The sequence below is a fragment of the Gossypium raimondii genome, chromosome 8, assembly GCF_025698545.1.
Source record: "Gossypium raimondii isolate GPD5lz chromosome 8, ASM2569854v1, whole genome shotgun sequence".
In the NCBI taxonomy this organism is placed as follows: Eukaryota; Viridiplantae; Streptophyta; class Magnoliopsida; order Malvales; family Malvaceae; genus Gossypium; species Gossypium raimondii.
Genome location: NC_068572.1, coordinates 15,049,820 through 15,121,908, shown reverse-complemented (window position 1 = coordinate 15,121,908; position 72,089 = coordinate 15,049,820). Strand labels below are relative to the sequence as shown.

Sequence of the window (72,089 nt, the reverse complement as noted above, 5' to 3'; positions counted from 1 at the left end):
AGTTAAAAAGGGCATGAAAAAGCGTGAATTTAATTATTTTATAATAATTATATATTGCATTCTCCCTTTCCCAAAAAATTGATCCGTTGAATTACCCTTCAAGATAGTTAAAAGACTATGCTTTCACCCGGTAATCGCCCCTAGAAGGATTAGTTCCTCATGGCTTTCATAAACAACATGGAGTAGATATAAAAATTAATCATAATGAATGAATAGTAGAGAGTCTAAGAAAAGCCTAATTAATATTGATAATGAATGTGAACCCACAATAGTCGATCTCCTTTACAACTCAGATCTCTTAAAATAAAATAAACAACAAAGAAACGAAACTCTAAAGACCTAAGAAAACGAAATTAAACCTAAAGAGAAAGTCTAAGCTAATGGTATCGTTGTAATAAGCCCAATTTACACGGGCCCTTACAAAATAAAAAATAAGCAGTCCAAGTTCTTTACAGGCCCAATAACCCTAAACCTAGCCCAACTAGTAGCCCAAATTCCCCAAACCCTAGTGGCAGCCTCCAGTAACTCCAGCCGCCGCATGACGCGGAGCCAGAATCCTCCCTACGCGCGATTTGCACCTCAACGTGCGCACCCTTCCGTGGCCTCCATTGCTGTAGAAAATTAGATCTAAATGACAGTAGACGTAGGAAATCACAGAATAAATAGTTTTTATTATTTGATTTTATTTTATTTTTGTGCTTCTTGGCTATAAATGGCCGATTTTTAATCTATAATAAAAAAATAAAAAAGAGGAAAAATACAGAATTTTGAGAATACAAAAAAGTAATAAAATCAAAGGTGATTGCTATTCCATTTTTTTCTTTGGCATGGTTATTTTCTTTTTTTTTAACAAAATAACAATAGAGAAAGAGGGGATTCTTACCTAGGTGGTCTCGCCGTCGAAAACCCAGGCCTGTTTCGCTTGAATCGGAGTTGGAATGGCCAGGATTTGAATCAGTCGATTGGCCGAGAATGGTGGCGGCATTATGCGCTAGGGACCAAACCATAGCAGAGGGTTTTTATTTTATTTTTTTTCTTTTTTTCTTTTATGCAACAAATATGTTTTTTTTAGAAGGAAAACTGTTTTAAATAACAGAGGTAAAACGGCGTCGTTTAAGAGGCCAGATCCGAGCGTCGACCCGACCCGCAAGCAAGGTCCGCGCGTTCTGGCCTAAAGGGAAGATTTGCGCAATTAGACCCTCCTTTTTGTGACGCGCTTCAGTCAAACCTATTTTGTTTTTTTAAAATTTAACCGCACATTTCATTTTTGTCTCGATATGGTCCGTCGCTGCGTAGCATTTTGGATAGCGAGATTAATTTCCCTTTTAATCCTCCATGGTTGTTCGCGTATGCAAGTTAATCCTATTTTTATTTATTTACGGATTTGCCCCAGATTTCAATTTTTAATTCAAATCAGCCCTTTTTTGTTATTTTTTAGAGAATTAATAATATTACTATTATTTTTATTTTTTAAAAAACTTATATATGCAACCATTATTTTTATAATTTGTATATTTATTTTATAACTTACATATGTACATATGATTTTAATACATATTTTATAATTTATATATATATTTTATGTTCGTAAGTGTATATATATTTTTTAAATTCATATTTATGTATATAAAAACTCATATGTATATATATTTATATTATTTTAATGAATATTTTTATATTTATACGTATATATTTATGTTTTTAAAATGATTAAATACTTACTTTTTTATTTTATATATATACGTATAATTACGTATTTTCTTTATTTTCATAAATACATTATAGATATTGCTATATATAAATTTTATAATTCTAGATTTTATCGTAAATCCACGTGCATTTTTTCAATATATATATTATATACCTTTTTATTCTTTATTTTTTAGTTCTTTCATTTGTTTATTAATTTTGTATTTTCATTTATATTTTTTTATTTTTTGTTCATTTATTAGAGACTTTGCATGTCATTGATTTATTTTTATTTATTTATTTATTTATCTATTTATATTATTTCCATACAATTTTCGTATTTATTATTGTTATTTGTTATTGCGACATTTTATACACGCATTCAATATAACATTACATCATTTTTTTTACTCGAGTTTAAAAATAGAAAGTTTTCAAAATTGAGATAATGCTTATATTTAGGGTTTTCGAGGAAATTGAGCCCTAACGTATTGGGTTCTGATTTTCTTCGTAAAATCTAACAATCGAGCATTTCTCTTTAATCAAAAAATAAGAACTCATTGGGGAATTCAACACGTTGTGTCCTAACGTATTGGATGTGACGCATTAATTTCTCGAAATGAAGATTTTTTCTAAAAATAATAAAGGAAATACTCCGAGTTTGGGATTCTGAAGGAATTGTGCCCTAACGTATTGGGTCGCGATTTCTTAAATCTTGAATAAATGGATATTCTTTTAAATTTTTATTACACGAGTATTCTGGCCTAATTCATTTTTGAGGAAATTAGAATGTCGTGCCCTAACTCATTGGGTGTGACGTTTTCTTTCTCTGAAATGATAAGGGTCTTAATACGTAACGTTTTTAAGTTTTTGCCAAGGATTATATTTTTCAAATTTTCGACATTAAGACATTAATTTATTAACTAGGTACCAATTTTTGGGCGTTATGAGGGTGCTACTCCTTCCTCATACGTAACCGACTCCCGGACCCGTTTTTTTTCCTAAAATTCGTAGACCAAAGTTGTTTTTTAGGTGACCCAATCACACCTTAATAAAAGATTGGTGGCGGCTCCCAATTTTCATTTTTTAAATTCGACAACCTAAAATTTTTGTTTTTCAAAAAAATGGTTTCGACAGTATCGTCTCCCTAATGTGTGCCAGAGAGGTCTATTTATAGCCTTCAGGTAGTCATCGTCCTTAGCCCTAGGGTAGCTAACGTTCCCGAGCTTTAAAGTTTGATTGTACAGACCAAAATGCCCCTGCTTCATGTTTTATTCTTGTCACAGAGTCGATGTTACGACACACTAGGACTTGTGTCGCGACATAGCAACTAGCATGTCCCTCTGTAGCCATCTTCAGGGGTATGTTGCGACACCCTTAGCCTGTGTCGCAACATTGAAGGCAATTTCTCACTTTCTCTATTTTGCTTTCTATGTTGTGGCATTGGATCCCCCATGTTGTGACATAGAGTCCAGTATAGCCCCGAAATGCCTTCTAATAGTCTCCTCCACATTCACAAAGAACAATAGCTCTCCCTTAGACCTTATTCGGCCCTTACGGTTAATAAAAGACTCGATGTGCACATTTTATTAAATGTAAAAAAAACTAAAGAAATTGAATTAAAACATAATGAAAATGCTTGTATTCAAACTCCTTAAATGTGAAAACTAGTTTAATCTACTACACCGAATTATGGTAGATCAGTAGGTTGGTTATGCATGAGAATTGGCGTATATGTGTGCACCTAATATTGAAACTTTGATGTAATTATTAAACATATTCTTTTATGTTAAGAATAGTGCAAAAAGAAATAAGAAGTATGTTTTAGAATGTTTTACGCCGATTGTAAAATTTTTGCTAAGTGTTTATGTATTGTAACATCCGATATCTGGATCCGATGATTTGGGTCAGGTAGAGAGTGTTACATTTGTGCTATGTGATCAATGAGAGTTAAAGTGTTATAAATTTGATTTGGCATAGTTTGGAATGATATTATGCATTTGGTAAATTTGGTTAGGTTATCTGTTGGAATTTGAAAAGTTTATATGGATGTTAAAACATGTTGGTAGGGAGCATGAAATAAGTACCAATGTGATTTTTGGCAAAACAGGGGCAACTTCACAACCACATCTCCCCAACGTTGTGACAAAGATCAACAGTGAGTGGTGTCGCGATGTTGAGATTTCTAAAGTTGCAATATAACTCACTAACTGATGATGTGGTGATCTGAAAGCCATGATGTTACGACGTCAGTCTGTAAGTTTGAAAACTTTACAATTAAGTCCTTAACCAACCTCGGGTTAGTAAAAGAGATTTCATAAGCGCGTATAAGTCAAGAAATGATTTTACATCATATTGAAATGTGTTTTAAATTAGTAAGCATACTGAAATTGTTAATATGTATTGAATTTTTTTTATAGTTGCTCCGGCAAAGAATGTAGCATCATATAGTTCGGATTCAACGATCGGGTCGGGCAAAGGGTGTTACAGTACCCCTCACCGGTCTCAATGATCAGTACGAAGGGAAGAAGCCACCGAAACATGTACGAGTAATAATTTTAAGTTTTATTTAAGAGTTATAAGTTTAAAAATTATACAATCATTAAAATAAAAATGAGACAAATTGAAAGCTTTGGTAACAATTTAAAATCATTTAGAACCGATTCAGGGTTAATCGAAAGTGATCAAAACTCAAAACGGGCCCTCGGATGGTCAAAACAACTTAAAATGGTGTAGTGTGAATAATGAGGTGTACAAGGATGAAACAGGGAATGAGGTCGCAAGGTCAAAACAAAGGGCGTCATGGCATCATTGGTTGTCTGACAAAATCGTAGCGTGTTGGATGGAAGATCACAATGCAGAGAGACAAAGTTGTGATGTTGTGAATGGCTAATTTACCAAAAAAGGCCCATTTTTTAAAAAATTACCGAAATGGGCCGATTTTTTAATTATTTACCGGAATGGGCCATTTTCTGGGAAATTGCGTCCACGTCGTAGCGATGTCGAGTACGTGATGGACATCGCGTCACGTCGCGCGACCACCGACGTGGACGCGATGTCTCGTTATGCACTCGACATCGCTACCGACGTGGACGCGATTTTGATGCTGATTTTACGTTTGGGTTTTCTGGCTTTTAGGGTTTAGGGTGCAGGCTTTTTAGGGGTTAGGGGTCCCGAAAAAATTGTTTTCGAGTTGATGTATCTGGTCAAATAGTGGGAAATCGCTTCTACCAGGATGCTATTTGAGAAGAAATTGTGAAATCGTGGCCTCGTGAACGCGATTTCGCTACAGTGGTCATGTAAGAAATAATTTTTTTTTGACATTTACTGAGCAAATAGTATAAAATCGCTGATACCAGGATGCTATATGAGAAGAAATTGTGAAATCGCGCCCTCGTGGACGCGATTTAAATTCTGATTGGTCATGTAGGAAATAATTTTTTTGACGTTTCTGAGCAAATAGTGTCAAATTGCGCCCTCGTGGACGCGATTTTGCTACAGTAGCAAGTTTGGGCTGAGGCTATAAATTAGGCAGAAAATGTTCTTAGAATGCATAACTCACAGCAGAAACATTTTAGAGAGGCTAAGAAACTTAGAGTTTCAAAATGAGTGAACGTATTAGTGCTGTTATTTACTACGATGGTGAGGTTTGCCACATCGAGAATGGTGTTATTTTTTTGTCGGAGAATACGGTGCGACTGTCATTTAGCCAAAACATAGATTTGACAGAACTCCGTAAAAGAATTAGGCGTAAAATCTTCGGAATGACGCCAATGATAGTTCTGTCAATGACGTATCGATTTTGTTCTTCTTTTGATCCGGTGACATATGACTCGTTCGACATAAAAGGTGCTCGTAGCTTGGAGGCAATGGTGCAGACTCATCTTGCTAGCGGAGCAACTTATATTGAGTTATATGTACAATTTACGTCGCCAACTGATGTACTTCCGTCCAGTGTTCAAGATATATACACGACCCCTGGCCGACACTCGGTTAGCGTGTTACAAAATACGGAACAGCCCATGTTCGGTAGCGGTGTCGAATGCACATCTCCCCTAGACACTCTGTCAGTGGATGAGACATGTACGTCAGTGGCTCGACGTTTGACGCTGGAAATACGAGCTGGGGAACTGCATCAAGTTCTACTGGATGGCAATCTACATCTAATTGGGGACGTTATCAAATGCCCAGAAGAAGGGATGACGTACTACCTACGACATCAACCGGTGAGGGGACGTCGTACACTGCAGATGATTGTGGGTTAGAAGGTAACTCCGATGTGGATCCACCTCGAGAGCCCGGGACAGATGGTGCAGAGGTGGGATTATTTTCTGAACCGGAGCCTATTCCAACAGAAGGTGAAGATGGTGATAGCAGTGCAGATGATGAAGAAAATCCACGATTCAGAGCATACTCACCTCCAGCCCACATGCATAATGTGGATCTGTCAAATGGTGATGCGTTAGAGTTTCCAGATCTACCACACCGGGTGCGCGATCGTACAAGTTTGGGGGTAGATCTCGGTGAACTTGAAGTTGGTAATCAGTTTACTAATAAGGATAGTTTTATTGGTGCTTTGAAACAGCATAGCATCAAAAAAGGCGTTAATTACCACGTCGTTAAATCAAAGTCTGATAAGTTTGAGGTGTAGTGTGCGGTGCAAGACGACACATGTTCATGGAAAATCGTCGCCTCGTTAAGGAAGAGGACAGGGTTATGGGAGATCAAAAAGTACAAAGGTCCACATACATGTGCTGCAGGTATAGTATTGAATTGAATGTGTCTGAATAATATTTTTATTTTCCAATGTTGCATTATTTAATGTACTCCCTCCCTCTGTAGGTGTTTCAGAAGATCATCCGAAAATGGATTCAGCTATGTTGGCTAGCTTGATATTGCCCACGATAAAAGCAGATCCTCAGACTTCAGTGCCGGTGATAATTGCCAATATCCGTAGGCAAATGGGGTACACGCCCTCTTACCGCAAGGCTTGGATAGCTAAGCAAAAGGCATTGGAGAAGATGCATAGTGGGTGGGACGCCTCATATAATGAAATATGGCAATGGTGTCAGGTGGTACAGAGATACGTCCCAGGTGCCATCACAGACCTTGAAACGGAACATGCGTACTACAACGACCGATTGCTACGTGGATGCCAAGTGTTCAAACGCCTATTTTGGACCTTTAAGCAATGCCGAGACGCATTTCCCTACTGCAAGACGTTGGTACAAATTGACGGTACCTTCATGTTCGGTAGGTACACTCATCGGCTATTGGTTACAGTGGCACAGGACGGCGGTGGGAGAATTCTTCCAATTGCATATGCAATAACACCGGGGGAGTCGTCTGATGACTGGGATTTCTTTCTCTCTAGGTTAAGGAGGCATGTGTGCCCCCAACCTGATATCTGTGTTATTTCAGATTGGGGCGCCGGTATACTAGCTGCATTTGATCGAGAGGGAAGCTTGTGGCAGCGTACACATCATAGGTATTGCCTGAGACACGTTGCTTCGAACTACTACAGGCAATATTCATCTAAGACGGAACGACGACAAGTGACCAACATGGGTATTTACTGTATAACTGTATTATTTTGTTTGTCAAATTGAATTAGTTTTATTGGTAGAAGCGGTATAAAATATTCACTATGTTCTTATATTGGTAGGGTATGAAATGAATAAAGATCGTTTTCAAGAGATGTTGGCAATCTTGCGATCCCAAAACGAAGAAGGGGCGGACTACCTTTGCAACATACGTTTCGAACAGTGGGCACAAGCATACGACGGAGGCCTACGATATGGCCATATGACGTCAAACCTGGCAGAATGGATAAATACTGTTCCTAAAGGAATGCGCCATCTACCGATAGCAGCGGTTGTGCGAGAGACATATTTCTGTTTGGCGGCGCTATTTCCAAAGCGAGCAGCAGGTTATGCAGGCCAGATGCAGGGTGGGCATGTATATTGCAGTAAGGTAGTTCAAGAAATTAACAAGGCGAAGGCGAGGGCAAACATCATGCACACTGTCTGTCACGATCGAGACAATTTATGGTTTCGCGTGACGGAGTTCGACATACCGCACCAAGGTGTTGTTGGCGGGCAATATCGTGTACACTTGCGAAACAGGACTTGTGACTGTGGGAAGTTCGATGCACTTCGTTATCCATGCGCTCATGTTATTGCAGCCTGTTAGAAACTCTGTCTGGATCCGCTGAGTTATGTGGACGAAGTGTACAAATTAGAAAACATGTACAACATATGGAGACACGTTTTCCCACCGGTCCCAGATGAACGTAAGTGGCCGCCCGTATCGGTTGCTCCTTTTAAGCTGTTACCAGATAGAGAATTGCGTCGCAAGCCGAAGGGTCGACCTTTCTCCACTAGAATACGGAACAATATGGATATCCGAGAAACAGCCAGTCAACAGAAGTTGTGCGGATGGTGTAGGAACCCAGGCCATACAAGTCGATCCTGCCCTAATCTCAATAGTTGAATGTAATTATAGAAAAAATTACCTTTTATTCAATTATTAATTGATACTTGTATTAATTGTTAGTAAAATTATCAAATTACTACAATTTCTTAAATGTTAGTACCAATCAAAACATTTTACTTAAATCCAACATTATGTAAAACTACAATTTCTTAAATGGTTACTAAGATTATCAAATCCATTGAGTTATGTTAGGGTTTTTACATTAATTAAATTAGGTTAGGATTTTAATTAAATTAGGTTAGGTTAGGTTTTTAATTAAATTAAATTAGGTTAGGGTTTTAATTAAATTAGGTTAGGGTTTTTAATTAAGTTAAGTTAGGGTTTTAATTAATTAAATTAGGTTAGGGTTTTAATTAAATTAGGTTAGGTTAGGGTTTTTAATTAAATTAAATTAGGTTAGGGTTTTAATTAATTAAATTAGGTTAGGGTTTTTAATTAAGTTAAGTTAGGGTTTTAATTAAATTAGGTTAGGTTAGGGTTTTTAATTAAATTATGTTAGGGTTTTTAATTAAATTAAATTAGGTTAGGGTTTTTAATTAAATTAGGTTAGGTTAGGTTTTTAATTAAATTAAATTAGGTTAGGTTTTTAATTAAATTAGGTTAGGTTAGGGTTTTCAATTAAATTAAATTAGGTTAGGGTTTTAATTAATTAAATTAGGTTAGGGTTTTAATTAATTAAATTAGGTTAGGTTTTTAATTAAATTAGGTTAGGTTAGGGTTTTAATTAAATTATGTTAGGTTTTTAATTAAATTAAATTAGGTTAGGTTTTTAATTAAATTATGTTAGGGTTTTTAATTAAATTAAATTAGGTCGGGTTTTTAATTAAATTAGGTTAGGTTAGGGTTTTTAATTAAATTAGGTTAGGTTAGGGTTTTAATTAAATTAAATTAGGTTAGGATTTTTAATTAATTAAATTAAGTTAGGGTTTTTAATTAAATTAGGTTAGGTTAGGGTTTTTAATTAAATTATGTTAGGGTTTTTAATTAAATTAAATTAGGTTAGGGTTTTTAATTAAATTAGGTTAGGTTAGGGTTTTTAATTAAATTAAATTAGGTTAGGGTTTTTAATTAAGTTAAGTTAGGGTTTTAATTAAATTAAATTATGTTAGGGTTTTTAATTAAGTTAAGTTAGGGTTTTTAATTAATTAAATTAGGTTAGGGTTTTTAATTAAGTTAAGTTAGGGTTTTTAATTATATTAAGTTAGGTTAGGGTTTTTAATCAAATAATGTCAAAATAACTCGGAAAAATTTCTATGTGTATTACATCGTCATAAACTTCTATTTCATTACATCAAATGATAAATTTTAATACGGTAATCAATGTCTATGACAGGGGGATTCGGTTCCACATGGCGGCCGTCGACGGTTACGCGCTGGATTCCTCCTTCCTCTAGCTTCCGGCGGCGGTTGTTCTTCCTCGGGTGGTGATTGTTGTTCTTCCGGTTCGGCATCTGCTTGTCGGACTTGGGATGATGATCCACCTTCAAAGAATACTGTATGTGGAGGTGTTTGCATCATGAACGGCGACGGAGTTTGAAAGCCATGCGTTGCTGGCGATTGGTAAAAAGGAGAGCTCCCCGACGGCCCCCCTTGCGACCCCTCCTGCGCCGATGGCCTAGTTATCGGTGGTCCGCTCGCCATTACAGGAAATGGAGCTGATCCGGGCATTTGGCTCCAAGCTGCCATAGGCTATTGAAAAGGATACATGTACGGGTTAGGGTACATATAAGGGTTAGGAAACATACCTGGCATCATAGGGAAAGGCGATTACGTGGGTATCATCTGTTGAATTGCTGCGTCAGGTGACTGCGCCGGTGCTCTCGTTGGGGACGGTGATTGCATTGCCGCTGATGATGGGCCGGGTGAATGTCTGGGCCTCGTTGATGGGCTGCCCTCATAATCTTGTCCCCTTGGATTTAGAGGCCCACGCCTTTCCCTTCCGACACGTATTTGCCGCTGCCTCTCCTCTGGCGGAAGTAAATACGGCTTCCCATGGATCCTGAACCATGGCATGTATTCTGGAACGCACGCTAACTCGGGAACGATGATTTGTTCCCGAGTAGGTAGATATTCATATCGATTTTCCCACATTTCGTACTCGACCGATATCTAGGCCAACCGTACCTAATAGCCGAAGGTCGATTTTGTGGTGCTCGTCAAACACCTCAGGGTCCGCAGGGATCGGCTGTCTACATCCAAACTGTCGTAGGACTCTGTCTGTTTGGTGGGGCTCCACAGTTGCATAGTTGATCAACACCACTTTCACGTGCCAAGCGTTGGGATTTTGTAAAAACTATTTCGGGATTACTGCCCGGATTGCCGGATCCTCGTATGGTGTCCATTGAAACTACATGAACATGATAGAAATATTACTTCTATACATAATACTAAATAGTAAATACTAAATATCAATCCACTAGCGAATGTATAGAAATATCTATTTGCAATAATACTTACTTCTGCTTCCGACCGTTGGTCCAATAGAAGCTGTATATCTTCAAGTTCAGACGGTAATCCACGATAACTCGCCGGATGGTTCCACCTAATTAAATAAATTTTTAGCATACTTTTATTCTTACAAAATCTACATAACAATTTCAAAATGTAATATAAAATTTACCTCGTTACGAGTGGGAATGTATATGGGTGGCTCACTTGAGGACGTAGAAATGGAAAGCGAAACCGTGCCCATGATTGCAGTAGTGACAGGCATCCTCCGATTTTTGCTCTCCTCGGTTTGGTCGCCCCGCACATCTCCCGATATAATGTTGCCAAGAGGCAGACCCCCAACTAAATTCACCGGCTGCTCTAAAATCAACGAGTTTTAGCAGCCACCTTAGATGTACACGGCTCTGTGACGTGTCGGCCATTAGATAGCCTCCAATTATTTGAAGAATGTATGATCGAGCATATCGGATTCGTTCAATTTCGGTTGAATTTTCATTCAGACCGGGGAAGGTGGCACGTAACCAGCCCATCTCCACCTTACCTCCATCCATTTTATCCGGAACGGCACCCAAAAGCTCGTAGCCCACCGCCTCCCAATTGCTAGATTGGGCAGACCCAGTGACTGGGTGCCCGTCCACCGGCAATCCCACATGCAGATGGACATCTTCTAGAGTGATAGTGCACTCTCCACATGGAAGATGAAATGTGTGCGTCTCAGGTCTCCACCTCTCGATCAACGCACTGATCAGTTTCGTCTCCAACTTGCATCCCTGGCCTACCGTCGCCACGTGCCAAAATCCCGTTTCCCGCAGGTAGTTCTCTACTAACGGTGATGGAGGAGCATGCATATTCCGAATATTGCATTCCAATACCCGATCTTCAGCCTTTTATAAGAAAAAATAAATTAATAAATATCTAAAAATACATAAATAAAAATATCTTAAATAAAATTTAAAATTTAAATTTAATACTTACCATTTTCATTTGCTCCACCGATATGTGATTCCTATCAAGACGAATCAATGATCCGGCCATTGTTGAAAATATTAAAATTTTAAAATTATTTTAAAAAATAAAAATTTTAAAATTTTCTTAAAATAATGGAAAAGAAATTTAATATGGATTTGGAGATTTTTGAAGGAAATTGAGAGGATTTTAGAAGGAATTTGAGAGAATTTTGAAAGGAATTTGAGAGAATTTTTGAACCTAATTGAGAGAATTTTGAAGGATATTGATATTGAATTTTTTGTGAAAATAAAAGGGTGGGGGTTTATATAGTAAAAAAAATTTACCGTTGGGGGCAGCGGTTCACTTGTGTGACCACATCAGCGTCCACGTCGGTACGACTGCCGATGTGGAAGGAAATCGCTTCCTCAAGGACGCGATTTCCTTCCACGTCGCCAGTCGCATACCGACGTGACGCGATATCTGTCACGCACTCTCGACATCGCTACCGACGTGGACGCGATTTCCCGGAAAATGGCCCATTCCGGTAAATAATTAAAAAACCGGCCCATTTCGATAATTTTTAAAAAAAAATTGGCTTTTTTGGTAAATTAGCCGTTGTGAAGCTAAGGTCGCGGCGCCACGTACTGGACTACCAAATACACTTCAAAATTTTCCAACTCAACACTATATTATATCAATGGGTTCCAAACCATTTTTAAAACATTCAAATGATTCTTAGATTTACACTCATTTAGTAAAACATGTAAATCAATTTCAAGTGTGAAAGTATAACTTACAATTTATTCAATTAAATACATTCTTCGTTTGTAAAGCATTTAAAATTATTAAGAAAAATGAAAATATTATAAAAATTTTAGAAGTTATAGAAAATATTAAAAAATTATTAAATTTATAAAATATTGTTAATATATTATGGAAAATATGAAATAATTATGAAAAATATTATAAAAAATTTAGAACTTATAGAAAAAATTTTAAAATATGAAACTATAAAATTGTGAAAATTATAAAAATTTATAAAAAATTATTTTAAAGGTTTGGAGTCTTTGTTTTTTATAATAAGGAAATAGAAAGCTTCAAATTAATGCTTATCAGACTTCTATAAGGTATCAAATAAGGGGTTTGAGTGACTATGAATTTAGTGTTTGATTGCTTAAGTTGAGTGATGAATAATAGTTTTGGTTGAAGAGAGATGACGCAAGGAAAGTTGATAAAGATGGCCTGAGATATGATCTATAGCCATGTGTGAGAGAAAATGAAGGTGTTGTAATTTGTTTATTAATTTTTTAAAATTATTATAAATTATTAAAATTTTAGAAAATTATAATTTTGAAAAATTACTAGTTTTATAAATTTTAATATTTTTGTCATTTTATTAATTTTATATAATTTTCTATAACTTTTTTTATAATTCTTTATCATTCTTTTATGATTTCTAAAAAACAATTAAGTCTTTGTAAAATAATTAAAAGTTTAATTAAGATTTCAATGTTAAAATTTTTCAATAGCAACCATCACATCATCATTTTTTCCATGCCAATTGCCATATCAGTTAGCTCTTAACGATTTGTCAAAGGTTTCGATGGAAAAGTATATTTCAATGTTAAATTGATTAGTAACTTTCAGTTAGAAGTATAATTGATTTTTAATATCCTTAGACATTTTTGGTACTTAAGCCACAAATTATACATGAAATTAGAGTACTCTTACCACAAGCAAATAACACCAAAAACTAATTAAGACATTTCCAAAGTAATAAAATGATTAAAAATTTATAATATAAAAAAAATGAACGTGCCAATGTGTTGGGGATAAATCCGGTTAAGCAATGAACAAGTAAAATAACGAAAAAAATTAAAAAAATCTTTACGTAGAAAAATCCCTCTGAAGAGGATAAAAAATTACGGACAAAAATAATTTCATTATAACGGAAAAAACGAAGAGTATAGAAGATGGAGATAAAACTAAACCCCGAAACCCGAAATAAGAACCCTCAAAATTAAATACAAAATTCTCTAAAAGCTTGTAAAAGCTAATACTTAAAATAACCTACACTAATTAGAATTTAAATAGAAAAATCGAAAAATACGAAACATAACTCCATTACGAATTTTTAAGCAATGATATTATCTCGGAGATTCTACGACAATGTATTAAAAGTTAAAAAAAAAACCATTCTAGAGGTTCATAGTCAAATTCTAGTGAATAGAACAAAACATAAAGAAAATAGTGAATACTATTTAGTAAGGGTGAGTTTGGATGGGCGGTGCGTTTACCTGCGGTTAGTGTAAAAACAGAGGTGGTGGTTAGATTAGATACTGTAGCGATACTGTAGCGTGAGACAAAAAGTAAACTAACCGCACCGCACCCAATCGCCCATCCAAACCCACCCTAAGTCAATGATATTTCCTTCAATTGAATAAAACGAAACATAAAGCCAAAGCCAAAATGCTTTATTAAAGTCATATATTAAAAAATTCTAGGTGTTATCACACTTCAAAATCAAATTTCTTATCATAACCATACATAAAATAAAATGATGTTTCTAAATATATACATCTCATAAAAGGAAAAAAATTGACATAGATCATAAATATATAATAAAAATTTTATCATGTAAGTAGGTTTTGTTCGTTTTTTCTATTTGATCCAATTATTTTGGATTCTTTATCTATTATATTTATATTGATTTCATTCTACATAATAATTGATAAAGCATATATCTATATTTTTATTGTAGTTGTAAATGTATCATATTTAGAATAGTAAAACTCTAAGAAAATTGTAATCTTAAAATCGTTGGACCCAACCAATCAAAATTGAACACACTAAAGAATTATTTTAATTTTTAGTATTTGTATCATGCTTTGTTGTATTATTTTTATGTAATTGTTTCCTCGTTTTAATTTTACTAACCAGTCTATGTTTCGTGTGTTCAAGACCCAACAAAGTTAATTTCATTGTTGAAAGACGAAAGAAGAAAATGGGTTTGAGTGGGAAGTTGAAGAGAGGGACATCCACCTAATCATTTATTAGTTTAGTGCTTATAATTTATTTTAGTTTTTTTTTACTTTTTAGAATTTTAAAATTTTAGTTTCGATAAATTATTAAATTGGTTATAAGTCTATATATTCTTTAAAATTTTAGAATTTAGTTTTATAATTTTAATTCATCTTTTTTATTTTCAAATTTTAAAATTCAGATCTAGTTATTGACAAAGTTTTTTTGTTGTTAAATTTGTTATTGTGACATTTTAGAATTAAAAAACCTCATTTGATAGTCACGTAACTAAAAAGTACCTTATAATGAACTTGAATTTAACAAAATAATTTTAACAAAGATTAGTAATTAGACATGAATTTTGAAATCAAAACTAGAACAATTAACTTCCGGAAATAAAAGTATAGAAACTAAATTTCAAGTTTTCATTAAATTTTGCTATTTTCAAATTTTAATGTAGCAAGCATATTATCATAAATGTAATTACTCGTAATAAAAAATAATTAATAGATTTAATGACTTTACCCATAATATAGACTAAATTTGTAACTTTACGCATAATATGTGACTAATAGCATAATTTAACCAATTAGATTGAAGTGTTACGTTGGATCGGGACTAAAATTTTAAAATTAAAAAAAAGTATAGAAAGTAAAATTGACCAATTCAGAAAATACAAGACTAAATCCAAAACTTAAGCAAAGTACAAGGTATAATAAGAATTTGACCTAATTTCTCCCATTTGTCGCCGGATTTGCCCTCCGTTATAGAGGACGACGAGTCCTATCCCGAGAATCAAGAACGAGCTATAGTTCTCTTCATCATTATGATAGTTGTTGACACCATTTTCTGGATGAAAACGGGGTCGACTTGGGTTTTGAAAAATGAAACGGGAGTCGCCACCAATCCTTTTTTATGAGGTGTGATTGGATCACCTCGAAAAGTGGTTGTTTTTAATAAACGGTTTGATTTTATTAAAACAACAAGTTTGGTCCACGAAATTCAAAAAAAACGGGTTCGGGAGTCGGTTACGCACGAGGAAGGATTAGCACCCTCGATACGCCCAAAATTGGTACCTAGTTGATTACTTAATGTCTTAATGTCGAAAATTGAGAACTTTGGAGGATTTTAAAAAAATACGATCCTTGTATTAAAACGTTGAAAATTTTCAAGAAAAAGGGTATGTTTTACGTTATTCGAGAAAGATAATCATATCCAGTAAGTTAGGACACAATGTCTCGAATTCCCGATACGCGAATGAAAATGCTTGTTCAAAAGATATTTAACTATCTTGGATAAAAAAAGGGATCACGACCAGTAAGTTAGGACACGATCCTTTTTTAATTCCTGATATCGTTTAAAACTTGAGTTTGAAAAGATTCATGTAATAAAGTTTAAAAGAATATTCAATTGTTTAAATCCAATAAAGAAATCGCAACCCAATAAATTAGGGCACAATTTATCAAAATATTAAACATTGAATATTACATTTATTTGAAAATTCTCATCTCGAGAAAACAACGTGTCACATCCAATGCGTTAGGACACAACATATTGAATTCTCGATAATGAGCTTTTTATCATTTTTAAAAGAGTAATCTCGATTATTTAAGTTCAACGAAGAAAGTTGGAACCCAATACGTTAGGGCTCGATTCTCTCGAAGATCCAAAATACCGAATATTACTTATTTCTAAAATTTCTTGCTTGAAATGTAAATAAAAGTGGGTGTAATGGAATAACAATGATAATGATGTAAGTAAAAATAATACAAGCAAAAACAAAAGATAAATAAATAAGAAGTCACATGTATATAAATAAAATCAATCACATATGTACAATAACGAGCAATAAACAAATAAAAATTCTAAAGCATAATAAATAATAATAATGGACATACAAATAAATGAAGAAAATAAATAAAAGATGTGTATATGGATTTAAAAAATAAAAGCATAAATATTTACATATATAGGTATATAGATTATAAAATAAAATAAAATATATATAATATAAGTATATACATTATAAAAATTGTGTATGTACATAAATTTATAAAATATGAAATATATATATATGTATTCTAAAATTATTATATAAAATATATATATATAAGTAAACATGTACATATATATACGTATATAACTATCATGAAATATAAAAATATATATAAATATATGTGGATATGTAAACAAATTATAATATATACATAAAATATATAAGTATGTATATGTACATAAATATGTATATGAATTAAAACATGGATATTTATACGTATACATATGTATATAAAATATGAAATGTAAAAAATATATTTATAATAAATAAAAAGTATGTACGTGAGTATATATAAAAATATGTATACATATATATATAATATATATAAGAGCAATTATAATAATAATGGTAATAATAATAATAATAATAATAATATTAAAATAATGAAAATGCTAAAAGGACTAAATCAAGTAAAATGAAAATCTTGGTAATTTCAAATAAAAAGTCGAAAAGGACCGAATCTGCGACACGCTTGCAGTAAACAGGGGGACCAAAATGGGAAATAGACCAAGCGTTCAAAAATTTGACTTGCTATGGACTAAAATGAAACAGAAATAAAATTTTGTGGCCAAATTAGAAAATGCAACAAGGACCGCATTTAAAACACTGCAAAGCGGAGGGGCCAATTGCGTAAATAACCCTCAAGTGAAAAACACGCGGATCACGGTCGGACGGGTCGGGTCGCCATGGTTGCGCCAAACGGCGCCGTTTTGATGTTTAAAGGTTGGGCAAAGCAGTGCGTTTTGCCACCTATATAAATAAAAAAATTTTAAAAATTCATTTTCTCTTCTTCTCCAAAAAACTAAAAATTTCTCTCTGAAATCTCTCTCCTCCTTTTCTCCGGTCAATAGCCGTGCCGAGAGTCATTGTCGCGCCACCGTCCACCACCGTGACACGGTGGCGGAAAATTCAAAAAGGTAATTTAAACTTTTTTTGTATTTTGCTAATATAAACTGCTTTTATATGTATATATGTATGTATGAAAATAGGAAATGAACGGTAAAAAAAAGATGCGAAATGAAAAAGGAAAAAACCTTGGAGTAAATCTATTTTGTTTTTTATTTCTCTGCTAATGTTCTTTTCTTTACAAAAACGAAAGGAGCCCTGTTACAAGAATGAAGTTCGCCCCCTTTTACAATCTGCTTTTCCATCGGTTTTATATTGAAAATAAAATAAAAACAAAGCCCCTATTGCTTGCTATTGTGGTTTTTCTTTATTGTTTGCAGTGGAGCAAGTGGCGATGGGACGATGGCGGTAGTGGTGGTCTGGCGGCCAGCAGAGATGGTGGCAGGCAAGTGGGGTGCTGCGCTAGGCTAGGCTAGGGTTCTTGTTTACATTTTGTATTTTGGGCCTTTTGGGCCATCGTGGTTTAGTTTTAATTTTGGGTTTAATGGTAGTGGTGGGTTTAGTTTGGGAATTGTTTTTGGGGTGTTCAGTAATGGGCTAAAATTTTGAGTTGTTGGGCCCCGGGCTAAATTTGGCTTTGTACAGCTGCCCCTCTTTGCTCGTTGTCGTGTAACGATAACAGAGCAAAGGCTAAGAAAGACAAATTTTGCCCGGTCTCGCCGAGTCTCGACTTCTTTTGATGCTCGTCTTCTTCAAGTAGCCTTGGTCCAGTCCACTGTATCTTGTTGCTTCAATCCACTTTACTTTATTTCAGAAAAAATCTGACTTGTAGCTTTAATCTTCTTCGCAGCAATTTCGGGCGGACAAGATTCGTGGTTTGATTCATTATTGTTGATCTGCTCCATTACTGCTTAGGGGGACAGAATCTAGAATCTTTAATCTATTCCACTGCCAACCAGGGAGATAGAATTATTGGCTTCAATGTACTCCACTGTAATCACAGGGAGGTAAAATCTGTCATTTTCGATCTTCAATCTATTCCACTGCCAACCAGGGAGATAGAATTATTGGCTTCAATGTACTCCACTGTAATCACAGGGAGGTAAAATCTGTCATTTTCGATCTTCAATCTATTCTACTGCCAACCAGGGAGATAGAATCTAATACGATCTACTCTACTGTAACTTCAGAGAGATAAGATCCTTTATTTTAATCCGCTCCACTGTAATCTCAGGGATAGGATTATCAGCTTCAATCTACTCCGCTGTAGTCTCAGGGAGATAAGATCTGAAATTCTTCGGTCTGTTCCACTGTAATCTCAGAGAAATAAGACCTGGTGCGATCTACTCTACTGTAACTTCAGAGAGATAAGATCATTGGTTTTAATCCGCTCCACTGTAATCCCAGGAAGATAGGATTACCAGCTTCAATCTGCTCCGCTGTAATCTCAGGGAGATAAGATCTGAAATTCTTCGGTCTACTCCACTGTAACCTCAGGGAGATAAGACCTGATACGATCTACTCTGCTGTAACTTCAGAGAGATAAGATCTTTTTTTTTTAATCCACTCCACTGTAATCTCAGGGAGATAGGATTACTAACTTCAATCTGCTCCGCTGTAATCTCAGGGAGATAAGATCTCTGGCTTCGATCTGCTCCATCACAACCGAGAGAGGCAAGGTTTGTGTCTTCGACCTGCTCCACTGTCAATGCAGGAAGGCAAGATCTTTTGTCTTCAACCAGCTCCATCACAACCGAGAGAGGCAAGGTTTGTGTCTTCGACCTGTTTCGCTATCAATGTAGGAATGCAAGATCTTTTGTCTTCAACCAACTCCATCACAACCGAGAGAGACAAGATTTGTGTCTTCGATCTGCTTCGCTGTCAATGCAGGAAGGCAAGATCTTTTGTCTTCAACCAGCTCCATCACAACCGAGAGAGGCAAGGTTTGTGTCTTCGATCTGCTTCACTGTCAATGCAGGAAGGCAAGATCTTTTGTCTTCAACCAGCTCCATCACAACCGAGAGAAGTAAGGATCTGTTTTCGATCTGCTTCACTGTTAATGCAGGAAGGCAAGACCTGCTTCTTTAACCAGCTCCACTGCAACCAATGAAGGCAAGGCTTGTTTTCGATCTGCTTCGCTGTTAATTCAGGACGGCAAGATCTGCTTCTTTATCTAGCTCCACTGTAACCAATGAAGGCAAGGCTTGTTTTCGATCTGCTTCGCTGTTAACACAGGAAGGCAAGATCCTTTGTCTTTAACCAGCTCCATCACAACCGAGAGAGGCAAGGTTTGTGTCTTCGATCTGCTTCACTGTTAATGCAGGAAGGCATGACCTGCTTCTTTAACCAGCTCCACTGCAACCAATGAAGGCAAGGCTTGTTTTCGATCTGCTTCGCTGTTAATTCAGGAAGGCAAGATCTTTTGTCTTCAACCAGCTCCATCACAACCGAGAGAGGCAAGGTTTGTGTCTTCAATCTGCTTCATTGTCAATGCAGGAAGGCAAGATCTGCAACTTCATTGATCTGTTCTCTGGGGAACATGACCTGTATGTTCTATTTTATGAACCTAATTGTGCCTAGTGATTAGGATGACATGATCTGAATGAATCAAATGCTCCTAACTAGATGTGTATGAATGACATGCAAAATGTCTTGAAAATGATTCCTTAATGCTTAGGTTATCATCACACAAAAGCTTATTAAGGCTTTATCACTGACGTGCTACAACGCCTTCTTGCTTAGCTGGCATATCCAAAGAAACACTTAATCTGATTGCCCCCCACTGCGAACGTCAAAGTTCAATCCACTGGGATATAAAATTTGTACCATCAATCTCCCACTGTAACCTAAGGGTAGAAAGATATAGCTTTTCTCAATCTTCTCCTATCGCAATTCAAGGATACAAAATGTGAAGCTCTTTGGTCCTTTACCTCATTCCCAAGGTTTCATACCAAATGCTCATGCACAATTGCAAAATTTTCTTCTCCTAGAAGACCTTTTCTTTTTACCTGGTAAACATCGCTTGTTGGTTCATTGAAGCTTTGCCACCAATACGACATCTTGTCATTTTGTTCAATCAATGTTTAGACAACAAAATCTGAAAAGATAACCTTTAACTTAGACTATTCCCTCTTAGATATTTCACCCTTTAAACTTGGTATTTTCTAAACAATAGTCCTGTTTCAGGTCCCTATATTATTTAGAAACTTCTAGAGTAATATGCAAAACTTCCATTGTGAAAGTATTATCATTCCAATGAAACATGTTCAAAAAAGAATATAACGATGAATGAAATAGAATTGATTTGAGAGCAAGCTCGAAATGAAGGAATTATCAAGGGTAGCAAGAATAAAAGAGGAATTGATTGGAACACGTATCTTGAAAAAGAATGAAGTATTCCAATAACAACAACAAATTCAATAAATAAATAGTATGAAGGTTAGGTGCCCCTGATATCGCAGCTTGAACTTCTCTGTACAAACTTTCTGAAGACTTTCCTGAGTTTGACATGTGTTTAGGAGATCTACAGGACTCTGTCGATGCCCCAAGATGTCGCCCTACCCTTTCAGGTATAGCAGGATCACCACATGCCCCAATCTGATCAATATTTGAGCCGCCCTTTTCGGGTTTTCAACTCAAATCCCCTTTGGCCTAAGATGCCCTTCGCGGGTTTTCCCCTTAGCCTCTCCATTTTTACTTTTTCATTTTTTTCATTTTTTTTTCATCTTTTTTTTTGATTCAAAGTGCCCTTTTGCAGGTTTTCACCTTGGTCCTTCCTTCTTCTTTAAACAAAGTGTTTCTTGACTGGATCCGAGTTTATAGGTTTAGCAATCTCACTCAGGATCAGTGCTCCTCTAAAAATGGTCTTCTTTACAACATAGGGACTTTCCTAGTTTGGCATTCATTTCCCTTTAGAATCCTTTCGTTAAGGAAGAATCTTTTTCAACATCCAGCCCTCTTGTGGAATTCTCTGAGACGAGAATGTTTATTATGGGCTCATATTATTTATTTCTGGTACATCCGACCCTGATGAATAGCTTTTAACCTTTTTCCTAGGGCCAACTGATCACATCGCGATTGGATCTCTCCAACAAGCAATGGGATTTCAATAGGTAAAACTACCTCAATCCTGTAAACCAACAAGAAAGGTGTTGCCCCAGTACAGATGTTCGACAAACAATGAGGGCAAATGGTAATTTCTCATGCCAGTCCTTGTTCACCTCTAGGTAATTTGGTGACAAAACGCGGTGTCTGCTTCTGAATTAATTTCAGACCTCAGTTATCGTGCTATCATTTAAGTTCAATGTATTTCCCAATACCATCCTCTCTGAAATTCTGTATCGGTATAGGATGACCTTGATCCATGAAGTAGCCTCTCAAAATGAAGCAATGCCCATTAGAAGTCTTCGATAATGGTGATGTCCATGCCCCATTTTGCTCAAAATTTGAGTCGCCCTTTTTCGGGTTTTCAACTCAGATCCACCTTTGGTCAAAGCGCCCTTTACGGGTTTTCGCCTTGACCTCTCCTTTTTCTTTTCTTTTCTTTCTTTTTTTCTTATTTTGACTTTGATTTTTTGATTTTTTTTTGATTTTTTGATTTTTTTGATTTTGATTTTTTTTTTGTTTTTTCTTGAGTCGGAACTCATGAGATTAGGCAAGTCTTGGTCATGCTTTTCGACCAGAATCAGTGTTATTCTAAAGTCTTCCACATAAGATCTTCCACTTTTATCTTGTATGTGAGAAACCTTCTTTGGTACCAGATTTCTTTCATAGAGCCCTTTTGGGACGCAACTACGACAGAAAAATTTGGATCTTCCTCTTTAATCAGGACAAAATCCAACAACATCTTGAAGGGATGGAAACTCGACTTCAAATGGGCAAAGCTATGCTAACTCAACGAAAGAGGCATTGCTCCGGTAAATAATTGCATCGTTCGTACTTGTAAATTTCTGACATCGTGCAGTTGTGCAGGTTTTATTATAAGAATCGAGGCATACCCTAGTATGATCATACAAAAACATCTTTGAGCACTAGAGGTAACTCAACAAGATCTTGCTTCGTTTCTGTGGTCAGGTTAATTCTAGTCTTCACCAAGCTTACCATTTCTAATGATTCCTTGAGAGGTAAGATCTGTTTATCCTCTTGTTCTACCATCCACAACAAGTATGGAGACAAGCTACGATCTATGTCATCTTCAAAGTCGTGAGATCCCTCTAAACACATGTCTCGCTGAAAAGGAGATTCTAAGTTTGTAGCAGTGTCATTCATGTCGTTGATATCCAGGGACCTATTGTAGGTACAAAAGAATATACAAAGAATGTATGAATTTAAGAATAATTATCTGCACAATATGATTATGAATGAATGAAAGAATGATTTAGATGAAAGAATGATTTAGATGAAAGAATAAAATAATAAAAACACTCATTCATAAGAAATGAAAGAATATTGGTTCAAAAGATCGCAAAGATGCATTTCATTAAAATAATGACATTTAGACATGAGCCTATTTCACAAAAGAGTTCTTGTTGCCTCTAGGCTGAAAGCAACAAGTGTTTTGAATATTATTCTGAGTAAGCTCTAAATACTACAGAGGTTTCTTTAGAACACTCCCAAGTTTATAAGGGCGAACATTTAATAAGATCCCTTCTTCAGTTGCTTGTGCATTGCATTCACTCCACTCGTCAATTATGATTGGGTAATGGATTTTCCGCAGTGGAGGAATCATCAAATTTAACGATGCCCATACTGATAAGCCTTCCAACCAGTTTCTTAAAGGCAATGCAGTTTTCTATGGAATGCCCCGTATTTCCCGCATGATACTCGCATTGTGCATTCGCATCGTGCCATTTGGGGTACGGAGGCTGTGGAGGTTTCGTGTAGAGAGGGGCGACAATACGCGCGTTGAATAAGCTTTGATACAACTCCTTATATGACATCGGAATTGGCGTGAATTGGAGGTTCTCAGTGCCTTGCTTCACATACGATTCTTGTCTAGATGAACCTTGCTGACTAGTAATCACCTTTCTTGGCTGTGTAATCGATTTGTTGTAGGTGTTCACATTGCTCACCTCATTTTCCTTCTTCTTTAAGTCTGACCTCCTATTATTTTCTCCAGCATCAATCTTTCCACTTCTCACGGCACTTTCAATCATTTCACCGCTCATGACTATGTTTGAAAAACTCTTCGAAGCACTTCCTAACATGTGGGTGATGAACGGGGCCTTCAATGTGTTGATGAAGAGCATCATCATTTCTTTCTCTAGGAGTGGCGGCTAAACTTGGATAGCGACCTCCCTCCACCTTTGTGCGTATTGCCTAAAACTTTCATTAGGCTTTTTCTCTATATTTTGCAGGGTAATTCTGTCAGGGACCATATCAGCTACATGACTGTATTGTTTCATAATGGCTTGTGCTAAATCCCTCCAAGAACTAATCTGGATACGCGTCAATTGATTGTACCACTTAGACGCTGCCCCTGTGAGGCTATCTTGAAAGCAATGTATGAGCAGTTGGTCGTTGTTGACGTATCCGGCCATACGCCTACAGAACATAGTAATATGAGCTTCTGGGCAGCTGGTCCCATTATATTTCTCGAATTCCGGCATCTTAAATTTGTAAGGAAGCACCAAATCCGGAACTAAACTCAGATCTTTCGCATCTATTCCACGATAGCTGTCGATACTTTCTATCGCCCTAAACTTCTCTTCGATCCATTTCCATTTCTCCTCAAACTGCTTTGGTAACTCCTCCTTCATCTTGTCTTTCTCCGCTACTTCATCGAAGTCCGGGACAACCAGATTATTGTCAGGACTAGAACCAGATCTGACCTGAAGGTTCTTCGGTATTGAAGCGTCACCTTGAAAGTGCTGAGGCCTAATTGAAACAGAAGATCTTCGTAGATGTGGTTCAATCTGAATTTGCGCTTGCGGAGGCGTGTATCCTGGAGAAAAAAGTGGCTCATCATTGTTTCCTTCTTCATCGCAAACCACAGGACTTTTCCTTTTATCCACTCCCTTGGTTATTAATTGCGTCAATTTAGTCATTAAGTCATCCTGAAACTCCTTCATCTTTTGTGCCATGTCTTTCTGGATCTTTTCCATATGTTCTTTCATTTGCACCTGTAACTGGTCTTGCATCTCTTTTTGCGTTTGCTCCAATTTCTCTAATCTTTGATCCATTTCTTTGGCTTTGCGACGAGTACCGTAAGGATGTTTGGTTGATTGGTTTTCCAGATTAGCTGAAATAATTTTACATAATTAGGGTCACTTCGTGAAAATCTAATGCATATGATGCAATGTAATGCAAATGCATGAAATGAATGCCTAAAGAGACGTTGATTCTGATTCAATTACATTTAGGAAACTTTTCTAGAAAGCAAATTCCCTTACATAAAACGGATACATGTACGACCTCACCCTCATATTCCAAGAAACAACATCGATCTTTTTCTTCATCCGCATGTTTGAGGTAATCTCACCAATAGATGCCATTGCTAGCTCATTTTCTTGATCTTGGTCGCGATCCATCATCTGCCCATCTTCATAAGGCTCGTCAGCTTGTCGAAGGCTTTTGGACAATCGTCTCGAACCCTTAGGCCACGAAGTAAAGATCACGAACTCTTTCATTGCCCTTCTTATGTTTCTCAGAATATATTTGGGAAGTCGTATTGTTTTCCACTTTATCAAGGAATCCGTATTCCATGACAAGCTTTCTAATTTAGTAATCGGACCTGAATCAATATCTCTTTCCTAAGATGCAGATGCGATGCAATCATAATCAAAGCACAAAAAGAGGGGTTAGTACAAAAATAAACAAGGAAAATAGAAAGTACCTAATCGGGTGACTACTAGGGGTTTGGAGTGGCTCTATCTAGGCTAAGTTCCTAAGTCCACTATATGAGGTTTGGCTCTAAAGATAAGGTACCCGAACCAGCAGATTCCTCGATCCTCACCCATTAGAGGCTCATATAGACCGAGTTCGGTTCAGGGGAATACATTTCCCTATGGCTGCACGGAGATGAAAATCTCACGAAGACATAGGTACGGATGTATCCCGAAAGTAATCCACTATCCTGCACGGAGGTGAAAACCTTACGAAGGAGTAGCTTTTCACTCCCACTTAAAAGGTGTGACCAACTGTCATGCAAGGCAATGTGCAGAGATATATAAAAATTTAAAATACAAAACATGATAAAAACTATAACTCAAAACAAATGAAATGCAATGAGAGGATCGTATATTTAAACCAAATTTTCAACTTTCGACAAAAGGGACAAGAAATAATCAACTCATGGCTTGACTCTCTTATTTAAAGTCCCCAGTGGAGTCGCCAAGCTGTTGACACCATTTTCTGGATGAAAACGGGGTCGACTTGGGTTTTGAAAAATGAAACGGGAGTCGCCACCAATCCTTTTTTATGAGGTGTGATTGGATCACCTCGAAAAGTGGTTGTTTTTAATAAACGGTTTGATTTTATTAAAACAACAAGTTTGGTCCACGAAATTCAAAAAAAAACGGGTTCGAGAGTCGGTTACGCACGAGGAAGGATTAGCACCCTCGATACGCCCAAAATTGGTACCTAATTGATTACTTAATGTCTTAATGTCGAAAATTGAGAACTTTGGAGGATTTTAAAAAAATACGATCCTTGTATTAAAACGTTGAAAATTTTCAAGAAAAAGGGTATGTTTTACGTTATTCGAGAAAGATAATCATATCCATAAGTTAGGACACAATGTCTCGAATTCCGATCGCGAATGAAAATGCTTGTTCAAAAGATATTTAACTATCTTGGATAAAAAAAGGGATCACGACCAGTAAGTTAGGACACGATCCTTTTTTAATTCCTGATATCGTTTAAAACTTGAGTTTGAAAAGATTCATGTAATAAAGTTTAAAAGAATATTGAATTGTTTAAATCCAATAAAGAAATTGCAACCCAATACATTAGGGCACAATTTATCAAAATATTAAACATTGAATATTACATTTATTTCGAAAAATTCTCGTCTCGAGAAAACAACGTGTCACATCCAATGCGTTAGGACACAACATATTGAATTCTCGATAATGAGCTTTTTATCATTTTTAAAAGAGTAATCTCGATTATTTAAGTTCAATGAAGAAAGTTGGAACCCAATACGTTAGGGCTCGATTCTCTCAAGATCCAAAATACCGAATATTACTTATTTCTAAAATTTCTTGCTTGAAATGTAAATAAAAGTGGGTGTAATGGAATAACAATGATAATGATGTAAGTAAAAATAATACAAGCAAAAACAAAAGATAAATAAATAAGAAGTCACATGTATATAAATAAAATCAATCACATATGTACAATAACGAGCAATAAACAAATAAAAATTCTAAAGCATAATAAATAATAATAATGGACATACAAATAAATGAAGAAAATAAATAAAAGATGCGTATATGGATTTAAAAAATAAAAGCATAAATATTTACATATATAGGTATATAGATTATAAAATAAAATAAAATATATATAATATAAGTATATACATTATAAAAATTGTGTATGTACATAAATTTATAAAATATGAAATATATATATATATATATATGTATTCTAAAATTATTATATAAAATATATATATATAAGTAAACATGTACATATATATACGTATATAACTATCATGAAATATAAAAATATATATAAATATATGTGGATATGTAAACAAATTATAATATATACATAAAATATATAAGTATGTATATGTACATATATATGTATATGAATTAAAACATGGATATTTATACGTATACATATGTATATAAAAATATGAAATGTAAAAAAATATATTTATAATAAATAAAAAGTATGTACGTGAGTATATATAAAAAATATGTATACATATATATAAAATATATATAAGAGCAATTATAATAATAATGGTAATAATAATAATAATAATAATATTATTAAAATAATGAAAATAATAATAATAATGAAAATGCTAAAAAGGACTAAATCGAAGTAAAAATAAAAATACTGGGCGAATTTCAAATAAAAAGTCGAAAAGGACCGAACTGCGACACGCGCAGAAACAGGGGGGACCAAAATGGGAAATAGACCAAGCGTTCAAAACGCTGCACTGCTATGGACTAAAATGAAACAGAAATAAAATTTTGTGGCCAAATTAGAAAATGCAACAAGGACCGCATTTAAAACACCGCAAAGGCGGAGGGGCCAATTGCGTAAATAACCCCTCAAGTGAAAAACACGCGGATCCTGGTCGGACGGGTCGGGTCGCCCGCGGGTTGCGCCAAACGGCGCCGTTTTGGATGTTTAAAGGGCTGGGCAAAACGGTGCGTTTTGCCAGCCTATATAAATAAAAATTTTTAAAAAATTCATTTTTCTCTTCTTCTCCAAAAAAAACTAAAAAATTTCTCTCTGAAATCTCTCTCCTCCTTTTTCTCCGGTCAATAGCCCGGCCGAGAGCCGCCGTCGCGCCACCGTCCCGGCCACCGTACACGGTGGCCGGAAAATTCAAAAAAGGTAATTTAAACTTTTTTTTTGTATTTTGCTAATATAAACTGTTTTTATATGTATATATGTATGTATGAAAATAGGAAATGAACGGGTAAAAAAAAGATGCGAAATGAAAAAAGGAAAAAAACCTTGGAGTAAATCTATTTTTGTTTTTTTATTTCTCTGCTAATGTTCTTTTTCTTTACAAAAAACGGAAGGGAGCCCCTGTTACAAGAATGAAGTTCGGCCCCCTTTTACAATCTGTTTTCCATCAGTTTTTATACCGAAAATAAAATAAAAAACAAAGCCCCCTATTGCTTGCTATTGTGGTTTTTCTTTATTGTTTGCAGGTGGAGCAGGTGGCGATGGGACAGTGGCGGTAGTGGCAGTGCGGCGGCCAGCAGAGATGGTGGCAGGGCAAGTGGGGTGCGGCGCTAGGCTAGGCTAGGGTTACTGTTTCTGTTTTGTATTTTGGGCCTTTTGGGCCATTAGGGTTTAGTTTTAATTTTGGGTTTGGGCTGGTAGCTGGTGGGTTTAGTTTGGGAATTGTTTTTGGGCAGGTTCTGTAATGGGCTAAAATTTTGAGTTGTTGGGCCCCGGGCTAAATTTGGCTTTGTACAATAGTAATCCTCTGTTGCGTTCCCCTTCTATCTGTTTAAATTCTGACCTTATCTCTAGCTCTCCTTTTCCCCTAATAGTTCATGTTTTTCTTCACCATGTTGTGATAACTGCTGCAGTTTCCAAGTTTCGTGGTTGGATACGATTTCCTAGTTCAGTTTTTGGCATTGAAAATAATGTGGGCAAATGACATGGAATTAACTGATATTGATGAGGGTTCCTGCCCTGGAAGCTACCGATTCAGTGGATGTACAAGAAAACAACGGCTACCGACTCATCACTCCAATCACATGGTTTTTTCTGTACTTCCAACGTGAGTCATATTTCCTTACTTTTACGGTAAAAGAGATTCTGCGTTCATTCGCGCAGGGCAAAAAGAAAACAGAACCAAATATCAAATAAGGTCATTCTTGATTACATGATTGTTTTCTGTTACGTCTTTTATCGTAAACCACCACTCTGAAACAATCAAAATAATTAGGCAAATATACAGAGTACCTTTGCTTTTGAATTAAAAGCACACAAAAATCATGCGCCCCACCCAAGGGAGGGGTAAAGTAATCAGTGATTACATTGTTTACAAGCATCCGTAGTAAACAAATTATTAAAGGGTTCTTCTAAATCTCAGAAAACTGGGGTAAAAAAAATTGGAATAACAAAAATTATATAAATTAAGCGTTGGCTTGGAAGTTTCTGGTATTGATGCCATGCCTTGCACTCTTTCTATCTTCCAATAATACTGTCTGTGTCTTCCACAGGCTGATATAATCATCTACATCAATATGAATTGTTAAGGCAGCATGAAGAGCTGTACCAAACTTGCTAACATTAGAAACCTAAATCAGCTACTCCCCTGCGACATAAGTCTTCTCTTCATAGTATTTCATTTCACTCTGTGCCTTCTTCACATTGCGTTTCTGCATTGAAATTCAGCAGAAAATTTTGAGGATAGAGATGATATTTAAATATATCCAAGCATTCGGTAAAGGGTTAAACATCTGAAATAGCACTATCTTGCAGGACTTAAAATGAAGAAACTAGTAAATGTAGAAAACACCCATGATTGAGGTTACTAGTAAGACATTTTGATACGCAAATCAGATACAAAGGAACTAGAAAATTACAACTGATCTCTCTTCTAATTGAAAATGACCAACAAAATGCGATTGATGTTAGAAGCACACTCCTTTCAGTGCATGCCTCATGCAAAAAGTTTCAACGATATCCATAGCCAAGATATAATCTGTAATCCATAAATTAAATGTCTAGCATGTAATGTTGTTCTGAAAGAATGTGAACAATTGCCGATCAATTTCCACTTCTATTTAAGCATCAGAGAATAAAACAACAAAAAAATTTCCCATGCAGTCAAGTGTAAGTAAGTAGTACCACATAAGCCTCATGATTGGCAACTATCCTTTGGGATACAGAACTAGTGGTTAAACTTTTTGGGCTTTCAAGCAACCGAAAAATTCCCATGCTCTTCGGAAATGCATATGGATCAGTTTCACCCTGTACAAAGCAAAATCAGCAATTCTTCCAAATCCATAGACACAAGGGGTCATAACGATGAATTAAATCCAAAGAGGGTCTGAAAACTTACAGGCAACAAAGAATTACTCTCTGCAACAGTTCCATGCACAACAATAGAAATGTTGAAGGTCGTAATCTGTTAAAACAAAGAAATATCATGAGCCATGACAGCTTTCCAATTTTGAAGAGTGAGAGAGAAAATAGCAATGGTGATATTAGTAGTAGCAGCAGCAGCAATAATGTAATGCAAATTACCAATAGAATTGCTGTAGAGAGTACAGAAATGCACAACCAGTTAACAACAAACAAAAATAAGTAATTCTTAAAGAAAAGAAACGAAAAGAAAAACATATTTCTTGTATTTTTTTCAGGCCTGAGAGGGAGGGGGGATTTCTAAATCCAAGACCTGGCTACAGAAACTAGTAACAACTAAATCATCAAGTCATATGGCACAAGTATTTAATGGATGGACATGCTTTGGCATATAAGGAGGATGCGTCTACTCTTTAAAAGGAACAATATCTTGAATCTAAATTCTTGTTTCTGGATGCATTATTTTGTACAAGATTTGATAAAATGGATAATGAGAATAAGGAATACATGAAAATAAGACTTACTCCCCCTTATAAAACCAAGACCCTTTCCTTTTACTCACTTCAAATGCTTAAAAATGAAAATAGAGGTCCTCATCACCATGATTAGGTCATGTTAAAACTTACAGCCAACAGACTGTAGCTTGTTGCATATTTTTGTGCCACCACCAAGGAAATAACTATGCTAAACCGATACAAATAAATAGATACGTAATCGAAGGGATGTACAATCTTATACACAGATTAATTTATAGACATAGCAATATAAAATTCAAGAGAAAACCACACCATGTCCTTAGTAACTTCCCAAGGAGCACCAATGATAACTTCATCAACATAACGGCAAGCTAACACACTAAGACTGCGCTCATGAACATGCATAACTGGGTAAGGCATCCCCCTGTGCTCTCTGCATGCAAAGTAGACGCATGAGTAATATCTTATATAGAAACTCTATAGTAACACTACAATTTGTCACACCCACGATGCAGGTGAAAGAAAATATTTTTTGTTAAAATTTATTCAATAATGAATATAGGTCGAGTGGTAATGAACTTGTATTTTAATACTATTGAACATGTGTCCAATCCTTGGATTTGTAATTTTTAATTCTTTTATTTAAAGATAATATAAAAGTATGAAAAGACAAAAGTGTCATCATAATAATATTAATTATAATTTAAAAGAATAGGTATTTCTGTAATCTCGTAACGGAGTTGGTAAGCCGCTAAGTGTGACACCAACTCAGCACAGTGCTTAAATGTAGTATAGAAGATGAATGAAAATATTGTATGTTAAAGATATTTTCTGTTAAAATTATTCAATAATGAATATAAGTGGAGTGGTAATGAACTTGTATTTTAATACTATTGAACATGTGGACAATCCTTGGATTTGTAATTTTTAATCTTTTAATTAAAGATGACACAAAAGTATGAAATGAAAAAAGTGTCATCATACTAATATTAATTATAACTTAAAAGAAGAGATATTTTTATAATTTCATAGCTGAGTTAGTGACCCGGTTAAGGGTGACACCAACTCAATAAAGTGCTTAAATATAGTTTAGATAAGCAAATTTACAAGCGAGTATCTGAAGTTAACTCTCAACCTTCTAAACTCAAGTATTACAACAAAATTTAAAGATACTAACAAAACAAAAAGATAAACAAAGCATAAAATAAATGACGTACCTCACAATATGGTCAGTATGGATACCAACAAGCAAAAAGTCTCCAAGCTGCCTAGCCTTCTTAAGGATCTGAGTAAACATGGACAACATGGAATCAGTTGCAGAACTTTCATTTTTCCAGAAAAACAAATAACATGGAACATAGATCAGTGGATCACAAATTATAGCATTTTCTTTTCAGCTCTTAAAAGTTTATGATGGTATATACCCTCTGTCACTCTTTCAGACAAATCCTCACCCAGCCAGGGCCCCCTCACCCAAAAACATAAATAAATAAATAAATAAGGCTGTTTCTCCTCTTCTCCCAACAATCAGAAATCATAAACTCGCAAGTTTAATATTCTTAATTTCTTCAATCTTACTCAGTAACCACAAGAACATATCATTCTCAGCATTGCAGTCCTCCTTCCTAGCTCCAAACCTTGTTCTGCCTTTCCAATGACTAACTCCATATTTCTAGCAGTAACCTCCAAGTTTTTGTTACAGTTTCTATTTTCTTTGTTGATCCACCAAAGGATCACAATGCATTCATAGGACTTTCAAGATATATGGTCCATCACCTACATAGGATGTGGGTGGTGATGGCAGTGTAAGTTCCTGCACAGGCTTTCTTAACACCAAACATTGTTATGGATTAACCAATGAATATATGAGCACATTTTCTGATCTTGATTATGAAAAATAATATCAGCTAATTAAGGATGAAGCATTAGACCACTTCCATATTTAAGGCAATGTCCTTTACAAATGAGAATAATTAACCTTTTCCCTGAAGGATCAGTCAGAAGATGTCCACATCCAGACTAGCATGTTATTGATTGAAAAAAAGGTTCTGAATTACAAAGTGTAATTAAATGTTACAACAAAACACATCAGATGGTGCCATATTGGGATTAATTAGTTGTTTGGTAGTATGATGAAGATTACAGCATTTCAACAACGCAAATGAGCTTTCAAATATAATCTCCCATTTGAAAGTAAGGGGTAATGTTGCTTACTAATCATACCTACCTTAAATCTTATATATGTCATGCTACTTCACTCAACATTGGGAGACCCCTAAATCAAAAGAATGAAGTACATAATTTAGAACTTCTGGCATTTAACTTAGTAATTATTCCCCACACGGGTCCCTACAAATCAATTATGCCTTTGACTATCACAAAGGTGTTAACCTAAATTATTAAATAGATTGAGCTGCATCAACACCCAGCCTTTTAACAATATTCTGTTCACCACTCTAGTTTAAAATTTGATAGAGAAAGTGCATATCTAAAGGATCCTCATTACAGGATAGGCATCCTATATTTTAATTATCATCAGGACTAAAAGTTTCAGTTGGGTTATTTACTCACCATAGAGCAACAAAGTCAGCTAGCTGCTCAGCTCATATATTCAGACAATGGTAGCCAAGCCAGATAAAAGTAAGCTATGCTTAAATTTTGCACCAAAATGTGTATTAAAAGAGGCTACAATGAGACAGTAGAATGCTTATCTTACAACAACACTGGAATAACATGTGGATCTGATTGAGAGCAATCACCAAATTTATGGAATCATAATAACATAAAAAAAAAAAAGAAAAATCAGATGAGAGAAAAGTATCAAAGGGATGAAATACCTCCACATGCCCTGCATGAAAGAGATCGAAAGCCCCATCAATGTATACAACGCGAGCATTTGGTCCAGGTCCCTGAAGAAAAACTGAATGAGATTGGCATGCAAAGAGAGCCATGCATTCTCATAAACATACAGTTAAAAGGAGAAAGAAAGCAAAAGAACTAAATTGGCACCACATCACTCTCCCCCACGTCTGATAAAGAAGAAAATAGCTCTTAAACTTTTTACAAGAAATGGTTGCAAGCATCCCTTGTGCTAGGGAATTGACTTATGACAGAATTTTAGGCCATTTTGAAACAATATTACTACTAGTGAGATAAAAAAAGAGAACGAAAAACGAAGTGAAGAATGCACCAAACCATTGATCCATATTATACTTTAAAGTCCATCCAATAAATTGCTTTAATCAGTTTCCTAAAAATTATCTTTCAAGCAAAAGATTTACATAAGCATTTTATCCAGACCTTTACGTTCATGATGCTACAGAACACATCTTTAATAAAACATTGCAAAGGGATTATAAGCCAGAAGGGCAGTCGGCCAGTTTGGTCATAACAAGACAATAGCTATGGTAAATGAGTAGCTCAACCAGCCTAATTTGAAGAAAGATGATATAAAATCATCTTTTTCTTGTTATTGTCAACTGCCAAAGGAGAGAGAATTAGCACTTTGTATGCCTTTACCAACTGAACTTGACAAACGTAATATAACTTTAGTATAATTTTTAGTAATAGGCTCGCCAAGCTCTTTGGAGTTTTTGAGGCTATAACTCTTTCTTGCAAACAGATTTTAAAGAGTGCACTCTTTATTCCATGTTCATGCTGCCTAAAATTATAATTTCTTAAGTAACTATATCAATGAGCTAATCTCAAAGAAAGTTCTGAAGGATCCTTAATATGAAGCTTAGTTTCTCTTAGGCTGGCTAGTGTGAAACTAAATAGTACCTTGCCATTTGAAAATTGCACAATCCGCTGAGATGTTGGTAGAAATTGGGAAATCTGAGCCCTTTGTGAATGACATCTTTCACCTGAATCTCCATTCAAAAGTGTGCTAGTATGATCTCCACCCCCTTCAGTATCCTTTACAGAACAAAGTATTCTTCCTACATATGTATAATTAGTGAAATAATTAGAAATTGCTGAAATTTACAGAAGCTAGTAGATGAAAAGGGTTTAACCAAAGGAATCTTGAACACATCTCAAGAAAATTTTTATTACCAACAATATCCGTGCTGGAGACACCTTCAGTGCGTTTAATCTGCTTGTAGCGGCCGGCTTTCTTTGCCAAGGCATAAGCATCAGATCCATCAGGGAGAAGGCAAGGATCATCACCATGTATTATATAGTCAATCTTATGCTCATTGAACAGACTGTTCATGAATTGCTCAGTAATTGCATAGGGGGCATTTGCTATTACTTGATCCACCCACTTTAATCCACTAACAAGTGCCAGCCTGGAGAGAACTTCAATGAGATCCATGGAACCACACAATACAGTAATTACAAAAATCTTACCAACAGTAGCGAGTTGACAAACAAACCATCAAGGGAAAGACTGGCATGCAGATTAATCAAGTTGAAAGTTGAGAACTTTATTGCATAGGAGATATTAATTTCAATACAGCTTAATAAGTCAGAAGCAAAGATAATACCTAAGGTATACAGCCTTCTTGCCTACATGCTCTTGAAAAAGAAATTGTTGCACCAGATAACTAGCCTCTGCAATTCATGTTGTTCATTAACTGATTTTACATGCATGTGAAGGTTCCATTGTAAAACAGCTAATCTGTTACAATTTATTAGGCTTCTTGATTCTCATACTTCAGAGTTGGATACACATAGACTTGCATGCATGCATGCACACACGCACGCACACACGTACATATATAATCTTTTTCCTCACTGGTTTCTTTCAACAAATTTATTTTTTCACATATGAGGATATCACAGTATTTTGAGCTGTGCTAGTTTTCAAAACCTTCATTAATAAGCCAAGGCATTGTGAATGCTTTCCATGTGATTAGAGTTAATGAAGATTCAAAACAGAGCAGTGTTTATATGTGCAAAACACAAGGATAAGGCATAAATGAACTACAGATAATGAAATAAAATATCGAACGAAAAACAGAGTCACATTAGTACCTCTCTTCCATAGGCAGAACAGGAGGACCTTTATTGGCAATAATCTCCTCATCACTTACAACCCCAACCACCAATTCATCTCCCAAAGCCTTAGCTTGCCTCAACGCATTGGCATGGCCATAATGCATGAGATCAAAGCACCCATCCATGTAAACTCGAATGCGTTTCTTCTCACACTTCTTCTTGTGGAAGATCCCTGAATCTGACCAAACATATGACAATGGGAACAGTCCAATTCCACCGAAATAAGTGGTAGACAAACCAAGCAAGGCAGCCGTTAGCATTAGGCCACCAAAGAGACGTGGGCAGTAATACACCCCGTCCCAAATCCAATTGTTACTCTCGTATTCCATTGCCATCCTCTCTTCGAACCGCAATAACAGGAGACACAGAACCTAAAACATGGCAATACCAAATAATAATAATTTTATTGATAATGATAAGAAGAAGAATGTAAGATTTGCAATAAAGGAAAATTTCCGAGACCTTTCAGGCTAACTTTACACGAAAGTTTATGTATAAATAAAAGGCAATTAATATAATTTCTCCTTTCTAATTTGGGCAGAAAGGAGGGCCTTTATTGGCAACGATTGAAAGAGAATCTGAAACTTGTAAAACATACAAATTAATAAATGTGTTATGGGTTGTATATAAATACATGCAAAAATGAAATTCAGAAGTATGAAAAAGCTTAATTAAAACTGGATTTGTTAAGAAAGTGTTAAATCTGAATCTTACGCAAAATCAAGAAGCCAGATCATATGAATTTTAGTTAAAAATGGGCAAATCTAATTGAGTTTGAGGACTGCAAATTCTAACGAAAGGAAACGGAAAAGCGTGAGAATTGGAATATGTGAAGATGGTAGATCGAATCTTTACCTTTCTTTGCTGTAGTTTTTCTTTAATTCTGGGTTCGTGTCTCCTCCTTTTCTTTTTTTCTTTTTCTTTTTTTTTTGGTTTTTCCTTCTCTCGTTTCTCTCACACGGGATTTGTGAGTGGCAGCTGGCCCAGTATGTATTGCATTTCGTCTAATTAAATTAAACAAGTTGCAAACAATATCGTTTTCTCACAAATATCCTTCCAATTGTTTGTTTTCTTTCCGAAAGCAGTCGGGTCGGGTTTAATTTCCATACATCAATATCACATGTATATATACAACAAAATAAACTTTTCTTTTAAAAAATATAAGTCTTTGTTGGCATAATTAAAATATTTAGAATCATATTATATATATATATATTATATATTACACCATATCATGTATCTTTTATATATTTTTATAGGAAATTTTTATTTAAAATGGTATACTTGCTTTGTTGAATTACCTTTTTAAAATTTTATTTAAAATAATAATTCACTATTTTAATTTACATTATACATTATTTTTATTTAATATTTCTCTAAGAACAAAATAATACATTTCCTTGATAAATAAATATTTTTAAGATTTATATATTTAATTAATTAAAATGCTTCTATATTTATAAAATACTTTTAAGTATAAATATACTCATGATTGTTAAATCTACTTTTAATATATAATATTATTTTTATTTTAAAACAATATTAAACTAATATATTTATGTAATTGTGTTATAAATAAACACTGTTGTTAAATTATATTATATATATGATTTGATGTACTCCATCCAAATTATTTGCACATATTTTAATATTTTTATTACAACTTTATATTAATTTCTAAACCAAATTTTTTATATTTAGTTATTAATTCTTTCATATATTGCTTCATTAAAAAATTTAATTAATAGTATGTAAATGTTGGTAATATATATGACTTCGAAACCGTTTTTAATATCAAAATATCATCACATATTTTATCTTTTCTATGTTTTGCGCATATATTATACTGTGCAATTTTTTTATCACGTGCGTCAAGGGTGAAGTTAGAAATTTTTAAGAAGATAAAATTAATTTGTATATTTTATGAGAGTCAAAATGCAATTTCACAATTGTAATAACTTATATCTTTATAATTTTAAATGATTAAATTATAATTTTATTATTTTAGGGTCAAATTATAATTTTACCGTTTACTCAATTAAAATCTTGTAAAACTTAAAGAGTCAATATTGCAATTTTACATTTTAGGGGTAGTGCCTTTCTCAGCCTCCTAGCTCCGTCCCTAATGTGCATTGTACTGGTGAGAAAACCAGTATATTTAATATAATAAGGACCAAAATCATGTAATTATGACAAGTGCGGATTTCTCTTTTTTTTAATGTAATTTCTATATTTTTTTTCTTTTTTATGTAATTGTTCATTATTTATTAGATTAGATTTTTCAAAATTTTCATTTATCTATTAATTGTATCTATATGGTAATAATAAATTTCAAAAACTCATTTTATCTCTTTAGAGATATAGAAGTGTCATAAATTCTATATTGACCAGATAACACTCTTATAGTTAACACTTACTGTTACACCTGATATTTCCTTAAGTCTGAAATTTAGGAATAATTGGGGGTTAAATTGAAAGAATTCGTAAGTTGACAGGTTTTACTGAAAAATCAAGAAAAATTTAGTGGTTGATTTGGACATAGTTGAGTCACATTTCTCGTTCAATTGGATTAAGACCAACTAGTTTCTTAGTGGGAGACAAAATGGTTATCGATGGGTAATTTTTATAGGGTTGATAATCGTGTGTGAAAGGCTATAAATAGCTGAGAAATGAATTCTCAGGGTGAAATCTTCTCAATTTTGTTTAATTTTATTCTCTTCTTCATCTTTTTCTTTGGTTGCTCCAAAGAAGTGATAATTTCGGGAAGCTCTGCATGGAGCGGTGATCATGAGGTTTTAGTCGAAAAAGTAAAAATCTAGTGAACTGGTAAAGTCCTAAGTCCTTTAGTGTTCGTAAAATTAAGAAATGAAGTTAAGAATTCCTTGAACCTTTGAGGGTTTTTGTATGTTTCTGAAAACTGAGTTTTTAAGTGGGAATGTTAAGTTTAATTTATGGTTTTGATTATTATGCTTAGCTGCTAGGAGAATGGAAGCTCCGGCATTCGGAAAAGCTAAGCTGATGAAGCAAATAAGCATCAGGTGAGTTTATATACTCCATACATGGATGTGCTTTGAATGTTATATGATTGATATGATCTTTGCTATTTGAGAATTATATGTATACATAAGGATGACTAGGTATATGAATGTCCGCAAGTGTGTTGGTATGCATGAAATGGTTGTGGTACTACATATAAACCTAGTGTACACCGCGTTATTCTGTTTATGTGATGATACGCATGTGTCTGCGTGTTTATGAATTGTGAAGTATGGAGGGAAATTAATGACGGGATAGACGGAGCAGGATTTGGCGTATGAAGGAATGGGCGGATGGACAGGGAAATGAAATTTTTGGTAGATTCCGCAATTCGATGTTGCAGGTTGTAAACCGTGATGTACAGAGCTCCGGGTATTGCGGAAGGGACACTATGGTATTCAAGCATCAAGGTTAAATGTGAGATAGAATGATATTGACTGGCTCACTAGAGCGATACCATGATGATTGCCTGTTGACTCTACGGAGAAATATCGCAACGATAGTAAGGTCCTTTAGGACGACACCGTAGAAACGATTATTAAGTCCTTTGGGGCGACACCTCAAAAAGGTTAAGGTGTAAAATCATAGCTCAACTATGGCAACCAATAGAGTTCGCCAGGACAGTAAACATGGGATAGTTTGCTAGGACATTAAACATGAGGATTACAGGTGTAAGACCATAGCTTGACTATAGCAACCAATAGAGTCTGTCAGGACATTAAACATGTGATAGTCCACCGGAGCAATAAACACGGGGTAGTCCACCAGGACAGTGAACATGGGATAGTCTATCGGGACAATAAAAATGGGGTAGTACGCTAGGACGGTAATTATGGAAAAATCACACAAGCGAGGAAATTGCAAGTGTTGACAAGCGAGAGCTAGCTAGCGGGATTGAGGAATCAGTCAAATAATACAAAAAATTAGAAATGGGAAATGTCTACCAAAACGACAAGCAAGAAAGCTGGTAGGGAATATGGTTGTAACCCAGCTAGAACCAATTATGGGAATGTCGTACTGATAATGCCTTGTATATAGGCAAACAAGAGAGGATTTATCTGTAGATCGTAGGTAAGGTTTTGCCACTAAGAAACTCTGGATGTTAGAGGAAGGTTTTAGAAGAGTAACGAGAGATTCAATCCCAGTATAAGGCTTCATTGAAACCGTAGCTTATACGATGATGCATAAATGTATATACCCAGACAATCTAATCGGTAAAGAGGGGTTAGTTGGAACCTAAGGATAGAAAAAGGTACTAATAGGATTATCTAAGTGGTATATGTCTATCAAAACTATTCCTCTTTGAGGGGAAACTATTGCGTGTATATTCGCCATAGAGTTAATCCCGTAGAGAACCAATATACAAGAAGAGGATTCATAAACTTGAATGGTCGCTTAGATAACAATCTGTTGGATATTGTAGGCTAAAACAGTCTAATACAGATGAACTTGTTATACCTTAAAGGCAAGGTATCTCAAATAGGGCAGATCACAAGTAAGTAATCCATCCAACTTTTTAGTCGAGTGCAGGATGAAATGAGATTAAGTCTACCAGGGTGGCGCGGGTCCTCATTAGTTAACTTGACTGATGGGATGTTAGCAAGTCATTCATGACTATAGTAAAAAAAAAAAGAGTCCACTAAGGACTAGTCAGATTTGGAATGTACATCAAGAAAGAAATAGCCAAAGGGTCTTTAGGATGGAAGTTTAGAAGGACAACCTTAAGTATATGGCGAAAGGACAAATGTAGATGAAGAGAGGATAGAGTCCGCAGTTACTACGAGACATCTGAAAAATCACAAAAACTAGTCAGATGACTATAGGATCGACCAAGGGAAGATCACTATCCCAAATTAAGAGAAATTGTCCCAAAATAATCTAGGAGTTAAACGTATTTAGTTTCTTTTCATTTTACTACCCTTGCAAGATGGGGTCTATTTATGAGTAATATAGTAAAGAAACTCACTAAGTTCTTTTGTACTTACAAAATTTGGGCCTATGTTTGTAAGACTCATTGGGTGATTGAGGATCTTGAGGAGGGACCAAACCAGACCGTGTTAGATTAAGGATTATCGTCTGTATGGTGTCATGCACATAGGAATGGGTATCTTCAAAGGCTTCACCTTGGGGTTAGATATATTGTAATTAAATAGTTTTACTTAGAGTATAGAACTTTCAAGGTAGTCAAATTAAGGTTGGCTTAAAGTTCCATTATAAAAAGCATTCAAAATAAATTAATAAAGTCATTTGGCAAATTTTTCGATTAAATTATTAGATCAAATTGGTTCAATTGTGACACTCCATATCCAGACTCGATGATCGAGTCGGGTAAGGGTGTTACAATTTTAGTGGTATCAGAGCATGGTTTATTCGATCCTCTAGACGTAGGAATTGGAAATAATACCCTTTATGTGCATGATGTTCGACCTGGCTAGGTCCCTTAAATCCTTATTTTTATTACGTTATTATGTTATGCGTATAGATATATTCGCCTAAATTGGCGGACAAAGACGAAAGTAAAAACAAATGATTTGGAAAAAGTATAGATAAAGTGTGATCCAACCCGATTCGATTTTTCTATTTCCCAAAATAAACTTTAATATTCGATATTAAACAATTTTCTCATCCCTATTTTACCCCTAGTAAAATTTTGCCGATGTTACTCCAAATAAAATTTTAACGATTTTACCCCTAGACGATTTTACCCCAAATAAAATTTTAACGATTTTACCGCTAGTAAAATTTCGAGAAAATATGTTTAATATTTCACAACTCAACATGTTCATTGTGGTCGAATGGTTTATTTTCATTTTCGGGCTTCAAAATAGCTCAAAAACATAAATTCATTCTTCCGATCATTTTAAGTAATCCATATAGAATTGCAAATGAATCATTTCCATTTCCATTTTGGAAACCTACATTCATTTCCAAATGATTCCATTTTTTCATTTCGAAAAAAACCATAATCATTCCTGAATGTTTCTCATTTCTCTTTTCCTATTCATTCCGTTCATTTGTATTCAAACACACAATTCATTTCTGGTTTTAACAAGCTAGTGGAGGGACCAAGTGGACATATGTAATTAGGGCTCAAATTATTTATAATTATTTTTCGGCTTTTTACTTATTAATTATAAACCCATTTAGTCATGAAGTCATTCCACTATAGTATTGTGACTAAGTTCTTGCAAACAACATACCATTACGAAAGCAACTACTCAATGCTCGTCCAATTATATTCTAATAAGTGTGTTACCCTCATATGATTTATAATTATTTTCCAACTTTTAGCCTATTAATTATAAACTCATTTAGTCTATATCTCACATTTTGTACCAAATTGCAAACAATTCAAATTACTATCAAACATACACAAATTATTTATTGAAAATATAAAATATAAATACAAACATACCATATAAACTTACGGTTAATTCAACAAACAAGTTCAAACTTTAAGGACTATTCAAAATTGTCTTTTCCTTTATTATTTTCAATTTGGTTCAATTTTCTATCTATACAATTATTTAGTTCAATTGTCAATTTCAACCCTCTTATTTCATCCAATTATAAGTATGTATCAGTTCAATTTCATTTTTAATGCTCACGAAAATTTTGCATTTTATTCAATTTAGTCTCTAGAAACGAAAATTGCAATAATTTGAGCATCAATTTCAAAATTGATCTGAATTAAATCCTTTAGGACCCTCTACTGTCCATAATTATAGAAATTTCATACCAATTTTGAAATATTTACACTTTAGTCCCTATTTTCAAAACTAACAATTTTCACTTTATAAATTAGTTATTTTTCACATTTATTCTTAAAACCTAACAAATTAATACCAATTTCTTTAAGAATTAATCAATAGAAACTTTTAGAAACTTTAAAAATTTTACAAATTGGTACATGAGATAGCTAAATTAAACTCCCACGACCTCAAAAACATAAAAATTACAAGATAAAGACTTTATTGAACATACCAATTTTGTGCCAAAAGTTTGAAGCTCCCCAAACTCTATTTCTTTTCTTTGTTTCGGTTGAAGAAGATAGAGAGAATAAAATGTTTTGCTTTTCTTTTATTTTTGTCTCATATACTTTAGTTAATAATTAATTAAACATAATTAATTAGCTAAATCTTAATTAACTTAATGTTAAACTTAATTAACAAAATTAGTGGATGACAATCTGCATCCACCATTGTTGGACATAATAAAGAAGGTCTAATTGCTCAATTGGTCCTTCAATTAATTAAAATTAACTTTTATCACTTTTACAATTTAGAATAAAGAAGGTCTAATTGCTCAATTTGTCCTTCAATTAATTAAAATTAACTTTCACCACTTTTACATTTTAGTTTTATACCTTAATTAACTATCCATTTGACAAAATTAAGCAGTCAATTTTCAATTAACCTTTGTACTAACCTCATAAATATTAAATAATAACATTTACGGACTCAAACATCAAAAATGAGGTTCTAAAACTGTATTTTTCGATACCACTAAATTTTGGGTCGTTACATTTCCAATTTTTTCCAGTTCAGTCCCAAAAAAGTGATTTTCATCACACCAATACATATTCCAATTTATTCTTATTAAAATTAATCAATAATAACTCACAATTTTCATTTTATTCAAATCTTCACTTTAGTCCTGAAACTTTTTATAAATGGCAATTTAGTCATTTTTGCCACATTCTCACTTCTAAAAATTATTTCATTAATTTTCATCTCAAATATCAACTTTTTTCCATAAGAATACTTTAATTTACTCACTTTCCTATTTTCTCGTGAATTCACTATGTCCGCTACTAGAATAGTGTTAGGTGTCTAATTAGAAAATTTTGGGGTGTTACAAATTCCATTATCATCAGCGAATCTATGTCATGTAGAATTCATATACTCAACATACTAGCTTTTGGCTCTATTACCAATTAAACACAGGCTTTTAATACATCAAATTATAAGACTTACGCGCACATAGTCCATCACTTACTCGGGATTGAGGTAAGCCACATTATGAACGTGACAAATAAAAAAAATTCATAAATGGATCTAGGATTCTGTTAGCTCAATCAATCAACCAAAATAGCCAAGAGATGGTGAATTGGCTTTTTAAAAATTTGTGGAAGCAAAAGGAAAAAAGTATGAAACAATGAACACAATCATTTAGAATGGTTCAACCCCAATTTCCTACTCCACTACCTTAGCTTTTCACAATTAAGGATTTTTCAAAATTCACTAATTTGATTAACCTTTGAGGACAAGGTTTAACCTTAAAATTCCCTTAAGTTTTCTACCAAAATCTTAAGATACAAACCCTCTAAAAAAGCAAACAAAGAAACAATCCTTACAAGATTAGAATGTTTGCCAATTAAGCACTAATACAAAAGAAACACTTGAGTTGATAGAAAACTATAAATGCTCACAAGTGTATATAAGAAAATTATGAAGAATTAAAGAACAAATATTGATAGGATAGATTTTTGATCTTTTTACTCTCTCTTCTTGTTTCTGAACCTTTGGAAGATAATATTTATAGTCCTAATTTGATTTCTAGCCATTGTGGTTGTTGCAAAATTGAATAGAGTCGTTGGGGATGTAAAAATCAGTGCATTAATGTCAGTTGCAACAACATGTATTGATAACTTTTGATAGGTATCAGTACTTATAGCATTTAATGTTCAATTTAATAACCGTTAGCCCTTTTTCACGTCAATACCTGGAGAAATTTATCGATACTTAATTAAAGATATAGATATCTTTTTATGGGTATCGATACTCGGGTAATTTCTTGAATAAATTTCAAAATATCGAACCTTAAAATGATATTGATACCAAGGGAGGGTATCGGTAAACTTTTTATAGGTATCAATACCTAACTGCAAGTATCAATACTTAACACTTTTGCTTTATTTTCTCTCGAAGTTAAAACGTCAATTTCGTATTGATACCAAAAAAGGTATCAATAAAAATATGATGTTATCGATACTAATGATAAGTATCGATAATTTTTACTTTTCTCAAAAATTCCAAAATGGCAATTTCGTATCGATACTAGGCATGTGTATCGATAAAAATGTTTAGGTATCGATACTTAATGATAAGTATTGATACTTTTGATTTTTGCTCAATATTTCTAAGCTTCGAAGCTTAAAACAATTTTATAAGTGTTAGGGAGCAGTTTTTTTACTTGTTTTAGAATGTTTGAAAGATTTCTAAACTTGTTCAAAATATTTCCTAAGTGTTCAAAGTAATTTTCAAAGTGTTTAAAAAATCTTGACTCTGAACTTCATTAAGTCTTTGTTCAAAACAACTTGTATTCAAAAACATTATCTTTGTTATATCAAAATATTTTATCAAATAAAGCTTAGTTTAACAGATTCATTCTACTTAGGTCTTGTCCAATGCACTGTCAATCCAAACAGTTACATTTGTGTCTCTATCTTTTAGGAATCATTTGCTTCGATACCCCAGACAAGATATCTCCCTTTATTGCACTTGATAGACGAAAATCTTTTAACCCTTACTCAATTTCGATTAAACTATGGAGCATTTAGATTATCTGCTAATATAAGTTATCTTTTTGCATTATGATCCAACCATATAATGCAATTTAATATTAGTTCAGCGTTAGATAATCAATTAGCTAATATTTACTTACATTTTGCTTTGTGTGCAAAAATCATTGAGGACTTAATACAAAAAGATATTAATATAAATGATGAAATTTTATTTAAACCAACCTGTTCGAAAAAATTCAAGTACGTTTGACACTAAGGGCACTAAATCTCAACATATATAAGGATAGAGCAAGTTGATTTTTATCTTATCCAAATTATTTGTAAAGTTTTCTCTCATTAGAAGTTCTTTGGCTGACCTTGGAGAATCATACTTAGGGTATGCTTTCTTTCAATTCCTTTTCATTATTTTCCTTTTAAATTTGGCTAAAGCACTTGGAAACTTGTTGCTTGGTCAAATATTAGAGTCCTTTGGGTCTTTAAATCCTTTCCTTGTTCTTTAGAGAATTTTTAGTTTCTTTCTCATTAGAAGGTATTGTTGGGGATCAACCCGATTAAGCAATAAGTAAAAATTAGCGAAAGAAATTGAGAAATTGAACACACAAATTTAACGTGGAAAAAACTCTCCAAAGAGGATAAAAAACCACGGGAAAAGATAATTTTACTATAATGGAAAAAGAACGAAGAGTACAAAGATGGAGATAAAAACCTAAACCCCTCAAACCTGAAAAAAAAGAACCCTCAAAACGTAAACACAAAATTCTCTAAATGTGTTATGAGTTCTAATCTCTAATGGGTATTTTTTCTAAGGTTTTAAAAGAGCCTATTTATAGGCTAAATTCATAGGTCAAATAATAATAAAATAATGTAGACTAATCAGAGTTTGATTGAAACAAATAAATAGAGTTTGATTGAAACGAATAAATAGCGTTTAACTAGAAGATTATTTCTAAAATTTTACTGAAATAGGAGTCATACTTAACAAATCTCCACATTGACTCATATTTCCATAACGCCATCTTTGCCAAAGCCCACCACAGGCCTATCTTGAACTATGTAGGGAAATAACTGAGTCGAATCTCTGCTTAGAAACTGGAAGACTTCTAACCTTCGACTTGTACACTGCCAAATCAAAACTAACTCGAGTCTGATTTTCACGAACACAGTGCCCTAACTTTTCAACAAAACGGTCATACATTTTTCCCTCCTATGACCAAGTTGCCTCTGCTCCAAACGAGTTGATTTCGACTCCGTAATAGACGAGGGACATCCGATTTCACTGGTCACTATAAAACCTTCCAGAATATAAAGACTGTCGGTTCTTTTACCTTTTAACAAAACGAGAGCTCCACAAGATACCTTAATGCCGCTCGACTCGATATTGATTCTGCATCCTTTCGAGTCTAAAATACTCAATGAGATGAGATTCTTTTGTAAATCTGGTACTTACTGACATCTGAGAGTGTCCTAATCATCCCATTGTGCATCCTAATTTTAACAGTACCAATATGGCTGATAAAATATTTCTTTTTCAGCTATACCAATAAAGCTATTTATTTCAATATGAAAATAATAGAAAAAGTCATCATTGTTTATGATGTTTTGTAACTTAGATTTTACCATTGCTGGAAAATCTTTTAAAAGATGAAAAGAAAAATTTTGTACAATTATTTCTCTTACAAAACCCCATTCGATACTTGTTATATCAAATGGTTCATGGTCCAATCTATATTTTATAGTTGGAAAACTTTCACCTATAAAATTAGTAAAACATAAGATTGTAGAAAATATTAGAAAAAGATTTTTGAAATTGAGTCATTGGTTGCAGATAATTCCATTTATTTTATTGAATATTTCTACCGTTAAAATCATCTAGATTTGTTATATAAAATGATTCTAAATATCTTATTCATAATAGGACTGTTTTTCATTTATGAAAAAATATTGAAATATATCAAGAAGATTTTGTCTCCTTAATATCCATGAATTCTATTTGAAATTCATCTTATTCTATGTATAAAATGATTTTAGTAATATATCTTGACTTCATTTCCTTTAGTTGTTTTTTCAACTAAAATAATGAAACTGTAAGAGCTCTTCTGAAATTGGCTTTTTGATTTGAAATATGGGTTTTCCATATCTCGTTAATAAAATTATAAAACTCTGATGATATACCAGGATTATAAAAATATTTTATTTTTAAAAGATCTTTAATATCTTGAATTTGTTGTTGTTTCAACAAATTCTCTGCTCCCTTGATAGTTTCAGCATAACTGGCTTGAAATGCGGAATTTGGATCTTGGGACCATAGTGATTGACTCACCTTTTCCGGGGTCAATGGAAAAGAAGTTCCAATTGGTTGGTTTACCATTGGATGTGATAAAATATTTGTTCCAACTGGTTGTTTTACCATTGGATAAGACATATAATATCCCTGGTTAGGATAGAATGGTATTTGAGCAGGAACAATTCCTTATTTGGAATTTGTTGCTGCTTTCCCTTTGTTGGGTTTTTTGTGAACGGTAGTCCATTCACCAATTTGTAGAGGTTTTTTACCCCTATCCATGAGGCCTACTAAGATAATCAACAATTATTAGTATAAAATATGTTTTAACTAATAATTTATTTTAATTGGTGTGAAATTTTTATTACACACAATTTTATCTACTAATGGTATTTTTACAGAATTGTTTTCTATGGACAACCTAATAAAATTTCTATCAATAGTAAATGGTAAATACTTACATATAAAATTATTTCCTAATAATATGTTTCCTTGCATTTTAGGAAAACACAAAATTTTAGGAATTATAAATCTAACATTTTTATGTAGATTGATATATTTTAGCTTTATAATTAATTACGGTTTTACTACCTTCTATACCTATTATTTTTATAGGTTTTTCATTAATTCCCATTTTTCTACAAGAATGACATTTTTTCTCAGAATGCTGATTGTAGCTCCAGATTTGTCAAAGCATTTAGAGGATACCTTTTATATTTTCTAAATTCAAATGTACTTTCAATATTTATTCCAACATTCAATTTTTATTGATTGTTGAAGTTTGAATTTCTTCCATTCTAGTGTTTCTAGAATTATTACTAGGTTCATGAGGAAAAATATGTATATGGACTTTTTATTCCTATTGGTGTCTTGTTTGTACTAATATTATCCTCTTCTTCTTTTAGTTGAGAACTAGAGGTAAAATTAAATTTTCATTTGTATTTGTTATATAACTATTTTTAAAATATAGTCTATTACTAGAGGACATATATTCTATAGTACTTACTTGTTTAGAAGTACTTTCTTTACTAATTTTTTCTATCATCCAGTCTTTTGGAATTGATAGATCCCTTAAATTTAATAATTTCGGCTGTCTCTCAGTAGTAAAGCTGTTTGGTTCAAAGAGTTCAATAATTTTGTTATTAATCTTTTTTATTTCTACCTCTATCGTATTCAGTATATTCATTAATAGAAGTCCAACTTATTACCAGATCTTCTGCTAAATCATTAATTTCAGAATTTTTTGTCTAAATTCTAAGGCATAGACACTCTTCTATTAGAGGATCTATAATAGATATAAAATAATTTGGTTTAACCTTAAATCCTATTACGCCATTATGTAAATTAGATTGAATACCTCCAATAAGTGCTTTTATTGGATTATCAAACCTTTTATCTAATAGAACTGCTATTATAGCTCGATAGTTATCATAATAATACCTAAATGTATATATCTAACCTGAGGATATTTCTTTTTAATCCTCTTAATTTTATCCTTAGTAAATAGAGGAATTTCTGTTAATCCTCCACGAGTATCCTCAGCGATTGTGTTACCGCTAATTTTCTCTATGTGTCTCTGAGTCCATATTTTGAACTTAGATATTTGATATATTTCTTGTTTAGAAATATGAGTTTTATTAATTTTCTCTATCATTTCATCAAGAAAGTCTTTTTCTTCTCCGATTAAACTTCCTAGTTTAATATCCCGTTGTTCGTAATTAGGAATTTCTTCTAATTGATTATTAGAACTACTTTCTATATTAAACATAAATATATATTCATCAATATCGATTATTCGATTCGATTCGATATTAATTCATATAATATTTTATCGGTATTTGTTTCCTCTTTATAACATATTTCTAAATCTTGTTTTTCAAGACTTTTGATTATTTTCTTAGCATTCTTTCCTTTGTTAGGAAAAATGTTGCTATATAACCTTCTTCATCACATATAAAACATTTACAAATTTGTTTTTAGGTTTTTAGAAGTTTTCTTCTAACAAACTTTTTATTATTATAACCGAAAATATTTTATTACCGGTTTCCATTTAACTAATTTATACTTCTTATCTTTCTTTTTATGCCTACGATAAGTATTAGGACGTATTTGTTTACATCTAAACTCCCATTCATTTTCTAATATTTTAGTACAATAATTAGTCCTTAGCTTATGCTTAACTTGTTTAGCGACTTTAGTTTCTAAGCAATGTAAAGTTATTCTTTCCTTTGCAAAGTTTATCCTATTTCCTATAGAATCTATAATATCATTGATAAACCGGATGTTTTACTATGTTTATCTAAATAAGACATGTATTTTTTTATACATATCTCATTCCACAAAGGTGGTAACTTATGAAAATATTGGTTTTCCAAAATTCTATATTTTCAAGATTTGATTCGATATTCATGAAGAAATTTTTAGAAAATTCTTCTAAATATCTTATATCACATAACTTAATTTTAGATAATATATAATTAGATATACTAGCTTGATCTTTTTTATCAGTATAACCACAAAATTCTATTTTTAGAATAAAGGTTAATTGTTTTAAAAGATCTTTGGGTGTTCCTATTTGGTTTAGTAACTACCCTTTTTGTTCTTCACATTTCTCAGGTTCTTCCCGACGTCTGAGAAATTGTAGAACATCTCCTTGAAATGTTCCAACAAAATAGTTTAAGAACTTTTCTTTTGACCATGTGTTGTTGTTTACAACTATAGTCATTGATTGTGCCCAATCATCTATGATTTTTTCATAGTCTGATATAGGAATATTAGATAAATCTAAATATATTCCTCCTTGAGCCACATTTCTTTTATTTAAATCATCTATTCTTTGTTGAATAGGTTGATTAGATGCTTCTCCTGGATATTCAGGTTTTACATCATTAGTAGCTATATTTTCGGTTTTGTTACCAAAAATCCTAGTTGTATTTTCAACTTTTTCAAAATCTTTATTAAAAGATCTCATATAAGCATCTGTTTGAATATTCGATTCTATTTTCCTTTTTCCATAAGGATCTGTTGGTTTAGTATCCATAGGTTCTGGAATATCTATTTTTTCATCTTCAGATGAAGTGTTTTCTTCATCAGAATTATGACTAGTGACTTTTATTTCTTCATCCTGATCTTTGAAGTTTTAGAAATATGTTATAAAGAGGAAACAAATCGATAAAAATTATCGAAATAAATCTTGATAGAATTTATATGTTTATGTTAGAAAATTCTAGAAACACTAGAATAGGAAAGATACAAACAATTATTCAACAATTTAAAATTGGGAAAATTAATATTATTACATTTTCAAATTTTCAATCCAGAAATATTATAAATATATTGAAATTACATTTCAATTTAGAGAATATAAAAATATTCTTTACATGCTTTATTAGATAATTGGAGCTACAACCAGTAGTTGTAGAAAAATGCTATTCTTGTAGAAAAATGGGAACCTATGAAAATCCTATAAAAGCAATAGGAATAGATGGTAACGAAACCATAATTCAATAAAAGCTAGAAATATATCAATTTACATAAACAATGTAAGATTTGTAATACCTAAAATATTATGTTTTCTGTTATGCATGGAGACATATTATTAGGAAATAATTTTATATATCAACATCTACCATTTTCTATTGATAAAATTTAGTTATTTTATCCGTAGAAAAATCTTCGTGGAAATACCACTTTGGTAGAAAATCATAAATTTGTGTGTGATAAAATTTTACACCAACAAGAAAAGAATAGATTAAACAACTTGAAACAAATCATTGGTTGTTAAAATTCTAGAAGATAATTTACCATTAAAATTATGGCAAAATAGTCCTAGATATTGTGAAATAAAATTAGAAAATCCTAATAAAATCATTAGGGTTAAACCTATGATATATACTAAACAAGATATAGATGAGTTTGATGTTCAAATAAATGAATTATTAGAAAAAGGATTAATAGAAAAACCTAATAGTGCACATTCTAGTCCAGCTTTTATGGTAAGAAACCATGCTGAGATTAAAAGAGGAAAAGCTAGAATGGTCATTAATTATAAAAGACTTAATCAAAATATTGTCTTTGATGGAGATTTCATTCCAAGAAAATATGTTTTGATTAATCAGGCTAAACAAGCTAAATACTTTAGTAAATTTGATTGTAAGTCGGGATTTTGGCAAATCATGCTAACCAATGAATCTAAACCAGTAACAGCCTTTAGTGCTCATAATGGACATTACCAATGGAGAGTAATGCCATTTGGGTTATGTAATGCTCCTCAAATATTTCAAAGATGGATGGATTCTATATTTAATAAGTATAAAAAATATTGTGTAGTATATATAGATGATATTTTAGTATTTTCTAATACATTAGAAAAACACAAAAAACATTTAAATATTATTTCTCAAGAATTCCTAAAATATGGAATTATATTAAGCCTTAAAAGATAGAGCTAGAGAAAACAAAATGGAACTTTTAGGATTAAAATTATCTGCAGATGGTCTTAAATTACAAGATCATATTATAGTAAAAATAAAGGAATTTCTTGAAAATATTGAAGATAAAAATAGCTTCAATAATTTTTAGGAATTGTTAATTATGGAAGAAATTTCTTTCCTAACATATCTAAAAATATAGGTAAGTTATATGAAAAATTAAAAAGGATAAACCTTTTGACCTGGTCTAAAAAGACTCGTAAATTATTAAAAAAATAAAATCAAATAAATCGAGTCCAAAAGTTTATTTACCTAAATAAGGTGATAAATTAATATTAGAAACAAATGCATCACAAAATCATTGGAGATGTATTCTAAAAGCTAAAACAACTAATAATGAAGAACTAATATGTGGATATAGTTCGGTAAATTTAAACCAAATGAAATTAATTATGTTATATATGAAAAGAATTATTAGCTACAAAAAGGGAATAAAAATTTTCCTATTTATTTAGCACCTAACAAATTTATCATAAAAACTAATAATCAGGCAGTTAAACAATTCCTTACTAATAAAAGTTTGGAAACTGTTCCAAGAAGAATAAGATGGTATAATGAACTATGTACCTTCAATTTTGAAGTATTATAGGTTAAAGGTACTGATAATATCATTACTGATTATCTTAGCAGGCCTCATGGATAGAGGTAAAAAACTTCTACAAGTTAGTGAATGGACTACCATTCACAAAAAACCCAACAAAGGGAAAGCAGCAACAAATTCCAAACAAGGAATTGTACCGGCTCAAATACCATTTTATCCTAACCAGGGATATTATGTGTCTTATCCAATGGTAAAACAACCAGTTGGAACAAATATTTTATCACATCCAATGGTAAACCAACCAATTGAAACTTCTTTTCTATTGACCCCAAAAAAGGTGAGCCAATCACTATGGGCCCAAGATCCAAATTCTGCATTTCAAGCCAGTTATACTGAAACTATCAAGGGAGCAGAGAATTTGTTGAAACAACAACAAATTCAAGATATTTTAAAGATCTTTCAAAAATAAAAGATTTTTATAATCCTGGTATATCACCAGAGTTTTATAATTTTATTAACGAGGTATGGAAAACCCATATTTCAAATTAAAGAGTCAATTTCAGAAGAGCTCTTACACAGTTTTCATTATTTTTAGTTGAAAAAACAACTAAAGGAAATGAAGTCAAGATTTATTACTAAAATCTATTTTATACAAAGAATGGGATGAATTTCAAATGGAATTCATGGATATTAAGGAGATAAACAATCTTCTTGATATATTTTAATATTTTATTCATAAAGGAAAAACAGTCCTATTATGAATAAGATATTTAGAAAGCTATTTATATAACAAATCTAGACAGATTTTATTAGTAGAAATATTCAATAAAATAAATGGAATTATCTACAACTAGCAGACTCAATTTCAAAAATCTTTTTCGAATATTTTCTACAATCTTATATTTTACTAATTTTATAGGTGAAAGTTTTCCAACTATAAAATATAGATTGGACCATGAACCATTTGATATAACAAGTATTGAATGGGGATTTGTAAGAGAAATAATTGTACCAAATCTTTCTTTTCATCTTTTAAAAGATTTTCCAAGTAGTAGTAAAATCCTTACTACAAAACATCATAAGCAATGATGATTTTTCTACAATCTTTATATTGAAATTAGTAGTTTTATTAGTATTGCTGAAAAAGAAAAATTTTATCAGCCATATCAAATATGGGTTATTCAAAGTATGATTAGAAGTCCCCGACTATCCACTGTAAAAGAGGTCAAAGAACACTTGAAAAAAACTATTGACAAGTGTTATAATGATCCAAATTATTATCAGACCCAACCATGGATTGATATAATAGCAACAGCCCTAGATCTTCTTCAACAAGAAATTTATCAACTATGGACCGATGGAAGAAGAATATTGGCATATTATACTGGAGATATCCAAGAAACTAGAGATGAAGAATCTTTAAGGCTATTAGAAAAGATAGATGATATAGAAATTGAAGATTTTGTATCTCATCTTCTGGAACAAATTAAAAATACGTGGAAAGCTTGGAACTCACCAAGAATTTCATTAGATTCATTAAATCTGGATGAAATTGAAGAAATGAATCTAACAATATGCAAGAAGGTTGAAGTCAACAAAGACGGCAACTTGAAATTCACATGCAAAAAGATGCAAAGTAAAGAACTATTCATCAGAGAAGCCTGATGCGACAAGACAAAATCCAGATGCAACCAACAAAGATTGCAATGTGGATTAATCATCAAAAAAATGATGACGCAAGCAGTGATGGAAGCAACCATGAATGCTATTCAAAGGCATCCAGATACAGACAAAAAAGTCTTGCAATGTGGAAGCAAACATCAAATACATGATGAGACAAGACTTGTGAAACGTGGAAGTAACCATGATCCCACAAGCTATAAGACAAATGGGACGTGGAAACAACCACATCCATTTGAAGTCGAATCCTTATCAGAAACACTGTTCGGGATTCAAAATACAATTGTATAGAATTTTTAAGTCCCTCTATAAATAGAGAGGATAATTCAATTGTGTAGACAGATTGTAAACTAGGAGATTGTAAACTAACAGATTGTAAATTATCAAATAACTTTTTCTTTTATAGTTTTCTCTTTTGTAAAAACTTTCTTTTAAAGAGTCTATTATCCTTCCGCTTGTAAATCACATTTAACCCTACATACCCTTTCCCCTCTATTGGTATCAGAGGTGCCAGTGTAACGATTTTCTGGAGAAATAATATCGTAATATTCATTGTAAGTTTTTATCTTTGATTTACATTTCTGTTTGTTTCACAGTTATTTGTTTCAAAACCTAGATCTGTTAGTCTGTCTTCTTGTTGTTGTTGAGTCCAGGGAGGACGTTTAGGCGTTTGAGTGAAGACGTTAAGATAACAGGTCGGTCTTAGGTACCAAAGACAAATATTATGGAGCAAATCGAGTGTCAATATAAAGATAAAACTTGTGATCATATTACGCATATAGACTCTAGAAATGAAAACAACATTTCATCTTTGAGTAAGGGTATTATTAGTTTAGTAGATATGACTTCTTTTTATTTTGGTAAATTATATAATAAAGTTAGTAAAGTAGAAGAGAAAGTAAATAATTTAAGTGAAGTTAAAATTTAGATTTGAATAGCGAATCTAAAGAAATATTAACTAGTGTTAATAATAAATTAGATCAGTTATAAATAATAATAATATAAATCGGAAGTAGATTTAGGTCCTTTATATTATGGTAATGGTAATATTATATTAGCTTTATCTAATGAAGATGATGATTCTTCGAAGAATCGAGTCGTAAATCAACTTCTAAAAATATAAAAATCATAAAAATAGAAAAATATGAGAAAGAACAAAAATATGATTTCCGATCTATAAAATCCTTATAGGACATTGGAAAGAAAAATTTATTAATAGTCTTGATAAATTAGAAAAGTAGAATATTTAAAGTTAATAGAAGAACTTTATGAACAACATAATGATCTATTTACTTTGTTTAATTATCATTATATGTTAAATTATGATACTTCAAATGACAGTGGTTCTAATAATTCTGAAAATATAGAAAACTTAGAAGCTACTAGTTATAAATCTGATGAAGAAAAAACTTCAACAGATCAGGATATAAAAGTTACTAGTTATCAATCTGATGGAGAAAAAACTTCAACAGATCAGGATGAAGACATAAAAGTCACTAGTTATAATTCTGATGAAGAAAACACTTCATTTGAAGATGAAAAAATAGATATTCTGGAACCTATGGATATTGAACCAATAGATCCTTATGGAAAAAGGAAAATAGAATCGGATATTCAAACAAATGACTATCGATATCTTTTAATATAGATTTGAGAAAGTTCAAAATACAACCGGTATTTTGACTAGTAAAATAGAAAATTAACTATTAATAAGATAAATCCTAAAAATACAAGAAAATCATTTAATAAAACTTTATTAGGATATAAAACAATACGTCCTAATACTCATCATAGACATAAAAAGAAAAAACTGTATAAATTAGTTAAATGGAAACTAGGAAATAAAAATTTTCGGTTATAATAATAATAAAAAGCTTGTTAGAAGAAAAACTTCTAAAAACTTAAAAAACAAATTTATAATTTTTTAGATATTAAGAAAGGTCATATAGTCAAAAAATTTATAACAAAAGAAAAATGCTAGAAAAATGATCAAAAGTCTTGAAAAACAAGATTTAGAAATATGTTGTAAAGAGGAAACAAATCTTGATAAAAATTATCAAAAATAAATATTGATAAAATTTATATTTTATGTTAGAAAATTCTAGAAACACTAGAATAGGAAGGATACAAACAATTATTCAACAATTAAAATTGGGAAAATGATATTATTACATTTTCAAAATTTCAATCCAGAAATATTATACATATATTGAAATTACATTTCAATTTAGAGAATATAAAAATATTCTTTACATGTTTTATTAGATCTGGAGCTACAACTAGTAGTTGCGAGAAAAAATGCTATTCTGTGGAAAAATGGAAACCTATGAAAATCCTATAAAAGCAATAGGAATAGATGGTAACGAAACCATAATTCAATATAAAGCTAGAAGTATATCAATTTACATAAGCAATGTAAGATTTGTAATACCTAAAATATTATGTTTTCTGCTATGCATGGAAACATATTATTAGGAAATAATTTTATATGTAAGTATTTACCATTTACTACTGATAGAAATTTTATTAGGTTGTCCATAGAAAACAATTCTGTAAAAATACCAATAGTAGATAGTAATAAAATTGTGTGTAATAAAAATTTTACACTAATTAAAATAAATTATTAGTTAAAAAATATTTTATACTAATAATTGTTGATTATCTTAGTAGGCCTCATTGAAAGGGGTAAAAAACCTCTACAAGCTAGTGAAAGGACTACCGTTCACAAAAAACCCAACAAAGGGAAAGCAGCAACAAATTCCAAACAAGGAATTATACCTACTCAAATACCATTCTATCCCAACCAGGGATATTATGTGTCTTATCCAATGGTAAAACAACCAGTTGAAACAAATATTTTATCACATCCAATGGTAAACCAACCAATTGGAACTTCTTTTCCATTGACCCCAAAAAAGGTGAGTCAATCACTATGGTCCCAAGATCCAAATTCCGCATTTCAAGCCAGTTATGCTGAAACTATCAAGGGAGCAGAGAATTTGTTGAAACAACAACAAATTCAAGATATTAAAGATCTTTTAAAAAATAAAAGATTTTTATAATCCTGGTATATCACCAGAGTTTTATAATTTTATTAACGAGGTATGGAAAACCCATATTTCAAATCAAAGAGCCAATTTTAGAAGAGCTTTTACACAATTTTCATTATTTTTAGTTAAAAAAACAACTAAAGGAAATAAAGTGAAGATTTATTACTAAAATTTGTTTTATACACGAATGTGATGAATTTCAAATGGAATTCATGGATATTAAGGAGATAAACAATCTTCTTGATATATTTTAATATTTTATTCATAAAAGGAAAAACAGTCCTATTATGAATAAGATATTTAGAATCTGTTTATATAACAAATCTAGATAGATTTTACCGGTAGAAATATTCAATAAAATAAATGGAATTATCTCATTTATGGACTCAATTTCAAAAATCTTTTTCGAATATTTTCTACAATCCTATGTTTTACTAATTTTATAGGTGAAAGTTTTCCAACTATAAAATATAGATTGGACCATGAACCATTTGATATAACAAGTATTGAATGAGGTTTTGTAAGATAAATAATTGTACCAAATCTTTCTTTTCATCTTTTAAAAGATTTTCCAGCAGTAGTAAAATCTTTACTACAAAACATCATAAGCAATGATAATTTTTTCTACTAATTTTATATTCAAATTAGTAGTTTTATTGGTATTGCTGAAAAAGAAAAATTTTATCAGCCGTATCAAATATGGGTTATTCATAAGATGCTCGGAAGTCCCCGATTATCTGCCCTTAATGAAAACAAAAAACACTTGGTAAAAACAATTGACAAGTGTCAGAAAGATTTATGTTATTATCAAACCCAAAACCGGGATTGATTTAATGACCAAAACCAAATATCTTCTCTAACAAAAAGATTATAGAATCAAGACTGATGGAAAAAGGATATTGGCATACCATTCTGGAATTATTGATGAAAAAGATGAAGAATCCATTCGACTATTAAAAAAGCTAGCCGATATGGAGCTCGAATATTTCCTAGAATACATTCTGGAACAAATCAGAAGAATGTGGGAAACTTGTCATCAAAACATTTCTACAATTCATTACTTGGGTTGAAGTCAACAAAGACGGCAACTTGAAATTCGCATGCAAAAAGATGCAAAGTGAAGAACTATTCATCAGAGAAACCTGATGTGACAAGACAAAATCCTATGCAACCAACAAAGATTGCAACGTGGATTAATCATCAAAATAATGATGACACAAGCAGTGATGGAAGCAACCATTAATGCTATTCAAAGGCATCCAGATACAGACAAAAAAGTCTTGCAACGTGGAAGCAAACATCAAATCTATGATGAGACAAGACTTGTGAAATGTGGAAGTAACCATGATTCCACAAGCTACAATACAAATGCGACATGGAAACAGCCCCATCCATTTGAAGTCGAATCCTTATCAGAAACACTGTTCGGGATTCAAAATACAATTGTATAGAATTTTTAAGTCCCTCTATAAATAGAGAGGATAATTCAATTGTATAGATAGATTGTAAACTAGGAGATTGTAAATTATAAAATAGCTTTTTCTTTTATAGTTTTCTCTTCTGCAAAAACTTTCTTTTAAAGAGTCTTAGAGACTTGTTGAATTTGTTGGGGTGATCTACTTCAAAGGCTAGCCTTGTTCCTAAACAACTAAAATAAACTTATTTGTTTATTCTTGAATAAGTCTAAAGTCTAATTATTTATCTCTTTAATTCTGATTATCCTTGAATAAGTCTAAAGTCTAATTATTTATCCTTTAATTTTTAGAATTTCAAAAAAGTGATATGGGAAGAATATTCAACAGGCTGCTGCATTCAAACATTGCATTTTCATGTTCTGGTGTTCAATAAAACGGTGCGCTTTGGCCGAGTTGTTTAGTGGCTAAAACTGGACGTTTTGAGTACGTGTCCATTAAATGAAACGGTACCAACAGCTTGCTTAACTGATTCTGGAAACCGTTAATTCTTTCCTTCTTAAGCAGATGTGGGAAGGGAAGATGGTTATGAAAATTCAGAAATGAAGTCTTTTCTGTTTCTGCTTCTTTCATTGCTACTATTATTCTGCTTCATTTGCGTTCATATCAAAAAGCAACTACTCTCAATTCGAGGACAACCTTGGTGTCCAAGTTACCTCCAATTCCATTCAAACAAGGACGTCATTCTCTCCGACAATTCATTCTTTTTGCTCTCTTTCATTACTTGTTTCTTTAATTCGAATTTGTTTCTTCACTATAAGTCCGCTCCAAAAGAAGCTTAACTCAAGTCCAATTCCTTTCCATTTGGTGCCTACCATACTTGTTTCAATCCTTATACAAACAATATTTATGTTTCTTTCTGTTCTTTTTGCTTAGTAAGAACGATGAAAAAATGGAATGAAACAATAAGGTTTCATGCCTTTTGAATTTGTTTTTTTTTTTTTTACTTTTTTATAAAAAAATCAATTTTTAAATTTAAAACCTTTAATAATGAAAATATTTAATATCTATTTTCCTATAATAGAAGCATAATAAATAAATTTTAACTACATTTATAGAGATTCAAAATAGGTTGTTGAAAAATAAGTCTTTTGTAGTTTGAGATAACGTCAGTTCATTAATTAAATTTAAAATCTAAAATATTTGTTTTAACTTTTTTTTAGTTTTATTAACCATTTTAGTAAAAATAATAAATATATTTTCTTATTTTTACATATTTTCATTGTAAAATTAATTTTTAAAAATTTTAACTAAATTTTCTTAAATGTTTTTCATTTTATATATTTCCTAAAATCAAATAAAGTCTAATTTTCTTTTCATTTAATACATTTTATTAACTTTTAAATGCAATACTTGGTAGATTTAAAAAAATTGGGAAATAAAAAAATAAAATGCATAATTTTGTACTCTACACTTAAATCTCTCATTTTATCATTGAAACTGAAATGGTTTGTGTTTTATGAGTTAATTGCACTATACAATCCAAAATTATAATACTCATATTAAATATTTCTTCAAACGTTAAAAATACTATTTACATTCGCAACCTATCAAGATTATATCATTAAGGTCCTCCTAATGTTATAATTATTAATTTAACCGTTAAATGTGATGTTAAATTTTATTTGACATAATTTTAAATGAAAGGTATAAAAATTGAATATTGTAAAAAATATGTTGTTGGTTTTAAAGTTTTCAAAGCTTTTACAAAAGCTTTACCACTCACTCTTTTAATGTTTTATTTTATTTTTATTTTTAAAATTATGCGAAAACATTTTATTTTTCTTTCAAATTTTCATTTTAAATTATGCTATATAAAATTTGATATCTCATTTAATGGTTTTAATAATTGAAGGACTTAAATGATGATAACATCAATAATTTGAGGATGTAATTAGAATATTCTAAAGTTTGGGAGTGAATTTAGAATTTAGGTCACAATTTAGGGATGTCTAATGCAATTACTCGTGTTTTATTAATTTTTTCCAAGAAGAAATCATTTAAGATTGTCTCCAAACAACGCCGATTGAGTATTAGCTTAGTTGGCATCGATATTATTCCATTGAAACGCATTATCTTTTTATTTAAAGGGTAGGGAGACAATATGGATCACGCAAACAAATTCAAAGAAAGAAAAATCATGTTTTCTATAATTCATGTTTTGGAAAGTTAAGTGATTACAATCAAATAAATGGAAGCTGTATCTTGTGCATATTGTAAGGAGGCAAGCGGAAGCTCTGGTTACAAGGAATGTTTCTAATATGCCTTTGATAACTCCAATCATAGAACCGAGGCAATAAAACAGGGGAAGAGACAACTTTCCAACATCTATCCTTCCATTCACTCAAACAATGATTGGACTAGTGGCTGCTCACAATTCTAATACGAACAAATAACATTCAAACTCTGAAGTTATTCTGGATACACAAATAAGTAACGAAACATAGATAAATGAAAGAAGATCTGTACATAGAAGGAAGACACTAAACAGGGGGAATGTTGGAGAAGGAGAAACCTTTGTATCCCTTATATGCATAATAAGCAATCCTCGTATAATAGAATCCCGGAATGAATAATACGCAGCCTAGTAGTGTAAAGAAAAGCCCTGAAACCAACAATTATAACTAACCGCATTAGTCTTAATTGAAACAAAGCTTTTTATTTTCTTTTTTCTCAATAGAGAAAGAAAGAAGGATATACCATGGGCTCGGTCACCGCCGACTCTGTTGTAGGCCATGAAGATACCCAATATGATCCCAAGCGTGCCAAAGACGAGAAGAGACACAGCGAGGCCGATCTCCTTGAACGGAGGCCGATTGTTAACGGCGTAGGAGGTGTCCACCAAGATGTCCTCGTCGGTTATGGAGAAGGCATGGTCTACGTACGCCATACAATGCCAAGATATCTAAAACAATATGATTACTCCACTCCAGAATTAGGGTAAGAGGTGAGGGTTTTCAACTTTCTAGAATCTTAAGCTAAGAGATATCCGTCGCTAGAAGCAAGCTTAAAAAAGAGAGTCAAAATCAGGCTTCATTTCATTGTTGCTATTATCAATGGCCGTCTAAGTTGATTATTCCAAGGCAAGAAGTCTAAACCCTTTTTTTAATTAATTAAATAATATATTTTAAAATTTCAAAATATATCTTTTACTAATTATATTAGGATTCATCTAATTTATAACAAATTTAATTTAAAAAATAATTGAAAACTAAAATAACATTTTAAAAGTAATGTAAATAAAAAGGAATTAAGTAATTAAATAAAATATCAAATTAATTTATAAATTTGAAATAATTGATAATTTTTCATATCATGCTTTCATTTTTTTTAATTTAAATGTTTGGTTTGGAATTAATAATCAAACCACGAATACCTAACAACAACAATAATAAGCTGATCTAAGAGAAATTCTAAAGAATGTTTGCTACCCTGAGATTTTCTTGTCTTTCCTGCTTCTCTTGGATTTTCATACCCCTGCTGTGCAAAAATGGGATATGCATTTGAAATGGAAGCCCGGGTTATTATTTAGATCATGAGCGATACAGAAATGGATCGAGTAATCTCCTCCTTTATCCAAGAAAAAATATTTCTAGTTTGCATGGTCCAATCATTGATCCCGAAAATTTCTACAATAAAATTAGGTAGGTCACTAGTATAGTTCCCTAGCCACGATTCGCTATTTACTTTTATTGAAAACGAAAAAAAATGATCAAACAGAGGAGAAATTGTATTCTCCTGATGGGTAGAAAGAGTAAAGTAAGTACGACTTTGCATGTTTTGCTTATCTCGAAAGTAAAATTGAATCCGTGAATCATTTTTCAGTCATTCATTGAATGATAAATAACTACAAGTGATGGAGATACACGATTTAAATAACGAAAGATCCAATATTTGAAAATTGTATCTAGAATGACTGAAAAGGTAGAAACAAGACCAGATATAATTTGATCTTTATATTGGGTCAAAAGAAAATGTCATTTTGGAGTTTTATCAACAATTTTCTTGTGTAGGCGGGGATCCGGTATTTTTTTGAATCCTTGTGTAAGGAATTACAAAAGAAATTCTTTCAACAAAGATGTGAATTAGGAAGGATTGGTCGACAACTCGATTGGTATTGACATTGTTGTCAATGCATGAGAACGTGGGTTCGAGTGCGCTGAAGCGCATTATCCTCCTATTTAAGGGTTGGGGAGGGACTATGGATAGTTCTAGGCTTTGTATTAAAAGGAGCAGATATGATAAAAACCTATAATGAATGAGATTAATGTTAAAAAAAAAAAATAAAGTAAAATATATAAAATGTACTATTTCATTGTGAGAATATAATTATACTTAAAACTAACATTATGTTATTTGTTTGTCTATGTGATTTTCAAATTATCAAAGAAAACAAAATATTTTGTTGTTGTTTCGTTAACAACAATATATGAAGTCATTGACAATTCAATCTCATGAACATTAATAAACTTAATAAACTTCACTTAAAATGGTATAATTTTTTCATTGTAAAACAGTAATAGTCACAATATTCATTAAACATCATAGCTTAAATTTTAAAACTAATATATTAAAAATAATTTGAATAATAATTAAATTTAAATTATAAACATTATAATATTACAACATTGTTGATCAAAATGATTTTACATCTATATCATGTACACTTCTCATTCCAACATAACTCAATACTTTTGATATTCATTTAACTTATTAATGTTAAAATTTTCATTTAATTTAGATTAATATAAGTAATTATTTTAGAAAATTAATATAAATAATTATTAGTTGAACAAACATAATATTTTAAAACACATGGTAAACATATATTCACAAGTATGTAAGTATTATTAAAATCAAATAATAGTAAAATATCAAATAATAATAATAATAATAATAATCATCATCATACTTTTTTTTAAGTTTTTACTATTACAAATAAAATAAACTCACAAGTACAAATACATATCTGAGTAACTAAAACATAGAATCAAATCAATATAAAACACGATAAACAAAGACGAAACTCAAACATTGAAAACGCACATGATAGGACTGAGACCCATACGTTGTAATTGTACATGGTGGAATTTGAACCTAAGTGCTCATGGACCCAAGGCCTCCGCCTTAACCAACAATGTCAATGCCTAATTGTACACGTATGAATGATATGACCTATACCATCTCAACATTGAAATGTGAAAAACATTGTGAATCTTTTCAAGTTCCGGGGGTAACGCTAATCTGTAAGCTACAGGACCAATCCTTTCTGTGATCTCATACGGCCCGTAAACCTCGGACTCAACTTTCCCTTTCTGCCAAATCGAAGTACATTTTTCCACGGTGAGACTTTCAAGAACACTCGGTCACCAACAACAAACTCTATATCTTTCCTGTTCAAATCAGCATACGATTTCTGACGATCAGGTGCTGCCTTCAAACAGTCACGAATTATCATTACCTTATCTTCAATCTCTCGAATTAAATCAGTACCAATCAACTTGGATTCACTTAACTCTAACTAGTAGAGCGGTGTTCTACATTTTCTTCCGTACAAAGCTTCGAACGGTGCTATATTGATGCTGGATTGATAGCTATTATTATACGCAAATTCTACTAACGATAAATACCTTTCCCAGTGACATCCAAACTCAAGTATACAACACCATAAACATATCTTCTAGAATCTGTATTACCCGTTCTGATTGCCCATCTATCTGCGGATGATACGCTGTACTAAAATTAAGTTTAGTACCTAGAGCTTCGTGAAGCTTACCCCAAAATCTTGAGGTGAATCTCGGATCTCTATCAGAAATAATAAATAACGGCACTTCGTGCAGTTTGACAATCTCTAATACATATAACTCTGCTAACTTCTCGAGCAAATAATCAATACAGACTAGAATAAAATGAGCTGATTTAGTCAATCTATCGACAAAAACCCAAATCGAATCCTTTTTCCTCGGTGTCATTGGTAATCCTGAAACAAAGTCCATCGTAACTTGCTCCCACTTCTACTTAGGGATAGTGCCATGCTGTAATAATCCTGACGGTACCTAGTGTTCAGCTTTCACCTGTTGGCAAACCAGACATTTAGTTACAAATTCAGAAATCTCACATTTCATACCTGACCACCAATACATTCTCTTCAGATCATTGAACATCTTAGTACTACCCGGATGAATGGAGTATGTACTATTGTGAGCCTCTGATAGGATCTCTCACTTTAACCCTGAATTATTTGGAACACACAACCTGTTACAGAAATACACCATACCATCAGCTTCCACGATAAATCTGGTATTCGGATCATTCTGTATTTCCCCTCGTTTAGCTAACAACTTCGGGTTAGTCATCTTAGAATTCCCGAATCTGTTGTAGAAATAATGATCTAGCCTTCAATTTTGCTAAAACATAACCATCATCCTCCAGTGACAAATGATCATTCAATACTCTCAAGATGAATAATGATTTCTGACTTAATGCATCTGCAACAACATTAGCTTTCCCGGGATGATAGTCAATTACAAGGTCATAATCTTTTAATAGTTCTAGCCTCTGTCATTGTCTCAAATTCAAATCCTTTTGAGTAATCAAATACTTTAGACTTTTATGATCGGTAAATATGTGACATTTTTCACCGTAGAGATAATGACGCCATATCCTCAGAGCAAAAACAATAGCAAGTAGCTCTAAGTCGTGAGTTGGGTAGTTCCTTTCATGTGGTTTTAACTTACGAGAACAACAAGCTATTACTTTCCTGGCCTACATTAATACACAACCCTATCCACTAAGGGATGCATCACTATATACAACAAATTCTTTCCCAGTTTTAGGCTGTGTCAGTACTGGGGCTTCTGTCAAACATTCTCTTTAGCTGACCAAAACTCTGTTGGCATCTGACTAGACAAGTCAAAATTTCTTCTATAGCAACTTAGTCATTGGTGAGGCTATTATAGAGATGTTTTTAACAAACCGACGATAATAACCTGTTAATCCCAGAAAACTCTGTACTTCTGAAATATTTTTTGGGGCCTTCCAGTTAACAATAACATAGATCTTCCTTAGATCCACACTTATCCCATCTGCAGAAACCACGTGTCCAAGAAATCCAACCTCTCGAAGCCAAAACTCACATTTGTTGAATTTTGCATACAAATATCCCACTAACCAACCTATCCCACTAAAATTGACATCAGATTCTCATCCAACCACCTCAGAGTTTCAACTCGACCGAACCTCTATCAGACAACCGAAGCAAAAATTATCATTCTCGTTCACGCAATGACTCGAAATACAAGACCTCAAGGCAAGCTAACACTTTACCACTTGAACCAGCAGGCTCATTCTGATATAAGTTGTTTGAAAATAAAATATAACGCAACCCACCAAAGATAAGGCTAGGATAAAAAAAAAACAAAATTACTAAAAGTAGGACTTGAACCCAGTACCTCAAACATAGAACCAGAACACTTAGCCACTAAAGTAGATACTCAATTATGACAGGTTTCACAAAAATAAAGTTAAATTAATCAGGGCATTACAACAGTGCAAATATATGAATAAGTTGACCCAGGGTCAATTAAAGCATATACAATAACATCAAAGAGATAATATATACCAATAACAACATTAATTGCAGCAGCCTCCTTTTTGGCCCATATAACGTAAGTCCATGCAGGTGCTCTTACCTCGGATTTAGCAGCCGTATCTCTAGTATCGCCACAATTCACACCCATGTTGCTACTTTGACCAGGACGTCTGCGATTTTGCGGTGTAGCTGAGGGTTTTACTTTACGGTGATCTTTTTCTTCCAACATTTTTAGATAATTCCACACAAAATGATCAATTGCCCCACATCTGAAACATGTACTCTCTTTAAGTCTACACTCACCAATATGAAATCTACCACAATGTTCACATACTGGTTTTGGAGCATTACGGACACTAGCTACGCTATCTGCAGGTAGAGTCTAAAATTTGGATTCAATTGTCAAGGTCTGTTCTTGTTTGGAAACTCGAATGATGCAGTAACATGGCTGTCATCTTCTTTTGCTTTCTTCGGAGGTGGTACAGAAAATAATCTAGGAAAATTTCTTTTACTGAATTCCCAAGCCTTCTTTTCCCTCTACTTCTTATGATTATAGATTTCTTCCATCTTTTGTGCCCAATCAGACAAAACTACAAGCTGTCGTATTTTTGTACCGCCAATCATCATCTTAATTTCATCATTTAACCCGTCTTAAAAATGGATACACATTTCTTCCTCTGTCGCTACAATTTCTTGAGCATACTTACTGAGGTGTACAAATTCTCTTTCGTACTCTGCCACTAACTTATTTCTTTGTCTCAATTCTAGGAATTCTTTCTTTTCCCGGCCCATATACCTTTTACTGATGTACTTCTTTTTAAATTCTATTTTGACGAATTCCCAATTGATGTTATCCCTTGGTACCACTGTTGTCAACATCGACCACTAGCTATAAGCCTCGTCTTTCAACAATGGTGTTGCATATCTATGATAACCTTCAGAAGAACAGACCATCTCATCAAAAACCCGTTGAATGTTTTCTAACCAGTATTCAGCTCTAGATGGATCATCTTTAGTCCTGCCTCAAATTTTTTCAACCCCATATTTTCTAACTTTATCAATAGGAACTCGACAACTTAGTTCGACCATCGGAATGGGTGGAGGTATTACAGGAGGTACAATAGGATGTACAACAGGGTGTGCAACAGGAGGTACAGTAGGGTGTGCAACAAGGGGTACAATAGGGGGTGGAAGTTGTTGTGCCATTTCATTATTTCTTATAAATTCAGAAAACCATTATCCCATTAAATCGAAGTACATATTTTTTACTTTATTTTCAGACATCTGGGGAAATGGTATATTATGACTCGCATCATAATCAGTAGTCAGAATATTACTATTTACTTCATTAGTCTCATCACGTTCAGTATCAGACGACATCTTTAAATACCTACAAGAAAACATGGGTTAGATTGAATGAACAGAATCACACTATCATAGGTTTATATGGCATGTAATTCTAAAATTTAAACACGCTACGTTCAGTCTGAGAATCGACTAAATTGTAGCTCTAGTACCACTAAATGTAACACCCATAACTCAGCCCGTTGTCGGAATAGGGTTACAGAGTATTACCGTACAAAATAGAACATTTTATAACCAATAGCAATTAATTTTGAAATTAATCTAATAAATACATAAGAAATTCAAAATAGATTGCTCATGAATTTACGGGCCTTAAATCGAGTCTATGTGACCTTAAAAATAGCTTTCTAGCAATTAGGGACCTCATTAAAACAAATCAGAACAATTTCAGCAAAACTAAAAAATTTCACCTATAGAGGTCACACTGCGGTGTGACAGAGCCCAGATCGTGTGGCTCCGAACATGACCATGTGGCTACCCTACACGCTCTTGTATTAGCCCGTGTGCTAGCCCGTGTGACTCACTGACTTGGTTCACACGCCCGTGTATTAGCCCGTGTTCTAGCCCGTGTGAATCTTATACCTAACACGCTCAGGGCACACGCTTGTGTGGGCTACTCGTGTGTGTTACACGGCTGTGTAACAGCCGATGTCCTAGGCCGTGTGTGCCAAAAATTGACCAAGATCATGCTATTTCCTCACCCAATTACATAGGTACCTAAACCAATTCATAGTACATGTTCGCAAGTCTATAAACACACCTTTAAACAACCAAAACATGCCATTTTCAATCACTTAACATCATACCAAGTATCATATACTAAAACACATTATAATTCTCATGATATTCATTATCAAAACAATCACCTATAAGCCATAATATACACCAAATTAACCCATTTCAAACACACCATACCAACTTAATATGACACTTATCATTTCATAGCCTTATACTCAAATTTACTTAAAGTTTAAAAACCATAATACAAAGACTACCACTCTATCATCAAGTACCAAACATCACACATAGCCATGAAATATAACATAATAACCAATTGCCCTATTACATGCCATATAAGCTAGATGTTTACAAAATCTACCAAAAGAGTCCTCGGGATAGTGTGATTCTGGGAGTTGATCCGATCTTTCGATCACAAAATGTAATCTACAAAACAAAAGACAAGACACGAATAAGCTTACTTGAAGCTTAGTAAGTTCGCTAAATTAACAATAAATCTTAACAAATTAACACAAAAAATCAAGTTATAGATTTAAAAACGAAGTTCATGTCAAACATAGCTCACAATAGCTGAGTATTACACAGTCTATTAATTCACATCACATTCTCAATTGTTTCATTAATAAGATCTAATCTTAGGTAATCAGAGGGTATCACTCATTCAAGTTTAATTTCAGAGTTTTGACCGGCTCACAATGCTACTCACACAAGCTGTAGATAATCCGCAACACATGCGGGATCTTAGCCATCGCTACAGTTTGTATCACCGGCTCAAGGCCTGATAGTTAATATTCATACTCATTTATCATGCAATCTCCAACCATTCCAAATTCAAGTATAAAATTGAATATAACCATAACATACATGAAATAAAAATGGATGTAATATAGAAATAACAACATGAACTTACAGGACTAATCTGCATTAACGACTCATGTACAAGGACTACTCCGAAACCATTTCTTTTCCGTGATTATCAACACGTTCTTCATCTAAAATAATAATTCCATTCAATTAACTAAATTAACAACTAAAATTAAATCATTTTATGAAATTAAACCCCTTATTGGCATTTTATAAAATTTCCCTAAACATTTCACTTTCGTTCAATTCAGTACCTAAGCTTCAAATCATGCAATTTAACCTTTTTATTAAATCCAAGTTTAGCCGAATATTCAATGACCTTAATAAAACCCATTTTTTGCAATCATTTCTTATCAATTCCTTATCATTATATCATTTTAACAATTTAATCCTTAAACTTTAAAATCATGAAAAACTACTTTACAAAATAGTCCTATCTAACAACTATAATCAATAATCTTTCATAAAATTTCAAGAATAACTCAAAATCAACAATGACACAACTCAAAACATTTAACAATTTCACAAATTAGTCATTGGGTTAGCTAGATTAAGCTAATACGAGCTCAAAAACATAAAAAATACAAAAAACGGGCCAAGTTTCACTTACCAATTTAAGCTTTGAAATTTCAAGCATGAAAAACCCTAGTTTTGGCTTTTTTGCCGTGGAGAAGATGAATAGAGAAGGAAAAGAAAAATATCATCTTAATTTAGCTTTAATTTAATATATATACCTAGGTCTTTTTTTTAAAAAATTCAACTTTCTTAATTAAATCTTAATTAATCAATATTATGACTAATTAAACTATCCACATATGCATATCATCATTTAAATCCACTAACTTAACTCTCATGGGTTAAATTATTCATTTAGCCCATTTAAATTAAATAACTCAACTTTTACAGCTTTTACAATTTAGTCATTTTTACTTAATAAACTATCTAAACAATAAAATTTTCTAACTAAATTTAATACAACCTTAAAGATCTCATAAACATTATATAAATAATATTTACAGATCATCGTGCCAGAATTGTGGTCCCAAAACTACTATTTCTGACACCACTGGAAATTGGGTTGTTACAAACTTCACGTATATACTCGTGAATAAAAAATAACACATTTTTTTATCGGCACGTGAATCATCCTTGCCATGTGATCATTTGCTATAATTAAAGAACCCATTTCGATATCTGTACAAACAATTAAAATTTTTATCATCGACTTAACAAATAAACAATATAAAAATAACGACAATTATTTTTTGTAGCCTATTTTGTAATTAACTTTTATTTATGAAAAGTATCTTAATATTATTTTCAAGACAAATCAAATTGTTCAAATAAAAATATAATGTTCAATGTTATATCTTAAAATATATAAACTATTATAATATAAAAAAATACACTAGTCAAACCAATCTTAATATTACTTTCAACACAAATTTAATCATTCAAACAAAAACATAATGATTGATGTTATATTTAAAACTATACAAATTATCATTAAAAATAAAATAAACATACACTACCAAAACTATCTTAATACACAATTCTAACAATTCTACTAAAATAAACATGCACTACCAAAACTATCTTAATAAACATACACTAAAAATAAAATAAACCTACACTACAAAATAAACATATACAATTCTAATAATTCAAACAATAATATAATTTTCAAAGTTAACATACTTTAATACTAATATGTTCCGAATATATCAATAAACTTTTAACACAAATTTAAACTAATAATAATAGGATAAACTACAAAAATAGTCACTTTTCTTTGCCTTAGGTTACATTTTAGTCACTTATGTTTGAAATGTTACGTTTTAGTCACTTATATTATTATTTTGTTACGAAGTGATCACTTAGCTGTTAAGTTCCGTTATCTCCTTAACAATAATCCTATGTGGCGGTCCAACTAGATTTTAAGTGCCAACTTGGATTTCCAAATGGGATGAGAATAGATTTTTAATTAAATAAATTTAATTAATTAAAATTTTCAAACCCTAAACCTTAGCTAAAAAATTTGTTCGTCTCCTGTCTTTTTTTAGTTTTCTTTTTCATTTGACTGAAAAAATTATTATCATCTTTATTGAATCAAAATAGTAGAAATCAAATTGAGTGCTTCATCAATTGATTGGATTTTTTATTCAACATAAATAAACAAAAGATGGATTCAAAGGAGGGTCTAGGTATGTCTTCTTTCCTGACAAATTTATGTTCAAAGACTTGAAATCAAGTGGGTACCGACAAATAAGAAAAGGGTAATCGTTTTTGTTCCTAATCATTATATTTTCCAATTCTTTCACGGTTCTTGAATAATTGGTTTCTCGATCTGATTTTTTCTGATCTGAAACCACTTGTTTGTTCACAATCCCTTTTATGGCATTCCAGATTTTTCTTTCTTAGTGTTGATTTTGTGCTGATTTACCTTGCAATCTTTTTTTTAAACAGATGGAACTAATATAAGAAAATTTTACATTCTCAATCATCTGCTCTACTGCATCAGTTTTGGCTTTCTTTGATTAATTTCATTTTAGATGGAATTATTTCACTTATTTTTCTTTTTTTGTATGTGTGAAATCTTGTATGGAAACTCATAATCTATCACTCTATCGTGTGTACTATTGTTGTTGTTGGTATAGAATGGATTCAAGTTGTATACGTTATTCAAAAAATGAAAATCTTTCTTATTAATGAATATTGGAACCAATCAAAAATTGCC

At 32.6% G+C, this 72,089-nt stretch overlaps 2 protein-coding genes and 1 long non-coding RNA gene across 3 annotated transcripts; 1 reads left to right on the top strand and 2 right to left on the bottom strand.

The window, feature by feature from the left end:
- Nucleotides 1-27,883: 27,883 nt before the first annotated feature.
- On the top strand, nt 27,884-28,674 carry LOC105790899 (uncharacterized). The gene is made up of 2 exons (XR_001132649.2): nt 27,884-28,024; nt 28,348-28,674. It is a non-coding gene; the product is annotated as an uncharacterized LOC105790899 (long non-coding RNA).
- A 418-nt stretch (nt 28,675-29,092) lies between these two features.
- LOC105790898 (ethanolamine-phosphate cytidylyltransferase) lies at nt 29,093-36,739 on the bottom strand. Its single transcript, XM_012618707.2, has 10 exons — nt 36,574-36,739; nt 35,695-36,089; nt 34,771-35,006; nt 34,498-34,655; nt 33,555-33,626; nt 31,935-32,002; nt 31,030-31,150; nt 30,219-30,284; nt 30,005-30,127; nt 29,093-29,532 (listed from the first exon to the last, which is right to left on the bottom strand). Exons 2-10 carry the CDS (start codon nt 36,051-36,053, stop codon nt 29,461-29,463), a joined length of 1,275 nt encoding a protein of 424 aa, XP_012474161.1. The 5' UTR covers nt 36,054-36,089; nt 36,574-36,739; the 3' UTR covers nt 29,093-29,460.
- Nucleotides 36,740-60,916: 24,177 nt separating this feature from the next.
- Nucleotides 60,917-61,835, bottom strand: LOC105790897 (uncharacterized). The gene is made up of 2 exons (XM_012618706.2): nt 61,495-61,835; nt 60,917-61,399 (listed from the first exon to the last, which is right to left on the bottom strand). Exons 1-2 carry the CDS (start codon nt 61,682-61,684, stop codon nt 61,278-61,280), a joined length of 312 nt encoding a protein of 103 aa, XP_012474160.1. The 5' UTR covers nt 61,685-61,835; the 3' UTR covers nt 60,917-61,277.
- Between the last annotated feature and the right edge of the window lie 10,254 nt (nt 61,836-72,089).

What these genes read in the sequence shown, in the direction of transcription:
- LOC105790898 (XM_012618707.2), bottom strand. Translation starts at nt 36,053, where the DNA reads ATGGCAATGGAATACGAGAGTAACAATTGGATTTGGGACGGGGTGTAT. An exon ending in GTTCTGCCTATGGAAGAGAG is followed by an intron (nt 35,007 to 35,694) that starts GTACTAATGTGA and finishes AGTTCTCTCCAG; the next exon opens with GCTGGCACTTGTTAGTGGAT. An exon ending in AGAGTAATTCTTTGTTGCCT is followed by an intron (nt 30,128 to 30,218) that starts GTAAGTTTTCAG and finishes TGCTTTGTACAG; the next exon opens with GGTGAAACTGATCCATATGC.
- LOC105790897 (XM_012618706.2), bottom strand. Translation starts at nt 61,684, where the DNA reads ATGGCGTACGTAGACCATGCCTTCTCCATAACCGACGAGGACATCTTG. An exon ending in CGGCGGTGACCGAGCCCATG is followed by an intron (nt 61,400 to 61,494) that starts GTATATCCTTCT and finishes TGTTGGTTTCAG; the next exon opens with GGCTTTTCTTTACACTACTA.